General features: G+C 39.5%; 3 long non-coding RNA genes across 3 annotated transcripts; 1 reads left to right on the forward strand and 2 right to left on the reverse strand.

Moving 5' to 3' along the window:
• The first annotated feature begins 27,050 nt into the window (after positions 1-27,050).
• Positions 27,051-29,829, forward strand: LOC121967653. Its single transcript, XR_006107822.1, has 4 exons — positions 27,051-27,293; positions 27,395-27,556; positions 28,063-28,136; positions 29,595-29,829. It is a non-coding gene; the product is annotated as an uncharacterized LOC121967653 (long non-coding RNA).
• Positions 29,830-35,558: 5,729 nt separating this feature from the next.
• Positions 35,559-36,214, reverse strand: LOC121968596. Its single transcript, XR_006108228.1, has 2 exons — positions 36,153-36,214; positions 35,559-35,979 (listed from the first exon to the last, which is right to left on the reverse strand). It is a non-coding gene; the product is annotated as an uncharacterized LOC121968596 (long non-coding RNA).
• A 17,818-nt stretch (positions 36,215-54,032) lies between these two features.
• LOC121968597 lies at positions 54,033-54,587 on the reverse strand. The gene is made up of 2 exons (XR_006108229.1): positions 54,512-54,587; positions 54,033-54,337 (listed from the first exon to the last, which is right to left on the reverse strand). It is a non-coding gene; the product is annotated as an uncharacterized LOC121968597 (long non-coding RNA).
• Positions 54,588-72,089: the final 17,502 nt, after the last annotated feature.

The following is a 72,089-nucleotide window of genomic DNA, read 5'->3' on the forward strand; positions in this document are numbered from 1 at the left end:
CAAAATGACCGTTTGAGCACCGGATAGAATTCTATCCACTCACCGAGTTGGAGGCATCTTGGACCCTCGGGATAGACTTTCCAGGCGCTATATAAAGGCCCATGGAGCTAGGAATTAGACATCAACTCAGTATTTAACTCTGTAATCAATTTCTAGCAACTAGTGAGCATTCTAAGTGTGTAAAAAGGCTTCTCCGCCTACAGTGAAGGAGACTTTGCTAGTGCGATCTTCGACTGCCTTGGATTAATAACCGTTTTGGTTGTAACCAAGTTAAACTTCGGTCTCCTCTTTTATTTTTGTTTTAATTTTATTATTGTTGCTGTATTTTTGAGTTAAAATCTTTGAGGAGGGTATAGTTTAATTTTGCAGGCAATTCACCCCCCTCTTGCCGGCCTCCGCTGCACCAACACTATATACAGTGTACAGTGAGTTGGTAAGACAGTTGAGGATGTAGTTTAGGCAAAGGAACTCAGAATGAGTCCATGTCTCGACTGTTGGTGCAACCTTAGGTCAAGGTTGACCTGGTTGACCCGACTCGAGTTGACTTGACTCGAGTTGTATTTTGATGTTTGACTTGGGAAGATTGTCGGTGCAATCTTAGGTCAAGGTTGACCTAGTTGTGTTGCATGTTGATGTTTGACACTCGTGAGAGAGTTCTATTCTTGATATGGGACAAGAATAGATGTTTGGGAGATTATTGGTGCAACCGTAGGTCAAGGTTGACCTGGTTGACCTGATTCGGGAAAAAGTCCAAGTATGGAGACTTGGCAACGGAAAAGTCCAAGCAGGGAGCTTGGCACTGGAAAAGTCCAAGTATGGAGACTTGGCACTGGAAAAGTCCAAGCAGGGAGCTTGGCACGCGAAAAGTCCAAGTATGGAGACTTGGCACTGGAAAAGTCCAAGCAGGGAGCTTGGCACGGGAAAAGTCCAAGTATGGAGACTTGGCACTGGAAAAGTCCAAGCAGGGAGCTTGGCACGGGAAAAGTCCAAGTATGGAGACTTGGCACGGGAAAAGTCCAAGTATGAAGACTTGGCACGGAGAAGTCCTGGTGAGTGAAGCCAGGCAGTGGAAAGTCCTAACTGGGATGTTAGGCAGTTGGAAAGTCCTGGTGAGTGAAGCCAGGCAGTGGAAAGTCCTAACTGGGATGTTAGGCAGTTGGGAAGTCCTGGTGAGTGAAGCCAGGCAAGGGAAAGTCCTGGTGAGTGAAGCCAGGCAGTCGGGAAATCCTGGTGAGTGAATCCAGGTGAAAATCCTAGTGAGTGAAGCTAGGTGAATGAGAAAGTCCTAACTGGGATGTTAGGCAGTGTGGAAATCCTGGTGAGTGAAGCCAGGTGAAAACCCTAGTGAGTGAAGCTAGGTGAAAGTCCTGGTGAGTGAAGTCGGGCAAGGGAAAATCCAGATGGATCAAGGGTGATCGGACATCTGGTGTTGAGAAGTCCAAGTGAGTGAAGCTTGGCATATGGAGTCGGAGAGGGCTTGGTAGCTCGTTCTCCGAACTAGGTTAGAGAGGGCACTCTAAACCGAGGAGTTGGATCGGTCTGGTGACCGATCCGGGATATCGTTGTTGTTCGACGGTCCGGTGACCGATCGAATTAGATCGATGGCTCATCGACAATCTGATCGGCGAGACCGATCAGAGGCAACGCAACCTTGCGAGAAGAAACCCGTGGATCGGTCGACCGATCCACCCTGATCGGTCGCGCACCGATCGGAAGAGATCGATGGCGAGAGCGAAGCCCGATCGGCCTATGGACCGATCGGGTTCCTCGATCGGTCCACGCATCGATCGGGCTTGATCGCGACACCGATCGGTGCGGGACCGATCGGTGACAAATGAAGCTTCACGCGCGCCTCGCGACCGATCGGTGTTCTAAGCGATGCAGCGCAACGCCTAGTTTCTTCATTGCTTCTTCTTGGCGGTATAAAGGCCGAGGGCTTCTGTGGCTTCTTCTTGTTCTTTCCGAAGTACTCTTCAAGCTTTTGCTTCTTCTTCCTCCTGAGCTTTGTTGAGCTCGTTGGGTGCTAAAGCTTTGCGTGAGCTTCTTCCGTTCTTTGGTTTTCTAGCTAGGCTTGGATCCGAGAAGCTGCTGCTTCACCAGGGTTCCTGTGACTTCAAGAAGGCAAGCAAGTGTTGTTTACATTTCTTTCTTGTTTTCTTGTTCCTATTTGTACTTCTATTGTTGTTGCAAAGATTGTGGTGAGGTTTCTCCACCCACAAGGAGTATCTATTAGCCGGGTTTCCGGGGACTCATCCACCGACGGATTGATAGGCTTCGTCCACCTTACGGACACGCCGAGGAGTAGGAGTTCATCTCCGAACCTCGTTATATGGTTTGTCTTTCTTCTCCTGTATTCTTTCTGCATCTATTTTTCCGCTGCGCTAACCCTAGTTTATAGAAAGAAACGAGCGATTTGGGGCGGCTATTCACACCCCCCCTCTCTAGCCGTACGAAAGATCCTAACAAGTGGTATCAGAGCGAAGGTTCGCTCTTCATCGGATCAACACCCGTGGGAGCAAAGCTAGAGAATGGATCTCTATGGAGAAGATGTCACGATTCAACCCTTCTACGAGTCTCACGACAACTTCACATATTGGAAGGTAAGGATGATGTACTTTCTTAGGACTAATATGTTAAATTGGTTTTGTGTACAAGAAGGTTTTTCCCCTCCGATGGACGAGGAAGGAAAACCTATCAAGAAGAAGGAGTGGACGAAGGAGCAAATCCACAAATCAACCATCAATGATGAGGTAACGAAAATCATTGAATTTTCTTTACCTAATGATGTTTTGTGTAGGGTAGAAGGATACAATAGTGCCAAGGAGTTGTGGAACAACTTGGCCAAACTTCATGAGAAGAACTCCACTTCAAGTCATGAAGAGGAGACAAGTGAGTCATCAAGTAGCTCACTTCATGGAGATAGAGAATTGGGAGTTGAGGGCTACTCAACATCCAAGGAAGAAGAGGAGGAGAGCTCTTCTTCAAGATCGGAGCAAGAAGAAGCATCTACCTCCGGAAGGGATGAGGAAAAGAGCCTTCATCCATCCTCAACCCTAGGTAACTCAAGCATCGTAATTTCAAATAAGTTACATATAATATGCTTTGAGTGTAGGGAGTTTGGGCACTACAAGAGTAAGTGTCCAAGGAGGGTTAGGAAGACTCCACCGGCACCAAAAGTCAAGGGAGCCGGAGTCCCAACACGCAAAGGCAAGGAGCACGTGGTATGCTTCCAATGCAAGCGAAGGGGACATTATCGGAGTCATTGTCCAAGGAGGAGGCAACCTCACAAGGGCAAGAGATGCACATCGATAGGGGGAGCTAAGGCAAACCCTAAGGTAACCTCTAAGGTTCATTTTGCAATTCTAATAAAATGCATGCTAGGAGTTTTATTGCAATTGCAAATAATGATAAGCATGATAATCTTAGGAATCAATATATGTGCTTAGGTGCCAAACATGTGAGCCTAGATAAGGATAACACTAGGAAGGCTAACCCTAGGATCAACCCATCTAAGGCTAAGGATAACCTAGGTAGGAATCCTAAATCAATTAGACACATGCCTAGGAATACCTCAAGGAAGAGTGATAAATCAAAAATTGAGGTATTAGAGAAGGAGAATCAAGTCTTGAAGTCAAGACTTGATACTTTGGAAAAGACTCTTAAGAATTTGGAGAAGTCATCTCTAGGCTCTAAGAGTCAAAAACCAATGTCCAAGGACAAGAAAGGTTTGGGTCACAAACCTAAGTCCCAAGTGGTCAAGCCCACTTACCACAATGTTCCATTTGATTATGGAACAAAACCTAGGGCTAGGAAGACCATTACCAAGGTCACAAGGGGAGTCACCCCTATAGTTGACCTTGATGAGACCCAAATGACCAAGGCTTTAAAGCCTAAGAGGGTCATTAGGAGGGTTGCTAGGGAAGTTATCCCTAGTGAATATTTAGTGAACCCAATGAGCTCAAATAGGTATTGGGTTCCTAGGAGCATCTTCTCTACCCCATAAATGGGTTAGAGAGTGTCAACTCCAATAAGAAGGGTAGTTAACCCAACTTTGAGGAAATTGACACTCAAGGAGCATTTTCAAGGTTTTGAGAACTTTTGAAAATGAAATGGAATTATCATTTACTCCCTTGAAGAGCTAAATGTGCCAAATGGTGGAAATATCATTTTTAATCTTAAGTGGCACAATTTGAGGAAAACCTAGAGAAATACCATAATTGGGATTTTGGTTTTCTCTTAGGGATATATGGGCAATCTAGGGTTAGATTTTAAGTTAGCTAAGGCTAAGGATACTTAGATAGGGAATTTAGGTATTTTATTTGTGCTAACTTGCCATGATTGGTTACCATATGCCATGCCATGACATCATATTTATTTTATTATCATTTGAAATGTCATGATAATGCTTAGGCTAGTTGTTATGTCATGTTTATTTAAGTTTCAAACTTTATACCATGACATCATGACATTGGCACATGTTTTCATTTATGATACCATTTTATGCCATGTCATCATCTCTTGCATTAATAATCAATTGAATTGATTTAAGGATGAAAAATACATTTTGATATTGAGATCAAATTTATGTTTAGAAAATGCATGAGAACTTAGCCTAAGTTGGCCTTAACCCATATCTCACATCAAATTGACTTGAATGTGGTTTGATACACCTTAGATGTGTGTGAGATATTAGGATCATGAATTAGGATCAAGGTGCATAGTTCTTGTACCTAGATGAGCCTAATTCAAGAAATTGAGGATCATAGGGAAAGCTTGTGTACAAGTCATGTACATCTAGCCCTAAGATTATGGTCCTAAATTCAAATGGTTTTAAAAGCATTTTAAAATTGATTTGAAAAACCTTGATGAAGCTTTCCTAGTGATAGCATTCATCATTGAACATTGTGATACAAAGTTGAGTTAAAACTTGAACTATTTCAAAGTTTTTGAACTTTGTATCAAGATTTGAAAATGGAAACTATTTTCATAGAAAATTATTTTTCCATGGTAGTGTATGATATGAGGAATGTATCCTCAAAATTTCACAATTTTTCGAATTTTCTGGAATTTATTAGGGGTTTCTGGAGAGGAAAATCAGAAATCCCTGTGATCAGAGTCTGGATCGGTCACTGGACCGATCCAGGGAGGGCTGGATCGGTCACCGGACCGATCCAGAGTGCTGTGGATCCAGTGAGGTCTGATAGCGTGCCAATGTGCTGAAATTGACTGCATGTCCGAAATTTCGGTGAAAGTTGGTTTTAGATTTCTAAAGGTTTGAAACTCTCCAAGACATTGTTGGTGCAATGGTCAAGGGGAGTTGGCCTTTAGGGGGAGTTTTAACTATTAGTCAAGGGAGTTGACTTTTAGGGGAGTTTTACTCCTTGAGGATTAGTGATATGGGATTATCACTAAGTGGATCGTTGAGCTTAGTATCAAGGGAAAATAAGAGTTTCAATGAAAGGTATGGGACTTTCATTAGGAAGAAACTCTCGACCTTGATACCCTCCTTATTCTTTTTGATGTGTGTCAAAAAGGGGAGAGTGTTCATTGGAGAATTATTGGAGAACCCAAGTTAGGTTATCGGTTTAACCTAAGCTAGGGGAAGATTGTCAAGGAATGTTCGAGGAAGAACATTGGAATACTTTTTGATGTGTGTCAAAAAGGGGGAGAATTATTAGAGAACCCAAGTTAGGTTATCAGGTTAACCTAAGGGGAGAATGTCTAGAGAATGTTCAAGGAAAGAACATTGGACATTGGAAGATGGTTGGAAAACCTAAGTTAGGTTATCGGGTTAACCTAACTTGATTATGGTTTTGTCAAACATCAAAAAGGGGGAGATTGTTGGTGCAACCTTAGGTCAAGGTTGACCTGGTTGACCCGACTCGAGTTGACTTGACTCGAGTTGACTTGACTCGAGTTGTATTTTGATGTTTGACTTGGGAAGATTGTCGGTGCAATCTTAGGTCAAGGTTGACCTAGTTGTGTTGCATGTTGATGTTTGACACTCGTGAGAGAGTTCTATTCTTGATATGGGACAAGAATAGATGTTTGGGAGATTATTGGTGCAACCGTAGGTCAAGGTTGACCTGGTTGACCTGATTCGGGAAAAAGTCCAAGTATGGAGACTTGGCAACGGAAAAGTCCAAGCAGGGAGCTTGGCACTGGAAAAGTCCAAGTATGGAGACTTGGCACTGGAAAAGTCCAAGCAGGGAGCTTGGCCTGGTCAAGATTGACCTGGTTGAAGACTTGAGTTGACCTGATTCGGAAAAGTCCAAGTATGGAGACTTGGCACGGAAAAGTCCAAGCAGGAGCTTGGCACGGAAAAGTCCAAGTATGGAGACTTGGCACGGAAAAGTCCAAGTATGAAGACTTGGCACGAGAAAAGCTGGTGAGTGAAGCCAGGGAAAGTCCTAACTGGATGTTAGGCGGTTGGAAAGTCCCGTGAGTGAAGCCAAGAGGAAAGTCCTAACTGGATGTTAGGCGGTTGGGAAGTCACTGGTGAGTGAAGCCGGGCAAGATCTCCTGTGAGTGAAGCCAGATTTAAATGAAGTCTGAAGCAGCAGATTGGAAATCTGGTGAGTGAAGCGGTGAAAATCCTAGTGAGTGAAGCTAGGTGAATGAGAAAGTCCTAACTGGATGTTAGGCGATGTGATCCTGGTGAGTGAAGCCGGTGAAAACCCTAGTGAGTGAAGCTAGGTGAAAGTCCCGTGAGTGAAGTCGGGCAAGGAAAATCCAGATGGATCAAGGGTGATCGGACATCCGGTGTTGAGAAGTCCAAGTGAGTGAAGCTTGGCATATGGAGTCGGAGAGGGCTTGGTAGCTCGTTCTCCGAACTAGGTTAGAGAGGGCACTCTAAACCGAGGAGTTGGATCGATCTAGTGAGACTAAATTCTCTGATCGGTCTGGTGACCGATCAGGAAGCACTCAGTAGCACACTGAGTGCAACTGATCGGTCTGTAGACCGATCAGGAAGCACTCAGTAGCACACTGAGTGCAATCTGATCGGTCTGTGGACCGATCAGGTGATAATATCGCGGAAGGGAAAAGGGAGTTGGATCGGTCTATGGACAGATCCACATCCAATCTGATCGGTCGTCACGACCGATCAGACCAGCCCCAGACCGATCAGGCTATTGTCTGATCGGTCCAGGGGTCTGTGATCGGTCTGCTGACCGATCCACAGTTAAGTTTATTGTGCATGCGCTTTCTCTCATGTTTTCTTTCGCATTATTTTAGCGCATCTCTGTTTCTTCTTGTTCTTTTGGAGTACTTGCAGCTACCTTACGTGCTTCTTCTTCTGAGCTTTGTTGAGCTCGTTGGGTGCTAAAGCTTTGCGTGAGCTTCTTCCTGTTGCTGGTTTTTCTAGCTAGGCTTGGATCCGAGAAGCTGCTGCTTCACCAGGGTTCCTGCTGACTTCAAGAAGGCAAGCAAGTGTTGTTTACATTTCTGTTCTTGTTTTCTTGTTCCTATTTGTACTTCTATTGCTGTTGCAAAGATTGTGGTGAGGTTTCTCCACCCACAAGGAGTATCTATTAGCCGGGTTTCCGGGGACTCATCCACCGACGGATTGATAGGCTTCGTCCACCTTACGGACACGCCGAGGAGTAGGAGTTCATCTCCGAACCTCGTTATATGGTTTGTCTTTCTTCTCCTGTATTCTTTCTGCATCTATTTTTCCGCTGCGCTAACCCTAGTTTATAGAAAGAAACGAGCGATTTGGGGCGGCTATTCACACCCCCCCTCTCTAGCCGTACGAAAGATCCTAACATCGACTACACTGATGGTCTGCATATCAGCATCCTCAGTACACTTGGGAGGGTCCTCGGTCAAGAACCGAGCCAGATTGAGGGTGGTAAAGTAGAAGAGCATCTTCTGCTACCACCTCTTAAAGTTCAGTCCACTGAACTTCTCTAATTTTTCCCCGTGATTGATTGACACAATTCCAATCGGGGGTGGAGGGGGCCTTCATTTGTTGAGCCTGTTGCAGCTCAACACTTTGTTATATGGCAATCTCAACAGAATCAAGTCTGTTTCAAGATTGTTGGACAATCTGTTGCCGAAAATATTGGGGAATTAGCCAAATTAAAATTATACAAAAATAATTCTAACTTATCCGTCGAGATGACTTAAGCTGATAATCTCAAGCTGCCAGCAGAGCATGTTTTGTTAAGCTTCCGGTGGTCCGAGTCACGGAGTCGATGCAGTGAATAGCAAAATCAAGAGTCGATCGTCGAGTCGGAAAGAGAATTCACCGAGTAAGGTGTTTAGACCTACGCTCAATGCAATTATCTTGAAACAAATTCGCCCCACCTCCGGCTATATATGCTTCGAGATTTTCTCGGGTCGTCTGTTTCCCAGGATACAATAGTAAAACTACGAACCAAGCATTAGTTGTTCCTAGCGAACTGAGAATGCACCTGAGTGCTATCACGAGTAGTTCAGCCAAGCGGATGCACAATTGATAGAATTTTTGTGGGAAAATATGGGTGGACAGAGGTTCGCTCCCTGCTCTTCCTCTCTCTTTCTCTTTCGCTCTACTCTTTACTCAAGATCCAACCTCCTTATATAGAAGCTCTCACTTTGCTTGTAATAAATGATCAAATTATGGTCATTTAATGTTCGGTTTAATATTGTCATTTGTTAGGATGTATACTAAAAGTCTAGCTTTTGGTATAAACATTTATCTAGAAATAAGAATCACATTGGTCAAATGTCTACATTTATGATAAATGAAATTGTTCAATTAATTTATATTATAGATAACATGGTGTGTGGTGTCACACACAGAAGATCATGTTATCGGTTCCTTATAAATTATAAACAGTAGCTCACGATCAAGATGGAAAGGAGCAAACCATTGGAAGGTCGTAGTGTAATTAGGTATTAGTTTATCTTAACTATATAATTACACTAATACACTTAGAGTGTATTGAGTAGGACCATTTGAGGTCGTTTCTTTTATACTGACTTTATAAAGGAACAAAGACCTCAGTTATTATGGAAGTGTGTGCTCTTAATCCTAATATAATAACAAACACATATATTTGATATTTATTTCTTTAATTTATCAATGGGTGAGATTTAGTTCGATAAATCAATAAGCCCGATAAGTTGGGAAATGATATCACTTATAGTGTGTGTTGTTGATTATAGAAGGAAACTGTGTTCTAGTGATCTAGGTTGAGAATGTCCCCAAGAGGAGCTCATAAGGATTGTCATGTTAAACCCTGCAGGTGGACTTAGTCCGACATGATGATGAAGTTGAGTGGTACTACTCTTGGAGTTAGATATTAATTAAGTGAGTTGTCAGTAACTTATTTAATTAGTGGACATTTGTTATCTTAAACACAGGGAGACTAACACACTCATAATAAGAAGGAGCCCAAAATGTAATTTGGGATTGGTGCGGTAGTTCAATAATAGTTCTCTAGTGGAATGAATTATTATTGATAAAATTAAGTTGTGTGTTCGGGGTGAACACGGGATGCTTAATTTTATCGGGAGACCAAAACCAATTCCTCCTCTCGGTCCCTATCGTAGCTTCTTAATTATAGAGTACTATACCCACCTTTTTACCCATCCCATAGGGGCCGGCCAAGCTAGGTTGGAGACCAAGCTAGGGCCGGCCAAAGTTTGGTTCATGGGTGCTTCAAGGTGGCCGGCCCTAGCTTGGGTTCAAGCTTGGTGTTGCCGGTCCAAATTAAAATAAAAGGATTTTTATTTTTAAAATTTTTCTTATGTGGATAACATGATTTAAAAGAGAGTTTAAAAATTTAAATATTTCCTTTTATAAGATTCTACAAAAGATTAAGAGAAGAGCTAAGTCTCTTTCCTTATTTGTAGATTAAAAGGTTGATTTTAATTTTGGTAAAGATTTTCCTTTTAACCATGTTCATGATTTAAAAGAAAGTTTAAAATTAATAATTCTCTTTTATTAGTTCCTACCAAAAGATTTGATATCTTTCCTTATTTGTAGATTGAAAGGAGATTTTAATTTTTGAGATAACTTTCCAGAAATTATCCACATGTTTAAAGAAAGATTTAATTTATAAAATTTCCTTTTAACCAATCATGAAGGGATGAAAATTATTGGAGAAATTTTTTATAAAATTTCCGGAAGCAAATAAGGAAGTTTTAATTTGTGTTTAAAATTTTTATTTGCTTGGAGATTTGGTGTGGCCGACCATTATAATAATGAGAAGAAAAATTATTTTTAATTAAATAAATTTTTCTTTATCATGGTAAAGGAATTAAGGAAGCTTTTATTAAAATTTCCTTATTTGCCAAGACCAAGGATTATAAAAGAGGAGGTAGAGGAGCCTTCATGGTGAACAACCTCTATTCTTTTCCTCCCTCTCTTCCTTGGTTTTGGTGGCCGGCCCTATTTCTCTCCTCTCCTCTTGTTGGCCGAAACCTATCTTCTTGGTGGAGCTCTTGTTTGTGGCCGGATCAAGGAAGGAGAAGAAGAAGAGAAAGCAAGCCTCGTCTTTAGCATCCCTTGGAGCATTGGTGGTGGCCGAAATTCTTCATCCTTGAAGAAATTTATTGTGGCCGAAATCTAGAAGAAAGAAGGAAGGTGGAAAGGTGGTTCTCATCTCGGAAGATCGTTGCCCACACAATGTCCGAGGTTAGAAGAGGAATACGGTAGAAGATCAAGAGGTCTTTCTAAAAGGTATAACTAGTATTTTTCCTTTCCGCATCATACTATTTATTTTTGGAAATAATACCAAATACAAGAGTCATGTGATTCTAGTATTTCGAATTTATTTTCGATGTTGTGTTCTTTTGTTTTTCTTTTTCCTTGTGATTTGATTGTTCTTTTCGGTTGACCTAAAGTTATTTAAGGAAATTAAATATTAGTTTTCCTTAAAAGGCTTTGTCTAGTCGGTGGTGGTTGCTCCCATATCCAAGAAGGCCATGTGCCTCGCCACGTCAGTACTGTAAGCCAATTTTGGAAATTAATATTTAATAGAATTAATAACCTAGGTGATTTGGATCGAAAGTGTTAAGTTCCGCAGGAGATCCAAGTCTAAAGCTAAAAGAACAAATAAATTAAACTTTGGATCAAACATGTTAAGTTCCGCAGGCGATCCAAGTTTAATTTAAAAGAACACATGGTAGCTAGGAAAAAGGTTCAGACCTTTGTACAAAATTTTTGTACAGTAGAACCATTAGGTTTTTCGAGTAGCAACCAACAATTGGTATCAGAGCTAGGGTTTTGCCTCTGTGTATTTGGTATTAGTTTAATTATGCACATGTCATACATAATTTAGGCAGGCTAATAGTAGGATGTGCTAACTTTGTGGATGCAGGATCCAACTATTATGACTTATAGTTATTATGTGTGTGATTGGACCCTTGGACATGTCAAGGGCATTTTATTGTGTGTGCATGATTGTATTATAAAATACAGCAAGAGCTGTAGTTAGTTTTATTAGGATTTTATTTTTTGATCTAGTTACATGTACATTCCTTTTATGGAATATAGGACCGATGGATGTAAATTTTATTTTATGTTCGATCTAGTTTACATGTACATTCCTTCGAGGAATATAGGATCGAAAAATGTAAAATTCTATTTATGTCGCGGATTGAATCTTGCAAGGCGTGGAACCTTTTGAGGATCAGAGGCGCAGCGGAACAAGGAGCAAGATGGATGCGACAATTAGACCCGGTGGCGGTGGCTAAAGATGGCAGCAGCTAGGATTGGCGACACACGGAGGACAACAATAGATAAAAGCCATAATAGTTGAAAATTAGTTTTTCTATTTATTGCTTTTTATGCTGTGTTGTGTGTGCTTGTTAGTATGCATGCTAAGTAGGCTAGCATAGTCAAAATTCCTCACTTTAAATAACTAAGTGGGAGAGGGATTTATTTTTAAATAAATTCCACGGTCTCCATTACTGGTTTATAAGTGATGCAACAAGCTTGCGCGTTGGCTCTGAGTGCCTTCCTCCATATCAGATGAGCTTGTTTGCAGATCACTAGCTTAAACTTCCATTTTGGATGACTATAGGAAGTTAATTAAGAGCGTGTGATCTTCCCCATCGAAAGGGACACAATCTTATTAATGGACTTAGTGTCAAGTAATGGTATACACTTAGACACGTCTAATAGTATCCTCCCCATCGGAGTCACTGCTATTATTTGTGTAACCGAAGAAAATCAACTATTAATTTGTCAAATAAATAAGTTGACAAGATAATAAAATTAAAAACCCCTCTTACAAATGTTTGATTTTGTATACGTCCACACTATCGTGGCATACAAAATTCACGGTGTTTGAGGTAATTTTATTTGTCATAAAGATTTATTGACAAGATAATTAATGGGTAAACCCCTCCTCTTACAAATGTTTAATTTTGTATACGTCCACACTATCGTGGCATGCAAAATTCACGGTGTTTGAGGTGTTGGTGAATTTAAATAATATTGTTTGAGGAATCAATGTTATTTTAAATTCAAAAGTTTTGACCAAATATTTGATTAAAGAAAAATCAACTATTAATTTTATCATAAAGTAAAGTTGACGAGATAATAAAATTAATGGATAAAATCTCTTCTTTGATTTTGTATACGTCCACACTATCGTGGCATACAAAATTCATGGGGATTTTAAGGAATTGATCTTGACCAAATATTTTTGTGATTCTTAGGATTTAAAATGTTTGTCAATTCCCTAGTTGTTATACTATAGAAAAGACTTAGTAGTCCCGATTGTAATAATTGGAAATAGGACTTGGACATTAAGGTAAGTCTGTCTTTTTAAAACTAAAGAACAATATAGGTGTATTTAATTCATTAGTTGAAATATGTTTAGTGGTATTATCTACCAGAACCTGGAGTGTAGATACAGATGTCATTAATCATGTCTGCAATTCATTGCAGGGTTCCAGGAAACCCGACAACTAAATGAAAATAAAAACACCGTCCACATGGGCACTGCTATAAAAATGGCAGCTGTTGTAGTGGGAGATGTTTATCGTTTGATAAAATATGGATTTTAAGTAATTGTCTTTACGTACCAAGTTTAGAAAGAACTAGTTTTCAGTTTCTAAACTATTCAAAGAACTTGATATTCTGCCTCTTTTAATAACAAAGTTGTTATTAAGAAAAAGAGGGAAGTTATCTGTTCTGGTACGTTGGTTGGCAATTTATAAATCTAATAACTCCCACGATGCAACAAATGGAAATTAGTAACACATCTTCTAACTTTAAGAGAAAGCAACCTTCGGAAATGAACCAATTATATCTTTGACATCTAGGGCTAGGTTATATTAACTTGAGTAGGATTCATTGGTAGCTGATGAACTTTTGGGTTCATTGGTAGTGGAAATCTTTCCAACCTGCGAGTCTTACTTGGAAGGAAAAATAACCAAGAAGCTTTTAAGTATAAGGGGTATGGAGCCAAAGATACATTGGAATAGGTTCATTCTGATTTGTGTGATCCTATGACAAGAGTTAGTATTGAATATTTCGTCTATTTTATAGACAACTATTCAAGATACAAATACATTTACTTAATGTGCCGCAAGACTAAGTGCTTTGATTAGTTCAAAGAGTACAAGGCTGATGCGGAGAAACGTCAAAGTAAAAGTATCAAGACACTACGGTGAGATCGTAGTGGCAAGTACCTCTTGGGAGAATTTAGGAGTCACTTATCAAAAGTAGAGATTCAATTCCAACTAACTGCACCTGGTACACACCTACAGAATGGTGTAGAAAAAGGAAGGTATAGGACTCTTATGGAAATAAGTAGATTGATGATGAGTTATTTGGAAAATTACCAAATTCATTTTAAGGATATACTCTGGAAACAGAAGTGAACATAGTACCTTCCAAAGTCAGAACTCTCTACTCATATAGAATTGCTAAATAGGCATAAGCCTATTTTGAAGCATATTCGGATTCGGGTAGTCCAGCACATATGCTGAAGAGAGACAGTGATAAGTTGGACAGGAATTCACTTGTTTGTAAGTTATCCTAGAGAAATGAAAGTAGGTTTATAGTCTTAAAAATCAGAAGGTCATTGTTAGCATCAATGATCGATTTTTAGAAAAGGACTATGTAATAAACCACAAGCCCATAAGTAAATTTGTTCTTAAAGAAATTATAAAGGACATGTCTAATCTAGTACCAACTGTACAAGATGAAATATCACAAGAAACTGCAACACGTATCACAATTGATACACAATTATAGACAGTACATCATCGTAGTGGGAGGGTTGTCAAACAACCAAAAGGATTCATGTTTTGGGAGAGTTTTTGGACTTGATCCCAAATGAACATGAGTCTGATCTCGGAAATATGATGAAACACTCCAAAATAAAGATGCAACATCTTGGCAAAGAGCAATAAATACAAAATTAGAATATATGTATTCTAATCAAATCTAGAAGCTTGTAGAACCACCAGATGGTGTAAAAGCCATTGGGTGAAAATATGTCTACAATAGGAAAAGATGGATAGACAGGAAGGTGGAAACTTTCAAAGCAAGGCTTGATGAAAAAGGAAACTTTTTCACTGGTAGTCATGCTTAAGTCTATCCGGATTCTTTTATCTATTTAGCAAGTGGATGTCAAGACAGCATTCCTTAATGGAAGTCTTGAAAAAAGCATCCATACAAAGCAACCAGAAGGGTTCATTGCAAAGGGCAAAGAGCATTTTGTGTGCAAGCTCAATCAGTCTATGGACTGAGGCAAAGCTTCAAAGTCTTGGAACATCCGGTTTATCAAAGGAATCCAGACCTATGGATTTATTTAGTAACCGGATAAGTCTTGTGTATACAAAAGGTGTGATGGAAACGTGGTGATATTTCTTGTACTATACGTAGATAACATTTTTGGTAGTTGGAAATAATATGAAAATGTTGTCAGAAGTAAGGGTATAGTTGTCCAAACAATTCGATATGAAGGACTTGGGAGAATGAATATATTCTTGGGATCAAAGTAATAAGGGATTGCAAGAAAAGAATATTTTAATTATCCCAAGCTTCATATATCGAAAAAAAAATCCTTGCTTGTTTTAAGCATGCAAAACTCTAAGAAAGGTTTCTTACCTTTTTAGCATGGAGTAACTTTATCTAAAGAAATGTCTCCGTAGACATCAAAGAAGATAAATGACATGAAGGCAGTTCCTTATGCTTCGGCTATGGGAAGCCTAATGTATGCAATGCTGTGTACGAGACTAGATATCTATTTTGCCATGGGCATAGTTAGTAGATATCAAAGCAACTCTGGACAAGGACATTGATCTGCGGTAAAACATATATTAAAGTACCTTAGAGGCACTAGAGATTATATGCTAGCTTATAAGGCAGATAATTTGTTCCCTGTGGGTTGCATGGATTTTAACATCCAATCGGAAAGGGACAATAGTAAGTCAACCTCGGGGTTTTGTGTTTACTTTAGGAGGTAAAGTCATAACTATGGAAGAGTGATAAGCATAGGTGTTTTTCTGGACTCTACCATAGAAGTTTAGTATATGGCAAGCCTCTGAGGTAGCCATAAAAGCTGAATGACTCAATAACCTCAAGATAGACTTAGATATGATTTCTGGTTTGTCCAAAGATTATTACAATTTATTGTAATGATATTGGTGCAGTAACAAACTCGAAGAAACCATAAGTCTATAAGGCAGGTAAACACAATAGAGCGCAAGTACCACCCAATACGAGAAATCGTATAAACGAGTAGAAGTTGTTGCTGCCTAGATTACATTAGATGATGACCTATAGATCTTTTCACTAAGGCCTTTAAGGCAAGAGCTTTTGATGAGCATGTTGAAGAGTTGGGAATCAGATGTATGACAGCAGATATAGCAGTTTAGTCTTTTAGTATAAGTGGAAAATTGTTAGGATGTATACTAAAAGCCTAGCTTTTGGTATAAACATTTATCTAGAAATAAGAATCACATTGGTCAAATGTCTACATTTATGATAAATGAAATTGTTCAATTAATTTATATTGTAGATAACATGGTGTGTGGTGTCACACACAGAAGATCATGTTATCGGTTCCTTATAAATTATAAACAGTAGCTCACGACCAAAATGGAAAGGAACAAACCATTGGAAGGTCGTAGTGTAATTAGGTATTAGTTTATCTTAACTATATAATTACACTAATACACTTAGAGTGTATTGAGTAGGACCATTTGAGGTCGTTTCTTTTATACTGACTTTATAAAGGAACAAAGACCTCAGTTATTATGGAAGTGTGTGCTCTTAATCCTAATATAATAACAAGCACATATATTTGATATTTATTTCTTTAATTTATCAATGGGTGAGATTTAGTTCGATAAATCAATAAGCCCGATAAGTTGGGAAATGATATCAATTATAGTGTGTGTTGTTGATTATAGAAGGAAACTGTGTCCTAGTGATCTAGGTTGAGAATGTCCCCAAGAGGAGCTCATAAGGATTGTCATGTTAAACCCTGCAGGTGGACTTAGTCCGACATGACCATGAAGTTGAGTGGTACTACTCTTGGAGCTAGATATTAATTAAGTGAGTTATCAGTAACTTACTTAATTAGTGGACATTTGTTATCTTAAACACAGGGAGACTAACACACTCATAATAAGAAGGAGCCCAAAATGTAATTTGGGATTGGTACGGTAGTTCAATAATAGTTCTCTAGTGGAATGAATTATTATTGATAAAATTAAGTTATGTGTTCGGGGTGAACATGGGATGCTTAATTTTATCGGGAGACCAAAACCAATTACTCATCTCGGTCCCTATCGTAGCTTCTTAATTATAGAGTACTATACCCACCTTCTTACCCATCCCATAGGGGTCGGCCAAGCTAGGTTGGAGACCAAGCTAGGGCCGGCCAAAGTTTGGTTCATGGGTGCTTCAAGGTGGCCGGCCCTAGCTTGGGTTCAAGCTTGGTGTGGCCGGCCCAAATTAAAATAAAAGGATTTTTATTTTTAAAATTTTTCTTATGTGGATAACATGATTTAAAAGAGAGTTTAAAAATTTAAATATTTCCTTTTATAAGATTCTACAAAAGATTAAGAGAAGAGCTAAGTCTCTTTCCTTATTTGTAGATTAAAAGGTTGATTTTAATTTTGGTAAAGATTTTCCTTTTAACCATGTTCATGATTTAAAAGAAAGTTTAAAATTAATAATTCTCTTTTATTAGTTTCTACAAAAGATTAAGAAAAGATTTGATATCTTTCCTTATTTGTAAATTGAAAGGAGATTTTAATTTTTGAGATAACTTTCCGAAAATTATCCACATGTTTAAAGAAAGATTTAATTTATAAAATTTCCTTTTAACCAATCATGAAGGGATGAAAATTATTGGAGAAATTTTTTATAAAATTTCTGGAAGCAAATAAGGAAGTTTTAATTTGTGTTTAAAATTTTTATTTGCTTGGAGATTTGGTGTGGCCGGCCATTATAATAATGAGAAGAAAAATTATTTTTAATTAAATAAATTTTTCTTTATCATGGTAAAGGAATTAAGGAAGTTTTTATTAAAATTTCCTTATTTGCCAAGACCAAGGATTATAAAAGAGGAGGTAGAGGAGCCTTCATGGTGAACAACCTCTATTCTTTTCCTCCCTCTCTTCCTTGGTTTTGGTGGCCGGCCCTATTTCTCTCCTCTCCTCTTGTTGGCCGAAACCTATCTTCTTGGTGGAGCTCTTGTTTGTGGCCGGATCAAGGAAGGAGAAGAAGAAGAGAAAGCAAGCCTCGTCTCTAGCATCCCTTGGAGCATTGGTGGTGGCCGAAATTCTTCATCCTTGAAGAAATTTATTGTGGCCGAAATCTAGAAGAAAGAAGGAAGGTGGAAAGGTGGTTCTCATCTCGGAAGATCATTGCCCACACAACGTCCGAGGTTAGAAAAGGAATACGGTAGAAGATCAAGAGGTTTTTCTAAAAGGTATAACTATTATTTTTCCTTTCCGCATCATACTAGTTATTTTTGGAAATAATACCAAATACAAGAGGCATGTGATTCTAGTATTTCGAATTTATTTTCGATGTTGTGTTCTTTTGTTTTTCTTTTTCCTTGTGATTTGATTGTTCTTTTCAGTTGACCTAAAGTTATTTAAGGAAATTAAATATTAGTTTTCCTTAAAAGGCTTTGTCTAGTCGGTGGTGGTTGCTCCCATATCCAAGAAGGCCATGTGCCTCGCCACGTCAGTACTGGAAGCCAATTTTGGAAATTAATATTTAATAGAATTAATAACCTAGGTTATTTGGATCGAAAGTGTTAAGTTCCGCAGGAGATCCAAGTCTAAAGCTAAAAGAACAAATAAATTAAACTTTGGATCAAACGTGTTAAGTTCCGCAGGCGATCCAAGTTTAATTTAAAAGAACACATGGTAGCTAGGAAAAAGGTTCAGACCTTTGTACAAAATTTTTGTACAGTGGAACCATTAGGTTTTCCGAGTAGCAACCAACATCATTAATGTCGAGACGTTATGAAATCATCATTAATTCCACATTAATGCTTCCATTATACTCTTAAGCATATAGCAAAAAGAGATACAAGTGACAATATGTTAGTTCATTCTTTTGGGCAAATTTTGCCTCGACCAGTCCGACATTCGACATGCGTAAGTAAGGCTCGCACACAAGTCAACATTGGTTCAATACAATCTGGGCCCTGGATTTGCACTCACCCCTGCTCACTCATGCGTGAGAGAGTCTCTCCCCATAACATATGTTTACAATATCAATGCATGTGTCATAATTTAAATCAACAATAAAGCCAAGATACTTCTAATGTGGGACTAAACCCATGCACAATAGAGTCTCTTCATTTCCATCTCTTTATTCCATTCACATTTCCAATAATAACTTATTAGGGTAGCACAACTAATAACAGTAAGAGGGGATATATGGTATCCTAACGTAAATTTTTTCTTCTTCGTTACTGCTTTATTATTTTTACTCGATCCCATGATGACTTAAGCATCAGAGGGTTAATTTCAAAAAAGCTGCAAAATTTATGCTGTATAAGGGATCATAATTTAAGGGTTATATAAACCTTGAGAATATGTTTAATTAATAGTGAAAAAAAATCTTAAAATCATATGGATATCTCAATACTTCTACCCTTCTCTTAATTAAACAACATCAGTTTCCATGATCATGCAATATGCAATATGCAATAGCCTTGTGCTCTTGCAGGTCACAATGGAAAAAGGGGAATAAAAAAATGCTCTCACTCACCTCATCTTGGAAGCACAAGAGAAAAATAGAATTAAGTGTGTTGTTCCCAAAAGATGTTCATATATCTCTATAATAATATGATATTGTCAACTTTAGGCCTAGGATCTCATGACTTTACTCTTGAGTTATACCCAAAAGGCTTTATGCCAATGGAAATATCGTACATCCTTTTAAACCCATGATCTTTATCAAATCTTTTCAATGTGTAACTTTGATTGAATCCCAGCAATCCTCCCCTTAAACGAAGGATCACAATTACTTTTATGGTCCATGCCTCCCCATGAGCATCTGGTCACCTTAACCTACTCTAGGCCTCCCCGCAAGCATTCGGTCAACCTGACCTACCCCGGGCCCACCGTCAACTTTGTTTAACGCCACCCACATGGCATCTGGTTTGAACTATGACTCTGATACCATTTGTTGTGCCTAAAGTGTAAGGAAATAGGTTGCTAAACACGCAAATGCGCAACGGAAAAACCTATTTCCTCCAGAAGATCCATGCGAAGAGAAACAAAACTTATACTAAGTTAAATCTAAAGAGCATGAGATTATACCTTTGTAGCGTGCACTCGATCTCCCAACTGCTCGGATCTCAGCACAATCAAAGCGGTCGTGCCTCTTTCGGTATCCACACGAACAAGTATTCCTTCGTTTATCTTACAAACGCTCAAATATGGAGAAGAAAAATTACATATGGTTGTGCTAGCAACCAAGAGTGATTTCGGCCAAGGGAGGAAGAAGAAGAGAAAAGAGAATGAAGAAGTTAGGAAAAATGAGAGAAAAATGATTTAAGCATTTTCATCTAATGAAAAACACTTAATGCTCATTAATCCCATTAATGAGTCTTAATTAGTATTCACTCTTCATTAAGGACCATTTTGAAAACTCCTCCTTTCATATTCAATTTCAAAAATTGAATATTGTGATTCATTGAATTTTGAAAATTAAATGAATACTCTCTCATTTCATATTCACTTGAGTCTAATTCAAGTTTAGCTCACTTGAGTCTAACTCAAGTCTAATCCACTCGAGTCTTACTCAATTAATTCTCATGCAATTCAAATTCAATGAATCACTATTTCATTAATTTGAATTGACTTCCTCGAGTCCAATTTGAATTGGACTTGATCCAATAATTAGATCCAATTGAGTCTAACTCAATAAGTCCAATTCAGATTAGACTTAATCCAATTATTCATCATATGAATACATCTCCAAATCTACTTGTTCTTTGTGTGTGACCCAATAGGTTCTCTAACATTGGCAATGTACCCAAATCAACATTTAGATACATAAGCAATGAGTGGCATCTAGCAAGGCATCATTGCTATCCAAGTGACGAGAAAGTCGAGATCCGACCTAACCTTTCCGTGGCTATTATCTTGTATGACTTGGTCCCTCTATCCTTGATATTTAGATTGATCAATGAGGCATAGGCCATGTCATCCTCTTATCAATCTTTGTGTTTCTTGATATCTAAGTAGACACACTCAATCAAATGAGCTCAATATCTCATATTGACTCATTTGAGCATGAGCATGCTTTCTTTGTGTCCTACTAATCAAGGGGCCCACAGATATCGCTTCCGTCATATGGAAGAGATAGATCCCATCTACATCACTCACATCCCTCCGCATAATTCATTGCATACCCAGTGATCGACTTTATTGTCCACCTTGTTACAGGTGACATTTGTCGATTCCAAAGTACACAACTCCTTATGTAGGGAATCGTAGTGACTTCAGGTCTAAGGACTATTCATACCAATAGTCACATGAGAATGTTTATGACACTCATATAACGATCCATGAAACATTCTCATGGCGGGTCATTCAGTATATATTCTCTAATATATACCCATGTGCCAACCTGATATCTCATATCTATGACTTGTGAGATCAAGTCATCCGTTGACCTACATGCTAGTCTCAACGCATTAATATTGTCCTTGTATATTAATGCTCGACTAGGAATAGTTAAGAGTAGTGTTCTCTACAATATCTCACTATCAATCAACCAATTGATATACTGTAGATAAGAACCTACTACCCAAGGACATTATTATATTTATTCAATCGGCATTGAACTAAAATAAATATAATAACCAACTTTGTCTTTTTATTTTTAATGAAATATGATACAATAATGTGCCATTTATAATCATCTCATAATTGATACTAGGGCTAATATTAACACAAAGGATGTTCACATATCTCCATAATGACATGATATTATCGACTTTGGGCATAAACCCTCATGACTTTGCTCTTGGGTTCTACCCAAAGGTTTCATGCCAATGGAGATATCTTACATCCTTTTAAACCCATGATCTTTACCAAATCTTTTCAATGTGGGACTTTGACTGAATCCAAACAAACTACCCAATAATTAATGTAGTGCTGCAGATTCAAATTTATTTTGTTGTCTCTAACCTAAATTAGTCCATTATGATCCCCTCTTCCTCTACCATTATCTGATCCACATTCGTCATACGTTTTATCTTGACTTGATCCATTCTAGTCAAGGCGCCTGGACCAGTCTCCAGGTGCCTGGACCAGTCCCCAGGCACCTGAATTGTCCAAGCGCTTGGAGCAGTCCTAGGTACCTGGACTGTCTAAGAGCCTGGACCAATCAGTGCAAGCCATGTTGCCTTCCGTTTGCATCTGTTTGCTCTCCCAGTCTTGTTTCCAGCTTTAGGTTCCTGCAAGACAAACATACATACACAAACAAGCAACCTTAACCTTAATCCTATAAGTCTACTTGACCTACTAGGTTTACCTTTTACTTAGAGGTCTCTCCTCCAAGTCTATCACCTAATGGTCAATCCCTTATAATCAAATCGCACTCCTGTAAGTCTACGTGACCTACTAGACTTCATGCTTGGACTGTATCCAAGACTTTACCATTACCTAGGGTTACCTCTCTATAGGATTTTCACTGCATACTTTCACTCACCAGGACTTCCACCACCTAGGGTTACCTCTCCCTAGGATTTCTATTGTCTAGCTTCACTCACCAGGACATCCATCACATAAGGTTACCTTCGCCTAGGATTTCCACTACCTAGCATCACTGATAAGGACTTCCACCACCTAGGGTTACCTCCCCCCTAGGATTTTTAGGGCATAACTTCACTCACTAGGACTTCCACCACCTAAAATTACCTCCCCTTAAGATTTTCATTGCCTAGTTTTACTCACCAGGACTTCCACCTACCTAAGACTTCTCTTGATAGTCATCTGATGTTGACTAGTCTTCTCTCACATCCAAACATCAAGTCCTATTTGGATCAACGCTTGGTCAATCTAACTAGACTTAAGTATATCGTCAAACATCAAAAACCCTGGAAGCTAATTGCACCAACACAGTAATCATAATACCAATGTCATTAATGACATAGATCAAGATATGGATGTATAGAGTGAAAATTATATAAAATGTGATCAATACAAGTCAATTTTCAACTAATCTTAAGATGACCTCAAAAGAGGTCAGATCATATCTGTAAATACTTTATGCTAAACCATAAGAGCAAATCATGATCCTATCACATTTACAAATACTAAATGCTAAATAACACCAATAAATCATGATATTATAATTCAAAATGCCCTACAAACAAATAAAATCTCATTAATATTTTGAACGTTAAGTACGTACAATAATCAAAATAAAAAATATTTGTCTTTATTATTAAATATAGAGCAATAAAATAAATATAGACTCTCACTTGATGAGTTCTTCTTCAATAAAAAGGACTCCCATATCCACAACATGTGCATGAAACACCTTAGGCACAAACCTTTGGTGAGTGGATTAACCAACATAGAGTCTGTGCTAATGTGCTCTATTATGATCTGATGACTTTAAACTTTTTATTTAACCACTAGAAACTTGATGTCGATGTACTTAGACTGTGATGAATTACGGTTGTTCTTTACATAAAGTTATGTAGATTTATTATCATAGTAGATCCTCAATGGCTTGTCAATACCATCAACGATCTGTAATGTTGTGATGACGTTCCACAACCAAATCCCATGATTGGATACTATGTAGTATGCTACCAACTCTACTTCCATCGTAGAAGTGGCTACTATTATCTGTTTGACACTCTTCCAAGATATAGCCCCTCCAGAAAATATGAAAATATAGCCCGAAGTGGACTTCCTGCTATCCAAGCATCCAACAAAAATCGGAGTTTGAATATCCAATTACCTCCAGGTGATCCAACCTCCGATATGTGAGCATAAGTCCTTTAGTTCTTTGCAAATACCGCATCACTCTCTTAACCACTACTTGTGGCATAATGGTGTGACCACGAGTAGTTGTTCTCGGTGGCAACGATCACGACAGTCAGAGGAGACCACGACCTGTGTGTCCCGATGTGATGAAGGAATAATGGAGAAGGCAGCAGCGGCAGTAGATCGACGTCGACAGAGGTGCGTGGCAGCCTTTGTTGGGCTACAACACGACGTTGGTAACTTGCACAGAGGTTCGTGGCAGTGGATTCAGCGATGATTTCATAGTTTTTCGTCCAGCAACAACTTACGGTGATTCAATAGTCAGTAGTGGCATGAGTGCCGGAGACGTTGGCGACGACATTGGTGGGAAGAAAGGGCCGGAACAATCAACAAGGTGAGTTTCTAGGACATCGCATGGTAGCCGAGAGAAGACACGACCTTTAGCACGTGTGAGCCTGGTGAAATCGGAGCTTCACCGGTGCAAGGTGGCGACACTGGGAGTCAGTGGCCAACGCTAGGGATGGCGGCGGTTGTAGGTCAGCAATTGCGGCATGCGTGAGGTGAGGGAGGCAGCGCCGTGAAGATGAATAGTAGGGAGAAAGGATTGATAATAAACATAGGTTTAGACAATTAAAGTCTAGGTTTATATTTCAATCAACTCCCACTTTAATTGGCTATTCAAAACATTCCTTATATATTACCCATTTATCCCCATAAACATAATAATGACTCAATAAAAATTTAGAAAATCCTAGCAAATCTCTAAAATTCATATATACTCATTTTTTTTTTTGATAAATTATCACTAAAATATATTTATTTTCCTTAATAAATTTAATTATATCACATTTTAATCATTTTACATCTTCATCTTTTTTTTATATATTACAATTAAACTATCATTAAATATCATTCACAACTATTTCATGCAGTAAATTTTAATCAATTAAAACCATTCTGATCGATTAATAATTGATGTCATTGCGAGTTTAAGATTGTTAATCGATTAAAAAAAAATTCAATTGATCAAGATAACTTTAATCGTTTGACTGATTGATTCAAATTGTTTCTATCATGATTACAGCTTAGGAAAAATTCTTAATTGATTAATAGTAAGATTTTATCGTGACTCAAAGCTTTCAATCAATTGGCAAAATTATCAATCGATTGATCTAATTGATCAGAATTGATCTCGTGTTTGATTTCAGTCATGCTAATCAATTGGCGAAATTCACCAATTGATTGATATCAATTGAGTAATCGATTCAGCTTGGCTCTGTTCATAATTTTAAACTTGGTAATTGATTGACATATCAGACTAATTGATTGAGCCTGTTGGGGTTGCAAGGTTACAAATGTAGTTCCACATTGAAAACAAATGGGAAAGATCATGAGTTTATAAGAAAAAGATATCTATATTAGTATGAGGCCTTTTGGGTAGAGCCCAAGATCAAAGCCATGAGAGCTTAGGCCCAAAGTGGACAATATCATACCATTATGAAGATATCTGAATTTCTTTTGGTTTTAACAATTAATATTAGAGTGAGGTCGCTTTTCACTGGACTAATCGCCGGAAGAAGCACGAGCCAGAGCCATGATCCAAGATCAAACCATGTGGGTGAAACCTTGAATGAAGTAGAGGAGATCTTGAGCAGGTTAGTGACTTGATGCTTGAGAGGAGACCCTGAGCAGGTCAAGAGTGACCCAATACTTAAGGGGACCGGACTAACCGCCGGAAGGAGTACGAGCCAGAGCCATGATCCAAGATTGAACCATGTATGTGAAACCTTGAACGAAGTAGGGGAGACCCCGAGCAGGTTAGTGACTTGATGCTTAAGGGGAGACTCTGAGCAGGTCAAGAGTGACCCGATACTTGAGGGGAGACCCTGTAGTCCTTTGTTTGAGGGGGGATTATTGGAGTTGTAAAGTTGTAAATATAGTCTTACATTGAAAACACATGGGAAATATCATGGGTTTATAAGAAAAAGATGAAGGTCTTTTGGGTAGAGTCCGAGAGCAAAGCCATGAGAGCTTAGTCCTAAAGTGAACAATATCATGTCATTGTGAAGATATCTAAATTCTTTTGGTCTAACAAAGCCATCATGATTTGACCTAAAAATTAGGTTAAACATAACAGTTCTTCCGCCGTTCTTTGTGTTCTTCGAAGAACTATGAAAATCATGGGAAAGCAAGTCTTTCCTAGATTTTCATACCAAGAGTTTTCAACGATCAAATATGGTATATACTAGTAAATCCTAATCTAGCATCAACACAATAAATCTAAGAAAAAACTCTAACTTTATTGCCATGAAAACGATGAAACATAGCCTTGCTTTGATACCACATGTTAGTTCTTGTAAAACTTAAGCCGCATGAATTCTAAAACACGAAGAACTCACATGTAGGAAATACGAGAACAAGAAGATCTAGTTTAATTAATTAAACATGACATAAGAAAGTAATACATAAACATAAAAATAAAGAACCTGATTGAAGAGTCATCCTTATCTTTAGCGTCATCCAGAAATAATCCCTGAGCAAGAAAAAAAAGCAGAAGCAAAATGAAGAGATCTTCCAAGGGGCTTAGGGGATGATAGCACCAAAAAACTCTAGGTTAATGGCTGTCAAGATTATCTCTAAACCCTTGGAGATCAATTCTTATATAGACAATCAATCCATTATCAACCCATAAATAATAACAGATCGAGCTAAAAAGGTTCTATACATTCAACCCACATCCGATAATCCGAAATTTAATAAACCTAAGTTAGATCACTTTAATGGATTTAATTTGTACTCATGTGCACAACTTATAATTAATCTCACCAATTAGAGGTAATAACCAACCAGACATTTACTTATTTATTTAATTTATAGATATTAGATATTTTAGTGCACACGCCAAGAGGCCAAGTTATACATGTATCCATTTCATAGTAGTCTGACATAAGATTTGCTCTACACACACTCGAGCAAATTCATCCGCATACATATTCTTACACTGTAATAGTAGAATATAACTAGCAATGAAGCATAGCTTTGAAGGTGGCATTACATCGATGTTGGTCATGGTTAGAGTTCATTGGTGCAGTCAATTCTTTGTCAAGTGATTGATCACCAACTTCTTTGTTGGTTTCTACTAGCTTTCTCTCCTCATTTCATTTTTCACTAACAACATTGGAATTACTACCAGAAAAAAACTCTATCATGACATTTATTTTAAAATGGAGTTATAAACATTCTATAGGATTCTAATTAAAAATGATTATTTTTTTTTAAAAAAATATCATATTACCCCTTATAATGACATAGTTTATAAATATCATTGTTACACATGTATAAACATATTAATCCGTGAAAAAAAACCCTCTCCTCACTAGTCAACTATAGCTTTCTGATTTATCTTCTTATAAATGATCATGAGGCCGACCATACAACTTCTCGATTTATCTACTCACAAATGATCATGGCCCGATCATACAACTTTTCGATTTATCTCTTTACATATAGTCATGGTATCAACCGTGTGAAACCGTTGGACCCAACGACGGATTTCATCTTTTTATTATAATATATAAACATATTAATCAACTTGTTTAATTTTTATAACCTAGAATTTCCCTTCTCGATGCCGATCCTTTCCTTCTGCTTTCAGTCTACGTAACAACACGATTTCTTCGCTCTCCGCAACACCGCTTTCTTTCTTTCCTATCCACGACAGAAGGGTTCTTCCCTCTCCGCAGCACTACCTTCTTTCTTTCCTCTCTGCAGTAGCAAGCTTTCTTCCCTCTCCGCAGCAAGGAAGAGTGAAGCTCGAGATATCGAGTTCCTCCTTCCGATTCTGTACTTCTAAGGTTTGGATGCAGCTTTTCTTGTAGTGGATTGATGTCTCATTTGATCCTGATTTCTCCCTGTTCTCTAACGCCTTTTTTTGGGTTGTAATCTTGTTTGTTAGGGTTTTTGGAATCACTCACTATGATGGATTCATCATCTCCGAACCATCTAGAGTTCGATTATTTGTTTAAGTTGTTGCTTATTGGTGATTCTAGCATTATTAAAAGTCGTTATCTTCTCAGATTCACTTTGGACTCCTTTGAAGATATTTTCCCTACAATTGGTGTGCTTTCGGTTCTTGACTCTAATCCTTTTTCCCTCTTTGATAATTAATGGGAATTCGAGTCTGTTTTAGCATTTGATGTTGGAATGGGATGAAATTTATTGTTGTTACATTGACATTTTGCTATTACATTCATTGTTTGTCGATATATATAGAGACTATGTGACATCACTTTACAACCATGTCTCTCTTTCTTGAGGATTTATTCATTATCAATTCTGGGACTGCTATTGTTGTTTGCTTGTTGGAGTAGGCAAAAGTTTCACGTGAATAGAGTTGGAAAGAAGAGACATATTTTCAACAAAATATCTTAGTTTTCTAGATAATTTGTCTTCAATCTTTATGGTATGTATTCACTTTGATAAATTTTAAGGAATTGTATTTCAAATTTTATACTTGCTCTTTGTTTGAATCAGGAATTTGCTCAGCTATCTTTTGCATGATTTGGTTGATTTATTTTCTTAGTTAATTTTGCACTTAAGAATCCTTGTGTCTATATTATGTAGGTGTTGATTTTATAGTAAAGATTGTCAACATTGGGGGTAAAAGGTTGAAGTTTGCAGTCTAGTCTAGGATATAGGTAAAACTATTCACTGTTGGTGCCATTACAATCATTTCTAATTTTCCTCTGGTATGTTCAAATTCTATCAGTTTGGCATTTGGCAGTAACACTTCCTTGAGAAAATAATGATTCCTTTGACTTTGAGGAACTCCTTAATTGACTTACTTTACCAAGAAAATCCACATTGAAATACCAAATGGTATTAAATGATTCCTTTATCATAACAAATTTGATTCAAATCATTTGCAACATGAAGTGATGAAAGTGAGTGAGACTTACTATGGCCCAAGTAACACATGGTGTTGAGATGTAGGCATCTTGAAAAATCATGATTTATACTTGAAGAAGCCACTAAGAACTTTTGTGTTATGCAGAAAGCTGGATTCATGCTTTCCTACAACAATTGATTGCATTTGATCATTAATACTGTAGTATAATACCATGATTGCAAGTTAAATATGATGTAGATTGCACAAAGTCAGTTGTTGTTCGGGACTTAACTATTTAATGTGGATAAAAACCTCACTAATTCAACCACCACTAAAAGACATGTGTATATGACAGATAGCTAAGTATCCAGATGAGTGAAGAATTGATTCATTAGTTCTTGTTTGAAATATGTATTCATTTCATAGATCCTGAATAACATTGTGTTTTGATAGGATCTGGTTTGCACAAATTTGTGTTGTATTTGGGTGCCATATTACTTTTTCCACTATCAAAGTCACGGCTTCCACCTTATTTCATCTCAAGAGTAGATAAATTTTTTTATTCTTTACCATAAATCACAATCCAAGTTCCTGTGACAATTTGACCTAACTCTTCCTTGGTCTTCGGTCTCTATTGAAACATTTTTTCTATATCTTGTCTACTTTTTCTTACACGCATATTTTTCTTTATACTTTCCTTGAAGGTCTTTCATCTAACTATTAGGCTATTTTTCTAATTATGCATGATTCTAATAGTATTATTGAAGGAATCTTCATTAGTTTAATCATGAATGTTTTATTCTAAATAATTTTCCTTTTTCATCAACAATATTTCCCTATAATTGATGTTATTCTGCCTCTTGAAACACATTGGCCTTGTTTTCATTTTTATTACTGTTGTGATATGCTGTATGCTTCTATGAATATAATTTCCAGTACATTAGTTTTGTCATTTTTTTAGAAAAAAGGATGGAGTGTGGATGTTGTCACTTCTTAGCATAGTTATCAAAATCATACGATTTATAATTCAAATCACACAATTCAATTTATACTCAAAATGGATCAAACTGTATGAGTCAATCATTTGTTTGTCTCATTTGACATGATTCAAACCGATTCAATACCAATAAATTAATTCCCAAATATGAAGTTAGCCATTATTTAGTTCTAATCAAACACAAAAAATTATGCACAATCTTCAATTTGATTGAACATTTTATTGTTAGATTAATTCGTTTAATTTTCTTTGACAAAACATGCAACACAGCAAGCTTGTCGGGAAACAAAATGGAGTTGGAGGAATTGGATGTAGTGTCAACAAAAGAAGATGACTTGATATATGCTTTTCTAAACAAAATGGAGTTGGAGGAACTTAATGTTTTAAGTGCATTTGTAAATACTTTTAGCTAGTTTGGGCTACTTTTGGAATCAATACTTTTACATTAGTATTGTATTTGTAAATTTGACTTAAATGATATTAGATGAATAAAAATTTAGTGATATGTGATGAATGAATTGTGATGATGTGATAAATTGTAATGAATTGTGATGATGTGGTGGATGAATTGGATATAAATTTTTTTGTATGATGGGGGGCGGCCCAACTAGCGATCCCTTATGTCGTCGACCGACGACCCTCGGCCGTGCCGTTACTCACTAGGTCTTCCCACTCTTGACCAATGGATTTTTGCCTTCCCCAGATTCAAACTCTAGACCTCCAGGCTAAGTACTAGAGTTTATGAATCCTGGTAGCCAAGTGAGCACTCACTTGGCTACCAGGATTCATAAACTCTAGTACTTAGCCTGGAGGTCTAGAGTTCGAATCCTGGAGAAGGCAAAAATCCATTGGGCAGGTGTGGGAAGACCTAGTGAGTAACGGCACGGCCGAGGGTTGTCGATCGACGACATAAGGGGTCGTCAAATGAGCCACCAGTTGGACCGCCCAAGGGGTCGGGTCGTTATAGGGTTAATTGTGATGATGTATAAATTTTGAATTAAAATTATATATTTTAAATAACTGACATTTAATAATATCATTATAGATAAGTTACGTTGACATTTTAAAATAACTTTATAAATTATCTTTCCTGATATTTTCAATTGTCAGTATATCTCTAGAATTAAGACATTTTGAAGTTAACATAAATATTTTATAATGACATTATACAAATGTCAGGAATATCGGAAGACCTAAGGTGACATCTCATTTTAATATTTTTTTTTGATAATATCATCATAACTTTAGTGTCAGTAAAAATATATTATAAGGGCGTTTATGTGTGCCCTTAAAAGAGCATTATTTAAATAGTAAACTAGAGACAAACTCATCGATGTTAATGTATTCCTTTCGTTTGTTGGTCGCTTGAAGAGAGAAGGGTAGTGGTTTGCCCTCAAGTTGCTTACTTACCACTATGGTTTTGGAGATCATAAGCACGCAGAGTGCGAAGAAAGTTAGGACAAGTGAGTTCTTCATTGATTAGTATAGCTGCACATATGAAAAAAACATCAAAAGTATATGTTTTCTTAGTTGATTATATGCTAGTCTAGTTAGTGAACATATATCTTATGTAAGTTTAAAGGAAATTAAAGAAGATATAAGCCAATAGATGAAAAAATTAAGAATTTTGAAAGTTTATTACCTTGTATGCCTTTCCTCTTAATAGGGTTGAGATGTACTACATGTATATATTAACGACTAGATTATTAAAATAGATAAATAAATAAATAAATTGAACATCACAAATCTAATGATGTCTTTTCATCGTGCTCATAATGTAACAAATTGTGTATAACACAATAAATACGGTATGATATTGTGCTGGGGCATCAACCATACTAACGAAGTGGAGAATATACATTTATCCCTTGTTTCTGTTGAAGGTCATTATGTTCTCTTTCATAATGTACATTAATATCTTTAGTAGTATTTGAAATGTACATTAATATAATGTAATTAATGTAATATTGATTCAACTCTATTAGAATTGAGAAATAACAAATTTCCTTATGGATGACTTATACTAATTAGGACAAATTTATTCAAATCAAGGCAATGGTGCATTTCTTTATTGTTGTAGATGAAGTTGATTATGCCCTTGTAATCATGGATGCAATTTTTAAGGTAGCTTTTCATAGTTTTAGCTAGTTTCATAAGCCAAATTAAAGAGCATTAATATACTAATTAGGATAGTACCTTTTTCTTGTATTTCTTTCAAGGTTTTGCTTTATTAAATTAAGGCGAAGCATGATTGCCGCCTTGTTCTTTTGGAATTATAGAGCCTTCATTCAAGGTGAAAAGGTGACAAAATCAAAGTGAAAAGAATCACCAATCACTTCAATAAAAAAAAATCAATTATATAACCTCATGTATCCAGTTTTCTCCCAAGTAAAATTATACTATTCATAAGTTCATACAATTAAATGGTATTTATTATTCCTAATAGCTTCTATCATTCTACACTTGTCTATAGAATGCAAAGGAATTCACAATACATGCTATGTATATGATCTAGATTGTATAGGTTCAACTCTTTCAAGGATATTGTGAACTACTTGAACTACATCACAATAGTTTTAGGAACGGTTACTACAGAAAATATTTATTCAATAAAAGATAACCATTTTATGTTAAAATTATTATTATTCTTTTTACCTTTTTATAATGATTTTAATAAAACTGTTGTTATTTTTTTTTACCGAAGAAAACGGTTTGTGAAAAACTATTGACAGAAGTGGCTGACTATTGTTCTATCTCATTGCTGCTACATGAGGGAACTTGGAATCCTTGATCAGCTATTAGTAATTATGAATGGCCAAGTGGTGTTTTCCATTGGAGAGCTGACACATCCAATGCTCCCTCGGAAGTTACTGAGTACTGACCTGTCAAGTACCGATCCTATCATATCAGAGTTGGTTAAAAAAAGGGGTAAATCATCTCTTACGTCTATATACTAGCATCCAACTATTTTCTTTCCTGTGATCTGCAATAAGTATCCTTCTTCAACTGATTCTAAGTTTAGTTGTAAAAGCAAAATTATATCACTTATCTGTGTCTTCGTAATCCATAAACTTTATTCCTCTCCATTTCAGCTTGATTTGTGTGCAAATTAAAAAGAGGCAGTGGATGAAACTATACTTTCTGTACTTCGTTTAATGAGAATTGATATATCCATTATGTTCAGCATATGGTATTATTTTCATATCTTGTTTTTCTCATTGCAAATTCCTGTATCCATATGATTTTCATACTATGCATAACTTTTGTTAATTCAGTACTTATGATGGTCAGAAATTTATTCATTGAATAACTCCGATTCCAACATCTATAATGTCACCTACTGAGATAAGTGCTAGACCACCAACATGACCATGTCACCACACATGCTTGTAGAGCTTGCAAGCCATGCAAGTGAATCTTTGAAGAGACCTGATTATTCTGATTCACAATATTGGCACTATGACACTTAAAAAAAGAGGCACAGAAAGGGAGGGAGCAATGGTGAACTTTTTGGTAAATCTTAGTTGATTTATGGTGAAAATAGTTGATATATGATTTACAGTTAATTTTGTAAATCTTAATTGACATATTTTTTTGTTTCTTTTATATATCTATAGTATCTTCCAATTCAGATGTGTATAGTTAATTTTAAAATCCTAAACATAACAGCCAAGGATTTGTTAGTGTAATTATTCTTGGGCCAAGGTTGATCAAGTTGGTTAAGCTCGGTCAGAGACGAGAGGAGATCCTCTGGATCACTTTTTGTGGTCCGATCCAGAGGATGCTCCCTTACCATGTATTGGTGGGGATGCATGGTCCCCATCTATTTTACATGTGGGGATCATGTATCCCCACCAATGCATGGTAAGGGAGCATCCTCTGGACCACAAAAGTGGTCCAGAGGATCTGGCCTGGTCAGAGACCATATCAATCGACTGATGGATAAGATCAGTTGATTGATAGGTGAAAATCAGTCCCGACCTAATGGCTTTAAAGGAGGAGTTTCGAGGAGTTTTTCGTAGCCAGTTTTTGGACGATTCAAAGTGAAGTGCTGCTGCATTTCCGAGTCTACAAGAGGCTATTCCAAATAAGAAAAGAGCAAGCAAAGCAAGACTTCTTCGCCTCTGGATTATTTCTGAGAAGAAGTGTGTTCATAGTGGAACGGTGTACACTATGTGGATTCTTGGATTAGTCACCTCAAGGATGTAAAGACCAAATAAATAGGAGGTGTTAGCATTGTGGAGTATTCGCTTCGAGTATTCGTTACAAATCATCATCGAAAAAGTGAACGAAGCTATTCACCCCCTCTAGCTCGCACGGGTCCTAACAGGATTGAATGTAATAAATATTTTATTTTTGATTCGTTGTTTTTTATATTTAATTATTATCTTATATATTGTAAATAGACAATAATTTTGCTTACAAAGATAAGGATTTTTAACTATTAAAAAAAGTGATTAAAGATAACGATTTTGAAATATTATAGAAAAAAATTCAAAGATAATAATTTTTAACTGTTGTCAAAGCATTTTCTAATAAGATAGGTAATAGTTTTTAAAGTATTGTGAATAGTAATTAAAGACAATGGTTTTAACTTATTATTGATCCATCATCTAACATTGAAGTTCTCAAGAAAAATAACAGTGTTTAATTGTTATCAAAGCATATAAAGATGACAATTTTTAAATGTTGTGAAATTGTTATTTTTTGTATTAAAAGATAACAGCTTAAAATTATTATTATTTAGCTCACTTTTAACAACAATATCAATTACAATAAATTTTAAATGACAAAATTAATGGATAAAATCGGTTAGCATTTTTATTGTAATGTGGAGTTAATGTAGACTACTGAAAGACTATGTAAATTAAGCATAATTAGCTGCCTAGTTCAAGAATATATTTTATTTGTAGAAGTTTAGTACATGACCAAGAGGCTGATATATCCATTATGACCTAGAATATTACCTTAAGTCTTAGCATTTCTCATATAGATGTATAGTAATTGAGAAAATTTTAACATGCACAGTTTCTACTAATAGGGACCATAATTTAATGGTTATATAGACCTTGGCAACATATTTGATTAATAGTGAAGAACAAAATCTTAAAATGATAATGGATATTTCAATACTGCTACCTTTTATACTTCTCTTAATTAAACAACATCTGGCAAGCACAAGAGAAAAAAAAAGAATAAAGTGCCAAAAAAACTACAGCTCTATCCTTTTTTCTTCCCAGCTTCTATTCATTAAATTATTAGGTTAATGATATATGGTTTGACTAATTCCTAGTTCATGAGGTAAAATATATAAATTTTCGTCACTTAATATTATTGTTACATTTGTTAGTATAATTTCATTTGTGTTAAAGAATTACACAAAATTGCATGTGTTAGTATGGATCACTATCCATAATTGAATCTCTCCCTATTGAAGAAAGACAACTTTCATTAATTCTCCCATTATATAATGTATATGCACAAGAAAACTTTAATACTATAGAAAGGACGCCTGTGTTGGTCTCATGGCATGTCCTCATAAATTAAAAGGTAAAAGGTAAAAGGTAGCAATTCTCATCATTATTCTCAATGGTATTAGACGTACAAATTACAAACAAGCTACGAGAAGCTTTGAGATAATCAAATAATTATTTAACTTTTCTTCTTCTCCATAACCCGATTTTTGAAATCTTATCATAAATCACTCAATGTTAACTCATTAAATTAAATAAACAAGTTTGAATACTATGCGTTTAATGTTCATAAGCATATCATAAGATAGCAAACTATCATTTTTTAATTAGGAATTCAACTTGTGAATAAGAAATGATTTTATATTATTCAATAGATATTTTTAGCCTATTGATATCATTAGATATTGATTAGCAACTCGTCCTTAAGATGATACTTTTGGATGGAACTTAATGCAAATTCAAAGTTGTTTTGTTGTCTTTAACCTAAATTAGTCCATTAGGATCCCCTCTTCCCCTATCCTTAAGATAGTGGGTCATAGATGATGGTTAAAAATGAAAAAAATTAAAGCCAAGCTAGCTAGACACGAACTTATTTATTTCATTTATAAATATTAGATATTTTAGCATGCACAAGTTAGGAGCCCACGAACTTATTTATTTCATTTATAAATATTAGATATTTTAGCATGCACACCAAAGGCCAAGTTATACACGCATCCATTTCATAGTAGTCTAGACATAAGATTTGCTCTGCACACACTCGAGCAAATTCATCCACACACATATTCTTACACTATAATAGTAGTTAATACAACTAGCAAGCATAGCTTTGAGGGTGGCATTACATCCATTTAATGCCATTTTTTGCGTAGGTCAATGTGAGTGTTCATTTGTGTGGCCAAATTGTCTGCATCATTGGAACTGTTTTTGTCAATTGATAGATCACCAATTGCTTTGGTTTCTCCTAGCTTTCTCTCCTCGTTTCCTGTTTTTCCAACAACATTGGAACTAGAGGCAATTCCGTCAATGTTAATGTATTCATTCCCTTTGTCAGTCGCTTGGAGAGAGAATGGCAGTGGTTTATCCTCAAGTTGCCTACTTACCACTACTGTTTTGGAGATCATGAGCAAACAAAGTGCAAAGAAAGCTAGGACAAGTGAGTTCTTCATTGACAAGTGTAGCTGCACATATAAACAAGCATCAATAAAGTGTATGCCTTATTCGTCTACTATATATGTGTGCTAGTTAAATTAGTAAATAATGAACAACATAGATAGGTCCTATGTAGTACTATGGGCAAATTAAGAAAATATAAACAAATAAATGAAGAACAAGAATTTTGAAAGTTAATTACCTTGTATTCCTTTCCTCTAGGTAGAGTTGATGTGTTTTCTTAAGGCATGATCTACATGTATATATAAGCAACGACTAGATTCATAAAATAGATAAATAAATAAATAAATAAATAAAATAAACATCACAAATCTAGTGATACCTTTTCATCGTGCTCATAATGTAACAAATTGTGTATCAGTGCGCTATGACATTGCGCTATGGCATCAACCGCACTAACGAAGTGGAGAATATACGATATTTATCTCTTGTATTTGTTGAAGTTTTTGTCTTTCATAATGGAAGTATGAAATCCTAAGACCCTGACAATTTTTTTTCACAAGGAACACTTGTCATCATCATCATATTTTTTTTGTAGTATACTCATTATATCAACAACTTTTTTATGCAATATGCCCTTAACTATTGGTGTGGAAAAGAAAATAATGAGTGCATGCCCTTGTTTACGTGCCCTTAACCTTTACTCACAAAATGTGCATTTTGAGCAACTTAAATTATTAGAAAGTATGATTAACACCTTAATTTGCTAATAATTCCATCATGCCAATAATGTTCTTCGATGGATATTTCAATATTGAAAGAAGGTGCAATTCAATATGTCACTTAGTCATTATCAAAAACTGAGATCTGATCCAACACTTTAAATGGACAACCTCATCTCCACCCATGTGAGCCTATTGACATTGTTCGATAAAAAAAACTACCCGTATTCTTTGATGCATACATTAGTTTAATGTGATATAAAAAATTATTTAGTTATTTCACAAATTGGAATGAAATAGTAATCTCTGTCGTCGAGCGACTCTCCTAGCTCAAATTGTTTGAAATGATTAAGGCACTTATGCATTACTTATGGATGGCTTCATTGCAACTATTGGTCTAAATCACAGGGAGGTTTTGTAATTTTCCCTAGAGTCATTTCATGAGTCAAAAAGCCAAGTATAGAGCCGAATTATGAGTACAGTGCTTGTCCTAGCTTTTGCTTTAAGGTTATGATTACTCCATCAAAAGAACAAGCATGGGCATGATGTCAATTCTTACTCTTTTGGAATTATATATGATGCCTTCCTTAAGGAGTTCAAAGGTGAACAAATTAACTTGTCAAAGAATCTCTAATCATAATTGAATTACATCGTATTGCTTTTAGTAAATATTGTTAGAGGCCAATCTATTCTCTTACGAGTTGAAGTTAATGTGTGGGAAACTTAACCATGCAAGGATGAGCTAATATCTCATTCAAGAAGATAAATTTTTATGAGATCATGGATGGAATACTTATTTCATCATATTGTCTTTTTTTATGGTGGACTACTTATTACATGAAAAACTCTTTGTAGCATTATGCCCTTAATTATTGATGTGGAAAAGCAAATAATAATTAGTATGTTGACATTTGATTATAAATACCATACAAATTGATTGCCCTTATCTTATGTGTCTTAGGTCTTAAGTCTGATCACAACATGCTTTCTAATAATGTTTAAGTTGTCAAAAATGCACACTTTCTTTTACTAAGTATCAATAGAGACTTTCATTTCACATGTGATCGATCCTAAGGGCATATTCTTACTAGTGCAGTTGATGCCATTGCAATGGTGGAGCTAGCCTGAGTAATCTACTCGAGCTGATCTCGGGTGGTGGGCTACAAGCATCGATGTCGACGTGTCACACCCCCCCCTTTTTTTTTTACTTTTTGATGTTCTTTCATATGTGTAGCTACACTTATCAATGAAGAACTCACTTGTCCTAGCTCTCTTCACACTCTTTTTTTGCTCATGATCTCCAAAACCATAATGGTAAGTAGACAACTTGTAGATAAATCAATATTATTCTCTTTTTTATCTCTTCCCACCTCTAACAACTTGGGAGTCGGCTATAAGCTGATTCTGTGATTTATTTTTCTTCACATAACCTTGGGACGAACTATGAAAGATGTCTAGGGTGAGCATAATCATCTTTGATATAATATTATTCTCTCTTCAAGCAATCAACAACGAAAATGGAAACATTAATACCAATTGGTTTGTCTATATCTCAAATGATTTTGGTGAAAAGGGCAATGGGACAAAAGGAGGCTAATAGAAGCCAACAACCTTGGACGAGTAGTTGTTGATCTATCATGCTTGACAGATGATCCGGCAGTACGGACGCGGGACCCCCTTTGAGGGGAGTCAACGCCACGTGGAGGCAAAGGTCAAACGACCGACCGGAGAGGGGGGACCGACCGGCCGAACGGGGTCTATGCGGAATCAAAGAACCCAACGTAGTCTCGGGTTTCCGACGCTCAGGGTGAACAAGGTCGTCTAGCCGAGCGGCTGGGCACTCGGCGTGGGGAAAAGAAGATAAGGGCAAGGGGACACGGGAATCCTCCCGGTCGGAATACCGTCGACTTGTGCCCGGTCGTACGATTGGAGACTGCCGAGCGGCCTGACTCTCGGCGCAGTGACAGAAGAGACAAAAGGACAAGGGAAACATCGGGGAACATATTCTGATAGCAGGCATGTTTGGCGACCACGCCATATGCAGAATATTACGGCAGGAGGTTCTGATGTCCCATCAGAAAGGTGCTCGGACTGTAGCAGTATGGTGTCAGACATGCTTCTCTGGCAAGCCCATACTACGGTATGAGAAAAGACACGTATACACCTCGGTAAGTGTGCACAAGCCTTTCCACAGCTCTATATAAGAGCCCCCAGACTTCGCCAAAGGTACGCAATCACACATTCTCTGATATTCGAAGCTACTATCATTTTCCTCTTGCCTGACTTGAGCGTCGGAGGGTCGTCGCCGGGAACCCCTTCCCGGCCCGACTTCCTTGCAGGTTTGCCGGAGACCCTTACGGCCGGCCGGAGATCCACGTCATTAGTTCGGAGAGCGCCACATGCCCAGCGTTCGTTGATTCAACGTTCGGATAGGATCAAATTGGCACCGTCTGTGGGAACGCACCTGCATCCGAGCGGAAGCAATGGACGAAGCTGGACGACCGCACTCGATGATGCTCTCCACGGAGGAGCTCGATGCTCTGATCGAGGCAAGAGCAGCTAAGCTCGTGGAGCAACAGAAACAGAAGTCGCAAACCGAGCGGCTGGAGCAACAAGTGACGTCAGCATCAGGAGGCCGAGCGGAAGCACCGCCTGCCACGGTTCCATTTCATCGGGCCCTATTCCGTACGCCTCCTGAAGTCGCAACAGTTAACCGTGATCGAGGATCTTCATCCGACGAAGTGCCAAGGCGAGACAACAGAAAAGGCAAGGCACCCCGAACGGACGCCTCCCCCGAGCGGATCAACCGGCAGTTTTCAGAGGCCATCCTGCGGGACCCTCTTCCAAAACATTATGTGCCCCTGGCGATCGGGGAATACAACGGGACCACCGATCCAGACGATCATCTTGGTAAGTTCAACAACACAGCTACATTACATCAATACACAGATGGAGTGAAATGCTGGGTGTTCCTTACCACCCTCTCGGGATCGGCGCAACGATAGTTCCGGAGGCTGTCGGACGGATCCATCATCAGCTTTAAAGAGTTCCGCGTCGCTTTCCTCCATCACTTTGCAAGCAGTCGGCGCTACCAGAAGACTAGCGTTAGCCTATTCGCCATTAAGCAAGAGCCCAGGGAGTCGCTCAGAGCTTACATCCAACGATTCAACCGATTGGCCATGGATATTCCAACGGCCACCTCAGAAACGATGATGAATGCGTTCACGCAAGGCCTCGTGGACGGTGACTTCTTCCGGTCACTCATTCGGAAGCCACCTCGAGACTACGATCATATGTTACACCGGGCCAGCGAGTACATTAATGTGGAGGAAGCTTAAGCGGCCCGAAGAAAAGAAGTTCCAACTGAGCGGCTAGCACCTGCCGAGCGGAAGCCTGTCACTCGCCAGGAGCCGCCCAGAGGACCGAGGGCCGAAGCAGTCCGCCCTCACCACGCGAGGTTCCAAGCAGTCCAAGAGGTAGCTGCCGAGCGTCCCAAACCAAAGAAGAAGGTATGGACCCCCATGTTTTGCTCGTTCCACCGGACCGACACGCATAACACACGAGATTGTAGAAGCCTTCCCCTAATCGCCCACCCCGCTCCTCGGAGTAGCCGTCGTCGATCACCATCATCCGACAGGCGACAACGACACCATGAGGCCGATCGGCGGATACCCAATAGGCGACAACAACAGTCTCCCGAGCGGCATTATCCTCAGAGGCACGAGGACAATCCCCGGGTGTCTAGGGAGCGGCCTAGGCAGTCCGCACGAGAGGAAGAAAATAGAAGCAACACTTCCCGAGGCGAAATCAACATCATCGCTGGCGGACCGACCGGAGGTGACTCCAATAGAGCAAGGAAGGCGAGCGTCAGGCAGCTCTAGATCCATGCAGTCGGCTGCAGTCAAGAACGGACGAGCGGACCCGAAATCAGTTTCGGGCCCAGGGACCTTGAGGGAGTCGAAGTGCCACATGACGATGCACTCCTCATTAAAGCGGTAATATCTAACTATACTATTCACCGCATTTTCATCGATACAGGCAGTTCGGTCAACATTATATTCAAGAAGGCCTTTGACCAACTGCAAATTGATCGAGCTGAGCTGCTGCCCATGACAAACCCCCTCTACGGGTTTACGGGCGATAAAGTTCTGCCGGTCGGACAGGTCCGACTAGGTATTTCACTGGGAGAAGAGCCGCTCAGAAGGACGTGGACTGCAAACTTCGTCGTGGTCGATTCTCCCTCTGTATACAATGTCATCTTGGGGCGACCGACGCTCAGTGAGTTCCGAGCGGCCGTCTCCACCTTCTACCAAAAAATTAAGTTCCTAGTTGAAGATAAAGTTGGAGAAGTGCGAGGAGACCAGCTGGCGGCTCGGCGATGCTACGTCGAGATGGTCCGAGCCGAAGCTAATTCCGCTCGGAAGACGCCACGGATCGAGGTGAACACCATAACCGAAAAATCACCCTCTTTGGTTTATGAAGAAAAAGAGGAGGTACAGATCCACCCCACCCGATCGGAGGCCACCACATTCATTGCGGCCGATCTGGAGGCGAGCCAGAAAAAGGAGGTGATCAAATGTCTCCAGAGAAACTGCGACGTCTTCGTTTGGTCGACGTATGAGCTGCCGGGAATTTTGCCAAGAATCGCACAGCATGAGCTTCACGTCCGACTGACTCTCGGCCGGTGAAGCAAAGGAAGAGGGATTTCAGCGCCGAACAAAACGCCATCATCCGAGCGGAGGTCGAGAAGCTCCTGGAGGCCGGCCATATAAGGGAGGTCCAGTTCCTGAGCTGGCTCGCAAATGTCGTGCTAGTCTCCAAGCCGAGCAACAAGTGGAGGGTTTACAACGATTTTAGGGATCTCAACAAAGCATGCCCAAAGAATTTTTACCCTCTGCCCCGGATTGATCAACTGGTGGACTCCACAGCCGGCTGCGAGCTGATATGCATGCTAGACACCTATCAGGGATACCATCAAGTGCCGCTCGCCCGAGAAGATCAAGAGAAGGTCAGCTTCGTCACAGCTGACGGCACTTACTGTTACAATGTAATGCCGTTCGGACTGAAGAACGCGGGAGCAACTTATCAGCGCTTGATGAACAAAGTATTCAAAGAGCAGATCGGACGCAATTTAGAGGTGTATGTGGATGATATTCTCATTAAGTCCGTCTGAGCGTTTGATCTTTTTCAAGACATGGAGGAGACCTTCCGAACGCTGAGGAAGTATGGAGTCAAGCTGAACCCTCAGAAATGTTTATTCGGAGCAAAAAGCGGGCGTTTCTTGGGCTATATAGTAACCGAGTGGGGTATCGAGGCAAATCCCAGCAAGGTAAAAGTGTTGCAAGATATGTCGCCACCAAGAAATCTAAGGGACGTACAGTGCCTGACCGGTCGGATAACAACATTGTCAAGATTCATCTCGAAGACTGCCGATCGGAGTCTCCCTTTTTTCAAGATCCTACGCAAAGCCACCAAGTTCCATTGGGACGAAGAATGCGATCGGGCGTTTGAAGAGCTGAAGACATACTTGAACTCTTTGCCCGTGCTAGCCAAGCCAGCTGTAGGTGAGCCGCTCTGTATTTATTTATCTTCGACCGAGCAGGCAGTAGGCTCGGCATTAGTAAGGACGAGCGGAGAAGAACAACCCGTGTACTTCTTGAGTCATATTTTAAAAGACGCTGAATCTCGCTACACTGGGCTCGAGAAGCTGGCTTTTGCTTTGGTCCTCGCCGCTCGGAGACTTCACCCTTATTTCCTAGCACATACAATCATCGTCCGGGCTAATAGCCCATTGGGAAGAGTGCTGTTGAACCCAGAAGTGTCCGGACGGCTCATCAAATGGACAATGAAGTTGAGTGAATTTGACATTCAGTATCAACCCCGTTCGGCGATAAAGGTGCAATCCTTGACAGATTTTGTCACCGAAGTGCAAAAGCCAGAGCCCGAAGCTATGTGGAGAATATTTGTGGATGGATCGTCCACTCGGCTCAGGAGCGGGATTGGCGTGCTATATTACTCTCTCCTCAAGAAGAAAGGATGCACTTATCCGTCCGGCTGGATTACAGAGCCACAAATAACGAAGCGGAGTATGAGGCCTTTATAGCCGGCTTGCAAGCCGCCCGGCATGTTGGAGCCGGTCGGGTGACACTCCATTCAGATTCTCAGCTGGCCGCCCAGCAACTCTCGGGCACTTTTGAGATTAACAATGCTCGGCTCAAGCTTTATGCTGAGGCCTTTGAGAAGCTCAAGACCCATTTCAGAGAAGTCATTATCCAGAAGATACCCCGAGCGGAAAACCAGGCAGCAGACGAGTTAGCCAAGCTTGCAAGTTCAATATCACCGGTCGTTATTCAGCAGCCAATTGAGCAAGTATCTTTGGTGGCGCACGTCGACCGGATGGAGGGCCTCGCGTTTCCGAGCGATTGGAGGACAACCATCATGGAGTTTATGAGATCGGGAGCAACACCGTCCGATCGGGAAGAAGCCCAGCTATTGAGGAGGAGAGCCGGCCGATTTACACTCGTGGGAGACCAACTCTATAAGAAGGCTTTCTCCCGCCCACTGTTGAAATGTGTGAGCTCGGAAGACGCGACATACATCCTCCAGGAAGTGCACCAAGGATCGTGCGGAGGACATCCGGGCGGACGATCGCTAGCTAGGAAGATCCTGCTGGCCGGATACTTCTGGCCAACAGACGCCGCTCGAACCGTTGCGACGTGCCTCTCCTGCCAGAAGTACCACAACGTCTCCCACCGACCGGCGGAAGAGATGAAAGCATCTACAGTATCATGTCCGTTCGATCAGTGGGGAATGGATATCGTAGGTCCGTTCCCTATGGCGACCGGTTAGCAGAAGTTTCTACTAGTGGTGGTCGACTACTTTTCCAAATGGGTGGAGACCGAGCCACTGGCCAAGATCACCGAGCAGATGGTCAAAAAGTTTATTTGGTAGCATATAATCTGTCGGTTCGGCATTCCTCGCCGGCTTGTATCTGATAACGGACGACAGTTCGCCAGTAAGCAGCTCGAAGAATGGTGCAAAAGTTATGGCATCGAACAACACTTTACTTCCGTGGCGTATCCCCAGAGCAACGGCCAAGCGGAAGTAACCAACAGAGAAATCCTCAGAATTCTTCGGGCTTAACTTGACCACATAGGGGGAAGCTGGGTAGACGAGTTGTCGGGCATTCTATGGGCTATCTGCACGACCCCAAAGGAGGGAACGGGCGTCACGCCATTCCATTTAGTGTACGGCGGCGAAGCGGTTATCCCAGTTGAAGTCGGCGTAGAGTCCGCCCGGATCCAGAGCTATGATGATGAAAATGCCGAGCGGAGAAACATGGAGTTGGACTTGATCGACGAAGAGCGAGCCAAGGCGTCCGTCCGGCTGATGGCGTACCGGCAAAGAATGAAGCAGAACTACAACCGGCGCGTGATCCCTAGAGCGTTCCAGGTCGACAACCTAGTATGAAAGAAAGTAAAGCCGGTCGGGGACGTTGGCAAGCTGGAGGCTCCTTGGGCAGGCCCCTTCAAAGTCATTGAAAAGCTCCGCTCGGGTGCCTATTATTTGGAGGATGAAGGCGGACGGCAGCTGGATCGACCATGGAGCGCAAATCATCTCCAGCCATATCGAGCTGGGTGAGAGGTGCGCTGATGTAATTCATTTCATGTATGTTTTGGTCGCCTATGTCCTTGTAATGCAGGAAGCAGAATGATAAAGATGCATTAGGCATTATTCGCCGAACGACCGTGTTGAAATTAGCCTTAAAGACCGTCAAGCTCCGACGTTAAAAATCGAGAGTCGCGCCGGCGACTATAAACCCTCCGGCCGGAAGATCGTCGAGCTCCGACGTTAAAAATCGAGAGTCGCACCGGCGACTATAAACCCTCCGGCCGAAATAAGACAATAAAGAAGTCAGAATTGTGAGTCGTTTGGCCGATCGGCCAAGTAACCAAAAGTACTTCATGAACATCTAGCGAAAGTCCATTGGCGATACAGGATATATTCAGCCGAGCGGACTAGCTATGCAAAATGCTTCGTAAAAAATCCCTTTTGAACACAAGAAAAGTGGGATGAGAGGCGAATAACGGAGAGGAGTACGGGAACATGAGCAACGGTAGTTGATGAGCCTAGCGGACAGCGCGCGTATTGATTAGCAAAAGAAAAAGCAAGTGAAAGGATAGCATATCATTAGAGAAATTAAGGCCGAGCGGCCGAATTACAAAACAAGGATAGTTTTTGGCCGAGCGGCCGAATTACATTAAAAACTTCTACTCAAGAAAATCATAAATGTCCTGGGGGATGGTGCCGAGGAGCACCGCTTGGTCTTGGGCCGGGATGAGGACGGAGTCGGCAAGATGACCCTTGGACTTCAAATAAGTTGTGGTGGCAGTCATAGCAAGCTCGAAGGCAGTGTACATCCGTTCGTAGACTTTCTCCGAGAATTCTTCCGAACGGATGTAATTCAGCCTCAGGGCTGCGACTCGGCCAGGCTCAACCTCTTGATATTCCTTGAAGGCCGCTTGGGAGGCTGCGAGGGACTCCTGCAGAGTTTTCAGTTCATCCTTATGCTTAATTGCCTCGGCCGAGCGGCTCGCCTTCTCGCCGTCCAGCTGGTCCATCAGCTCCTTAACTTTTTGCTCCAGGCCCCGAGCCTCCACATTCTTCTTCTCCAGGTCGGCAATGGCTGTCTTCTTCCGCTCGGTCGCTAGACTTATTTTTCGGTTAAGTGATTTGACCTGCCGATCGAGCTCGGACAGAGTATGCGCCTGGTCGGCTGTCTTCTTCCGTTCGGCCTCCAACAGATTTTGGGTCTTCTTGAGCTCCTTCTGCAGCTCGGCATATGATGGACCCTAGGAAGGCGCGCCGCCCGAACTCCTTAATCTTTTTTGCTCCTCATCCACCATGGCGAGCCGATTGGAGACAACGATCTCCTCCACCCATCTCTGGCATAAACAAGGTTGTTAATAGCCGATCGGAAAGAAGGCAGAAAGGACTTTAGAAAACACGCTTACCCCAGTGGCCTGCTGCATGTGACTGTTGGCCAGATTGCTGAGCGGAATCATCGCCACGCGCGCCCGAGCGTCGGCCCACATCTCGGCTAGGGGCCCCTTCATCGTGATCATGTGCTCGGGCGCGGTGGGCCGAGCGGATTCGGGCATCAGCTCTTCGGTGGGGAGATGCAAGGAGACCCGGATGGTACGGTGCCGACCGGGAGTCGTCTGGGCGGAAGCCGGGGAAGGATCGGAGGCCGGCGCAGCAAATTGGGACAAAATGACCTTACGTTCGACTCGGCGTGGAGCGGGCGGAAGGGCACTGACTGGAACGGCCTCGAGAGGGTCCGCAGACGCATCCAGCTGGGATGGGGTCCGATCGGACGAAATCGCCTCGATCGCTGGAGCTTTACCGTGAGAATCGGCGGTGGTCCTTTCGGTCGGCTGGACCGCTGAAGTGGCCGAGCGGAGTGGCGTCTCCGTCCGGCGTCTCTTTTGTCGAAGAGGGTGCTCTTCCCCCTGAGCGGAGCCCTCCTCTTGGATTGTTGGTCCCCCGCTGGGGGTGGCTCCTCTCGTCACATCCTGGGGAGAGGCCTGAGCGGCCGACTCCTCGTGAGTGCCGCTCTCCCCCTCATGTGAGCCGACCGGCTCAATACCAAGCGCCTCCATCTCTTTGGCAGCCGCGGCCTCGAGCGCCGCCGCTTTCCTCTTCAAAATGACGGCCATCACGGACTCCATGACGATATCCGCTGCAAAGGAAAAAGGAGAAAATCAGTTAACAATCAAAGCAAATGCACAAGTAAAATTCTTACCGAAGCCGCTTGGAATGGGGGTCCTGATCGGACTCAGGCCAAAAATGTACATCACCCCTTCAGGCAGGAACTTATTGATATCAAACTTCAGACCGGCTAGCATGTTGGCAGCATGAAGATACTCCGGTCGGGTCTTGAACCTCTTCAACTCGGGGGAGATTGGCGGTCCGACCTGCCACTGAGTTCGGAAAGAGGCCCGCTCGGGCATACGAAGATAGAAGTAGAACTCTTTCCAATGCTTATTGGAAGAGGGCAGTTTATTGAAGAAAACTAAACCGGGTCGAGCCTGGAACATGTATGTGTCCGGCTAGGACTGTTTAGGGTAATAGAAATAATAGAAAACCTCCTGTCGGAGGGGGATATTATGGATTTTGAACAAGACGACGACGCCGCATAGAAGGCGGAAAGTGTTGGGGACTAGGCTTCCGACAGGAATGCCGAAAAAGTTACAAACTTCAACAATGAAGGGATGGATTGGAAAGCGCAGACCGGCTACGAACTGGTCGCGGAAAACGCAGAAAGCTCCGCGCGGCGGCTTGTGTGGCCGAGCGGAGGGGGAGGGTAGGATAATTTCAAAATCAGAGGGAATTTCGAAAGAGTCCATCAGAATATCGGCGTCTTGCCGATCGAAGCGGGACTCCATGGTAGTATACCATGGGCCGAGGGCTTGGTCCTGAGGCTGAGAAGAACTGGCCATTGTCCGAACGGCAGAGCAAGCGAAAGGCGAAAAAAAAGGCCAACAGTAGAGGGAAGAAGAGGAGGAACAAGACAGCGACCAGAGTACGAAAACACGACAAGAAACATAAGGCTAACAGAGAAAGAAAGAAGAAGAACCTTACAGAGAAGAATGAGGATCGGAGAAGAACACTGAATCGCCGGAAAAAGGAGAATCGAAGCCGTCGGAGCACTGGAACGCCGAAGGAAGCTTCTGGGCACGTGGAAGCAGAAATGCGGCGAAGGAAGAAAGCGAAGGCTTTATAGGGTTGAGCCCGAGCGGCCTCCACCGTCGGATGCAGGTCGCGAGAACCGGAGCACGCATCTCGCCGTCCATTTCAAACCGCCTCGATCCCGTCGGACACCACGCCGCCGTCGTACGATGACGACAGCATCGCCACGTGGCATTTAGCTACTGGAGCGCATTTAATGAGCGCGTGCTCGGCCTTAATCATGAAGATTGGCGCAAACTTCGAAGAGATCCGAGGAATGTTAGCGTTGCCTGACGTTATAGTTACCCTCGTGGGGGCCGAGCGGAGGGTAGTTGCATATAAACGCCGCTCGGCGTGACTGATGGTCCAGTCAGTCAGACTAATCGCCTCCTTCGACTAGATTTGCAGGGGAGGCAAGTGATCCGGTAGTACGGACGCGGGACCCCCTTTGAGGGGAGTCAACGCCACGTGGAGGCAAAGGTCAAACGGCCGACCGGAGAGGGGGGACCGACCGACCGAACGGGGTCTATGCGGAATCAAAGAACCCGACGCGGTCTCGGGTTTCCGACGCTCAGGGTGAACAAGGTCGTTTAGCCGAGCAGCTGGGCACTCGGCGTGGGTAAAAGAAGATAAGGGCAAGGGGACACGGGAATCCTCCCGGTCGGAATACCGTCGACTTGTGCCCGGTCATACGATTGGAGACTGTCGAGCGGCCTGACGCTCGGTGCAGTGACAGAAGAGACAAAAGGACAAGGGAAACATCGGGGAACATATTTTGATAGTAGGCATGTTTGGCGACCACGTCATACGCAGAATATTACGGCAGGAGGTTCTGATGTCCCATCAGAAAGGTGCTCAAACTGTAGCAGTATGGTGTCAGGCATGCTTCTCTGACAAGCCCATACTACGGTATGGGAAAAGACACGTGTACACCTCGATAAGTGTGCACAAGCCTTTCCACAGCTCTATATAAGAGCCCCAAGACTTCGCCAAAGGTACGCAATCACGCATTCTCTGATATTCGAAGCCACTATCATTTTCCTCTTGCCTGACTTGAGTGTCGGAGGGTCGTCGCCGGGAACCCCTTCCCGGCCCGACTTCCTTGCAGGTTCACCGGAGACCCTTACGGCCGGCCGGAGATCCACGTCATTAGTTCGGAGAGCGTCACGTGCTCAGCGTTCGTTAATTCAGCGTTCGGACAGGATCAACAGAAATGACATAAATGGTGATAGTAGCGATGAATACAACTTGACCACATATAAGGACACTCACCATGAACCATTAAAGGATCAATACAATGCAAACTGCACCGTATATATCAATCCACCCATAAAGCCATGCTTGTTAGTTATTCTACTAATGTAACATAAGAATGTGTGTGCGGGAATAAACTTGCTCGAGTGTATGTATATTTGAAATTTATAAATGAAATAAATACATATATCCATTACTATAAATATAAATATCTTGGCTTTACTTTTTGTTTCTAACCATATGAGACCAGCCTAAATAACTATTTGTGTTTCTAACCCTAATGATGATTATGAGCAAATCAATTGAAATAACAACTAAGCATCATCCAAGTGAGCGAAGTTTGAAAATAGTCAACTCAGAAGTAGTCTTCAAGACTTGAGGTGCTTTAATTGGCTTGAGACGCCTCAGATGCTCAATAGAGATGCTACTAATCGCGGGACTTGAGGCACCTCCAATGGACTGGAGGTACTTTGGATGAACAGTAGTCGAGGCGCCTCCAACTGATCCGAGACACCTCCAATGAATAGTAGTCGTTAAGGAGCCGTTGTAATGCAGATAAACCTCAGCTCATTGGAGGCACCTTAGATATCATTGGAGGCACCTCCAATGCCACGTCAGCAAATGATTATTTCAATCAAAATGCTATAAATAGCACCCTAGAGGTAGGAGTTCAATAATACACTTAGAATAAACTTATGTACTTCATTTATGAGCTTCTAACTACTGTAAGAGGATTCTCCATCTCTAACTATTTTCGTAGCAGGAGTTTTCTTTTAGTATTTTCAATTGATTTGGATTAACTACCACCTAAGCTGTAATCAAGTAAATCATCGAGTCCCTTCCTTATTTTTATGTTATTTATTTGTTTTTAATTAATTATGTGTTCTTGCTAAGCAAGAAAGCAAGAGAATGTTCTAACTTGTTTTGCAAGTCGTCTATTCACCCTCATCTAACTAGTCCATCTGATCCAATAGCATATGAGTTCGCAACTAGAAGTGGAGTCTATCAACCGATTAATACGGGAAGGGGTAGTAATCTTTTGGATAGATTTTGTCAACTGATTGGTCGTCTATCCAAAAGATTTTGTTGGATAGAGACTTTCCTTTTACCTTTTGGTTTAAATATCAACACCATATTAGTAAGCTAAGTAAGAAATTGAACCTTCCATATAATGCCCAACTTCTATTAATTTGATAATCTTCGTTTGAATTGTGACCGAACGAGATGAAAGTTACGTTGGACGTACACCCTAGATCCAAAAGCACAACACACTAATATTGCTACGTATATAGATACATTCTTGTATGTTGACATCAATAGCTACCGTCAAATACTTTTTCTTCTCTGAGCTGCAACAATATAACTGAATCATAGAGAAGTTGTCGGATCTGGTTAGTCAGGCTCAGGATTAGCAGCCGTATGCCTCGCTACCAGAGCACTTTAAAGTGTAAAAAAAACCTCCATCAATCATTACTGCCCGGAGCATTAAAATAGAAGATTGAAAACAATTCATCACACGAACAGCACGTAAGCATTAGTTTTCCCTGGGCTTGTTAATTTCTTTGTTACTCTCATTAGTTTTGTCTGCTTTTGTTTTGCTTTTTCAGAAGGTTTTGGCAATCATGGCTGGAGTAACAACAAACAAGAGAGAGAGAGAGAGAGAGAGAGAGGGAGAGGGGCATAGCCCTTCTGGGGACAGTACTGGTCCTGTGACATTATTAATTTCTAGATCTCTATCAGAAATACGACCAACCATGCATGGCCGCAGACCAAAAGAAAGGCCAAGAGTGCATGGCCACCATGCACGATGTCAACTCCTAGCTACATCTCTCTTGTAGGAATTAGCCATGCATAAATCTTGTTAGCCATATGCAATCGATCAGTAAGCGTGCGCAGGTGATCTAATTATTATCTCTATTCGTAAAGCCAGATAATATTCCACAACATCTAAAGTTAGCTAGATAGTTTGATTAATTAATGTGAATTTAGATAATGCATGCATATGGGATACTGTACATCATTTTCTGACGATATATATACGATTCAGTAATATTCTTGCGATGTGTGTCACGCTACGCTGGCGTGATGATATATATATATATATATATATATATATATATATATATATATATATATATATATATATATATATATATATATAGTCATTTATTTGTTCTCTCAGCTGGAAGCATATGAATAATATATATATATATATACTTCTCTAATTCTCTTCCACATGATTGAGTCGAGATGTTTTATCGCTAGATGTTGAGAATAGTTAAAAGACAAGATATATAGAGATTAAAACATGCACATACAAAACAATCATCGTGTTTGTGGCATGCATTAAGCAGTGGAGACTATATACTTGTGTCTCGTGTTGTTCAAAGATAATATGTTGTCTTTCATAATGGAATTATGAGATTATGGATAAAAATAACAAATGTCTTGTCAAAGAAATCTTATTGTAACCATAATTTTAATTTATAATTTTGTGGCAGAACACATTGATTTGTGCCATGAAAAGTAATATATATGAGCACATTAATTAAGTCTAGAGTACATGAATTGTTAGCCATTACTTATTTGTTCTGACGCCCAATCATAAGTGCAAATGGGTGTTTTTATTAAGCATATAACTAGCAATTAAGAATAGCTTTGAGAGTATGTGGGTCATAGTGAGAGTTCATTTGTGCAGTCAATTCTTTGTCAAGTGATTGATTGCCAACTGCTTTGTTGGTTTCTAGCTACTAGCTTTCTCTCCTCGTTTCGTTTTTCACTGACAACATTGGAACTCGCAACAAACTCTTCGATGTTAATGTATTCGTTTCGTTTGTTGGTCGCTTGAAGAGAGAATGGTAGTAGTTTGTCCTCAAGTTACCTATTTACCACTATGGTTTTGGAGATCATGAGCACACATAGTGCCAAGAAAGCTAGGACAAGTGAGTTCTTCATTGATTAGTGTAGCTGCGCATATGAGAAAATATCAAAAGTATAAGTTTGATTAGTTGACTATATGCTAGTCTAGTTAATGAACATGTATCTTATCTAATTTTAAGGGAAATTAAAGAAGATATAAGCCAATAGATGAAAAAATTAAGAAGAATTTTGAAAGGTGATTACCTTGTATTCCTTTCCTCTTATTAGGGTTTTGATGTTTTTCTCAAGGCATGTACTACATGTATATATAACCAATGACTAAATTATTAAAATAGATAAATAAATAAATAAATAAATAAATAAAATGAACATCATAAATCTAGTGATGCTTTTTCATCGTGCTCATAATGTAACAAATTGTGTATGACATAATCAGTGTGGCATATGACATTGCGCTATGGCATCAACCACATTAACGAAGTGGAGAATATATTATCCCCTGTAGTAGTTGATGTTGTCTTTGTAATGTACATTAATATCTTTAGTCATATTTGAAATGTACATTAATATAATGTAATTAATGTAAAATTGATTCAACTCTATTAGAATAGAGAAATAACAAATTTCCTTATGGATGAGGCAATGATGCATTTCTTTATTGTTGTAGATGAAGTTGATTATGCCCTTGCCATCATGGATGAAATTTTTAAGGAAGGTTTTCATAGTTTTAGCTAGTTTCATAAGCCAAATTAAAGAACATTAATATACTAATTAGGATAGTACCTTTTTGTTATAATTTCTTTCTAGGTTTTGCTTTATTAAATTAAGGCATAAGCATGATGCCCCCCTTGCTCTTTTGGAATTATGGAGCATTCATGCAAGGTGAAAATCAAAGTGAAAAGAATCACCAATCACTTCAATAAAACTATTCAATTATATAACCTCATTTAAGCAATGCAGTGTCTGAGTTTTCTCCCAAGTAAAATTATACTATTTATAAGTTCATACAATTAAATGGTATTTATTATTCCTAATAGCTTCTATCTATACTTGTCTATAGAATGCAAAGGAATTCACAATACATACACATGTATATGATCTAGATTGTATATATATAGGTTCAACTCTTTCAAGGATATTGTGAACTACATCATAATAGTTTTAGGAACTGGAGTTAAAGTGTAGACTACTGAAAGAGCATGTAAATTAAGCATAATTAGCTGCCTGGTTCAAGAATATATTTTATTTGTAGAAGTTTAGTACATGGCCAAGAGGCTGAGAAAAATTTAACATGCACAGTTTTCTACTAATAGGGGCCATAATTTAATGGTTATATAGACCTTGGGAACGTATTTGATTAATAGTGAAGAACAAAATCTTAAAATGACAATGGATATTTCAATACTGCTACCTTTTAGACTTCTCTTAATTAAACACCATCTGACAAGCACAAGAGAAAAAAAAAGAATTAAGTGCCAAAAAACTATAGCTCTATCCTTTTTTTCTCCCCAGATTAAATTATTAGATTAATGATATATGGTTTGACTAATTCCTAGTTCATGAGGTAAAAGTTGGTAATATATATAAATCTTCAACACTTAACATTATTGTAACATTTGTTAGTATTATTTCATTTGTGTTAAAGAATTACACAAAATTGTGTTAGTATGGATCACTATCCATAATTGAATTTCTCCCCCTATTGAAGAAAGACAACTTTCATTAATCTTTGCATCATATAATATAATGTATGCACAAGAAAACAAGGTACGAGGTAATCAAATAAATAGAAATTTAATTTTCATGAAGTAAAAGGTAAAAGTTAGAAATTTAATTTTCAATTGTATTAGACATACAAATTACAAACAAGGTACGAGCTAATCAAATAATTATTTAACTTTTCTTTCTCTCCATAACCCCACGATTCTTGAAATCCTATCATACATCACTCAATGTTAACTCATTAAATTAAATGAACAAGTCTGAACACTATATATGTGTTTAATTCAATTCATAAACAGATCATAAGATAGTAAACTGTCATTTTTTGATTAGGAATTCAACTTGTGAATCAAAAATAATTTTATATTATTTAATAGATATTTTTAGCCTATCAATATCATTAGATATTGATTAACAACTCTTCCTTAAGATGATATTTTTGGATGGAACTTAATGCAATTTTAAAGTTATTTTGTTGTCTTTAACCTAAATTAATCCATTAGGATCCCCTCTTCCCCTAGCCTTAACATAGTGGGTCATAGATGATGGTTAAAAATGAAAAATTAAAGCCAAGCTAGCTAGCCACGAACATATTTATTTCATTTATAAATATTAGATATTTTAGCATGCACACCAAAGGCCAAGTTATACACGCATTTCATAGTAGTCTAGACATAAGATTTGCTCTACATACACTCGAGCAAATTCATCCACACACATATTCTTACACTATAACAGTAGTTAATACAACTAGCAAGCATAGCTTTGAGGGTGGCATTACATCCATTTAATGCCATTTTTTGCGTAGGTCAATGTGAGTGTTCATTTGTGTGGCCAAATTGTCTGCATCATTGGAACTGTTTTTGTCAATTGATAGATCACCAATTGCTTTGGTTTCTCCTAGCTTTCTCTCCTCGTTTCCTGTTTTACCAACAACATTGGAACTAGAGGCAATTCCGTCAATGTTAATGTATTCATTCCCTTTGTCAGTCGCTTGGAGAGAGAATGGCAGTGGTTTATCCTCAAGTTGCCTACTTACCACTACTGTTTCGGAGATCATGAGCAAACAAAGTGCGAAGAAAGCTAGGACAAGTGAGTTCTTCATTGATAAGTGTAGCTGCACATATAAACAAACATCAATAAAGTATATGCCTTATTCATCTACTATATATGTGTGCTAGTTAAATAAGTAAATATTGAACAACATAGATAGGTCCTATGTAGTACTATGGGCAAATTAAGAAAATATAAACAAATAAATGAAGAAACAAAAACTTTGAAAGTTAATTACCTTGTATGCCTTTCCTCTAGGTAGAGTTGATGTGTTTTCTCAAGGCATGATCTACATGTATATATAAGCAACGACTAGATTAATAAAATAGATAAATAAATAAATAAAATGAACATCACAAATCTAGTGATGTCTTTTCATCGTGCTCATAATGTAACAAATTGTGCATCAGTGCGCTATGGCATTGCGTTATGGCATTAACCGCACTAACGAAGTGGAGAATATACGATATTTATCTCATGTATTTGTTGAAGTTCTATATTTTGTCTTTCATAATGGAAATATGAAATCCTAGTAAGACCTCGATAATTGTTTTCACAAGGAACCCTTTTCATCATCATTTTTTTTGGAGTATACTCATTATATCAACAACTTTTTGTATGCAATATGCCCTTAACTATTGGTGTGGAAAAGAAAATAATGAGTGCATGCCCTTGTTTATGTGCCCTTAACCTTTACTAACAAAATGCGCATTTTGAGCAACTTAAATTATTAGAAAGTATGATTAGCACCTCATTAATTTGCTAATAATTCCATCATGCCAATAATGTTCTTCAACACATATTTCAATATTGAAAGAAGAAGGTGTAATTCGATATGTCACTTGGTCATTATCAAAAACTGAGATATGATCCACACTTTAAAGGGACAACCACATCTCCACCCATGTGAACTTATTGGCATTGTTCGATAAAAAAAAATCTACCCGTATTCTTTGATGCATACATTAGATTAATGTGATATAAAAAATTATTCAGTTATTTTACAAATTGGAATGAAATAGTAATCTCCGTCCCGGAGTAACTCTCCTAGCTCAATTTTTTTGAAATGATTAGGGCACTTATGCATTACTTATGGATGGCTTCATTGCAACTATTGGTGTAAATCACAGGGAGGGTTTTTAATTTTCTCTAGAGTCATTTCATGAGTCAAAAAGCCAAGTATAGAGCCTTATGAGTACAGTGCTTGTCCTAGCTTTTGCTTTAAGGTTATGATTACTCCATCAAAAGAACAAGCATGGGCATGATGTCAATTCTTACTCTTTTGGAATTATGATGCCTTCCTTGAGGAGTGCAAAGGTGAACAAATTAACTTGCCAAAGAATCTCTAATCATAATTGAACTACAACATAATGCTTTTAGTAAATATTGTTATAGGCCAATCTATTCTCTTAGGAGTTGAAGTAAATGTGTGGGCAACTTAACCATGCAAGGATGAGCTAATGTCTCATTCAAGAAGATATATTTATTAAAGTTTACTGCATTGGTCAAGAAGCTTAGTGATATATGCTTGACATGAACTTGGATAAAACATATAGAGGATGAACTCTTTAGTTGTAATAATATCAATCATTAAATCATAATTGTAGAATAATACACAACAAAACAACAACCAATGCATTACTTAACAAAAAATATAAACTCCTCCAGCCAACAGATTTTGTAAGAATATAAGAGAAAACATATATTACACACTTCACACTTGAAATATAATATTATCGATTAAATTATGAAAAAAAACTATGAAGACCATAATCATATTAGGTCACATGCATGTTGCAAAATAAAAGCATTTATGCTTGAGATCAATAGAGGACTTAACCTAACCTAACCTAACCTAACCTTAGCATTAATCCTACAAGTTGCATATAATTACGAAAAGCAAGCATGATAACTCTTAAAATAAAATTTATGCATATTCATAATGTAAAATGAAAAAAAAAAAACTTAAACTAAAATAAGATCGGTGAACATCACCCTAACAAACATAAATAAAGGCATTAGACATGGAGGTACTTGGTATTGGATGTTTAGAAATAAAAAGTTGAAGCCAAGCTAGCTAGTCATGGATTCATTTATTTCATTTATAAATATCAAAAATTTTAGTACATAAAACAAATGGCCAAGTTACACATCCATGACATAATAGTCTAAGCATAGGATTTGCTCTACATAGAAGAAATTCATTCACACATTCTTACACCACGTTAGTAGAATAACTAGCAAGCATGTGGCTTTAAGGGTGGATTGACATATGGCTTGACAATCATCAATATTGATCCTTTGATGGTTCATGTATGGTGAGTGTCTATGATCAAGTTGTATGCATCACTAGCTACTATCGCCATTGATGCCATTTCTGTCAAGCAATAGATCACCAACTATTGTTATTTTATTATCTGCAAGGCCGTTGGCTTTTATTAGCTAGCTTTCTTTTCTCATTGCCTTTTTCATTGTTGGTTGCTTGAAGAGAAAATGGTAGTGGTTTGTGTGCAAGTTGTCTACTTATCACTATGGTTTCAGAAATCACGAGAAAACAAAGTGTCAAGAAAGCTAGGACAAATGAGTTCTTCATTGATAAGTTTACTCATGCTCATAAGTATTAAATGTCCTCCCACCTAGAAGGCAACTTGATCGGTACTTGATTTTCCTCTCTTCATCTCACTGTGAGACCGGTAATGAGCGGTGTTTAGGGTGAGTAAAATCACCTTTTACTTTATTTATTAATAAGTGTAATGCACATATGAAAAGGAAATCAAAATTATATATGCCTTATTAGTTGACTATATGTTAGTCTAGTTAATGAACATCAAAAGAAGATATAGCAAATAATTGAGGTGTTTTCCGACGGCATGACTACACATATTTGTAAACAATGGCTAGGATATACTAGAATAGTTAAATTAAATATGATAATCATCTCAAATATCATGATGCTTTTTTATCGTCCTCATAATATATATAATGAAATACACATAACACAATAATCATTGTGCAATGACATCAACCGCACTAGTGAAGCGGAGAATATACGTTTGTCGCTCATATCGTTTAAAGATTATTATGTCATCTTTATGAGATCTTGGATGGTATACTTATTTCATCATATTGTCTTTTTTTATGGTAGACTACTTATTACATGAAAAACTCTTTGTAGCATTATGGCCTTAATTATTGATGTGGAAAAGCAAATAATAATTAGTATGTTGACATTTGATTATAAATACCACACAAATTGATTGCCCTTATCTTATGTGTCTTAGTCTTAAGTCTGATGACAACATGCTTTCTAATAATGATTAAGTTGTCAAAAATGCACACTTTCTTTTACTAAGTATCAATAGAGACTTTCATTTCGCATGTGATCAGCCTAAGGGCATATTCTTACTAGTGCAGTTGATGCCATTGCAATGGCGAACCTAGCCTGAGTAATCTACTCGAGCTGATCTCGGGTGGTGGGCTACGAGAGTCGATGTCAACATGTCACCCTGGGCTACTTTCCTCTACCCAGTTGGGCCCCCGGGCTATAGCCTGAATATCTGCTAATGTGGCTCTGCTCATGGGTCATTGTGCAATGATTGTGTTATGCACATTTCATTATGAACATGATGAAAATTAAAGGCATCGCAATATTTGTGATGTTTATCTTATTTATGTATATAGTGAGAAAACATCTCAACCCTACTAATTAATTAAGTGGAAAGTAATTAATACAAGGTAATCAACTTTCAAAATTCTTCTTCTTTATCTATTTCCTTATATTTTCTTTTCCTTATATATATACACAACTAAATAATTAGCATGCAGTCAACTAACAAGGCATGTACTTTTGATGTTCTTTCATATGTGTAGCTACCCTTATCAATGAAGAACTCACTTGTCCTAGCTCTCTTTACACATTTTTTGCTCATGATCTCCAAAACCATAGTGGTAAGTAGGCAACTTGCAGACAAATCAATATTATTCTCTCTTCAAGCAATCAACAACAAAAATGAATACATTAATACCAATGGGTTTGTCTATACCTCCAACAATTTTGGTGAAAAAGGGCAATGGGAGAAAAGGAGGCTAATAGAAGCCAACAACCTTGGAGATAATGAAGGGATGAGTAGTTGTTGATCTATCATGCTTGACAGAAATGACATCAATGGTGATAGTAGCGATGAATACAACTTGACCACATACAAGGACACTCACCATGAGCCATTAAAGGATCGATACAATGCAAACTGTACCGTATATATCAATCCACCCATAAAGCCATGCTTAAGTTATTCTACTAATGTAACATAAGAATGTGTGTGGGGAATAAACTTGCGCGAGTGTATGTATATTTGAAATTTATAAATGAAATAACTACATCCATTACTATAAATATAAATAGCTTGGCTTTACTTTTTTGATTCTAACCATCTGAGACCAGCCTAAATGCATGACTATTTGTGTTTCTAACCCTAATGATGATTATGAGCAAATCAATTGAAATAACAACTGAAAACAAAATCTTTATGGATGATATGCTACTCATATCAAAGGAAAATATGAACATTTTTTTCGATATATTAGAAAATTTTAATTATAATTAAAAATACAATATAGGAAAAAAATTATAAGTGATGACATGTGTGGAATTTTATTTTCGTCACGTTAGTTGAGTTATTTGGCAACAGAGGCAAGAGTAATCGAGAATAAAGGTTTTTTTGTGTGCGCGGCCTCGCTTTAGCACACAAAAAAAGTGTGATAAAATAAGTATTGCACCATCTTCAAACTCCCAATGTCACCCATGTTCAGAAGTTTTTAAGTTTGTGATAATTCGAAGAGTAAACAAAAGTTAAGAGTTTTGACCTCCAAGCGACTAAAAGTGAGATATGGCTTATTGATAATTAGAAAACTAAGTATTTTTTTTTAAAAAAAATTGATACGATTATTCCATATTTGCTTTCTCAGTCAGTAGGTCCAGAGCTCTTCATTTAACTATATATTAGTAGAGAGAGATCCACCTACAAAAGCTTAAATGAGGTACGTTAATTATAAAGTCTCATGAAGTACTTCAAGTAATTAATCATTGGCGAACCGTCATGTATCACACCTGTTCCAAATTGCATATATCTATTTTGAACTTTAACTTGTTTAATTTCCTTTCTGAGAGGTTTTGGCATGCAATCATGGCTGGAGAGCCCTTGGAAGATCCAAAAGAAAGCAAAGCATTCTTGAGGACAGTAATATAATGGTCCTAGCTAGGTTTGCTTTACTCATTGCGGCTATGATCATGTACATGATTTCTCTATCACAAGACGACCAAGCATGCATGGCCCCAGACCAAAAGATAATTTTAATTAAAGGCCAAGCATGCATGCATCCATGCACGATGTCAACTCCTACAATATCTCTCGTAGGAATTTACCATATATAGAGCTGGACAATTAATATTCCAGGCCTGATTCTTATCTCTATCTGAAAACCCAGATTATATTCCAGAACAATCAAACTTGGCTAGTTTATATATGGACGCATAACTCAATGTTAGTTAATTATATATAGCTCTACGTCATTTATGCAGATATACGCTTCAATATCATTATGCGGCGATTTTCTTGGCCCCCCACTTATTCAAGGCGTCAAAAATTATGCTGAATCGTCAGCCAAATTCAAGATGAGTACAATATGATCTAAAAATAACCAAATATACCTTAGATGCATAAGACCTAGGTTTGATCATACCGGTTTGAACATCGACACCATCCCTAGCTCAGCTCCGCTCTAGGTCTCAACATCATTTCTTTAACTCACAGGTCTCAGCGACATCTCTCTCTGTTTCAGCCTAAGATCTCAGCGGCATCTCTTAGTCTCGGATCTCAACATCATCCTTGGCATAACTCTGGGTCTTGGCATTATCTCTCTGTCTTAGCCCTAGGTCACGGCGACATCTCTTAGTCTCAGATCTCGATATCATTCCTGGCTTAGCCCTAGATATTGACGACATCTCTCTCAGTCTCAGCCCCAAGTCTCGACAATATCTCTCAATTTTGGATCCCAATACTATCTTTGGCTCAGCTCCCAATCTCTGCATAATCTCTTTGTCTCAACCTCATGTCTTGGCGTCATTTCTCTGTCTCTGTCCTAGACATTGATGCCTTCTCCCAACACTGGATCTCAACATTATCTCAGTCTCAGTGTCAGACTCGAGCTTCATCTGTTTCCAAGGTCACTCTACACCAACGCCATCTCTTTTCATCCTCAAGACTGGTCTACGCTCTATATGAGTTCACTGACAATGACTACGAATATTCCCGAACGTGTGACATCTTAAGAATGGAGGAGCGGTTACGAGGTTGACAAGTCCAGTCTCTTAAATGTCTCCCTACTAGCACGTGGGATAGGATAAATGGGGGACAACTAATGGCTGTTGGATCTGGTCCCCTCATTGACCTCTATAATGATAATATTTCGACTAATGTGAAGATGTTCTCCTGACAATCATACAATCACTCACAAATTAAGGTAATGAAAAGGGATGGAATTTCTCTCCAACTCCATTAGGTTTTATCCTTCGGCTCCATCTTTTTCTTCTTCTTCTTCTTCTTCTTCTCACGTATCACCTCCAACAAACCCTAATTTGAGCGTCAGAGTAGTCTCGGGATCCTCCCACGGCTAGTCTATCTCTCTTTTGGAGTGCATTTCAAGCTTGCTCATCCCAGTCATCAGCGATCTTCGGAGAATGCATGCGTCAGTTAGTTCATTGACTAGTGGCTTAACCATCCATGGTATTTGGCCATAACAAATTGGCATCGTCCATGAGAAATCTGAGCCAAAATATTGTGATAGTTGACACCAGAAGGACTACTGACAATCGTAACTTCACGGGAGAGAGAAGCTATAGTGGAGCAGTAACCATCATACAAGATAACATCAATGATATGGTCTCTAAGGCTTTGTAGGGATTCCTGTAACAACACTCATTCCTACATCCACCAATACCGGTGGCCTCCATCCTTTAGCCGGCACTCCCTCTCCTATGGGGAGGATGCCCTCATCTTTTGTAGGTGTTTCATCGACTGTAGTCTCACTTAACCAGGGTGTTGAAGTCAACTCCCTAATGAAGCTTCATTTGAATCATAAGCAGGAGAAACCTTGTGTCACACCCCGGAGGAGTCCCTGTCTGAAGAATTTCGACAGCATCTTCCCTGTACGGCGGATAATCTGAAACTTTACTACATCACCATATACCTCAGCCACATGCGGCTAGAATAATAACAATAATAATAAGCAAACAAGCACACAGACATCCACGCAGTTATATCAATTTCAGCCTCTAGCTGACACAACCACGCAGTTAAATAGTAATGATAAGAAGACTCAAAATCCACTCTACTCAACTACACCCATAAAGCTCAAAACCGATGTCCTACTCCACTACACTCATAAAACACAAATCACAATGAACTTACCTCTTCTGCCCTCTAGGCAGGCATGTAGTAAAAATAAATCCAAATAAAAGTCATCCACAAGTAAAACAATCCATACAAGATCCAAAGTATCCAAAATGGAACAAGTCCAAACATAGTCTAGAAAAGAACACCAAAAGACAAATAGCCATCCTCGCGGATTCCATGGGGACTAGCGACTGGAACTCTCTCCGGACAACATCAACCTGAAAATAATAACGGAATAGGGTGTGAGTCCAACACTCAGCGGGTAACAACTGATATGCATAATAAAGAATATAACAACTAGCACTAATCATGCGTACAGTCTCCTGATACAAGAAAGATAAATGCAACTGAGGAATACAGGAGAAAACTGTACTAACCAGGACCAAGGTATAAGTACAACAGGTCATCAGACCGAGAGTGTCATAAATCCTGTATGCATGTCAATCATATGCATCCATATAAATGCAGCAAGTAAATGCAGCAAACACAAGCAATAAATGCATCATGCATATGATGCAAATGTCATGGTCACCCTTGACGCCAGTCAGCTATCTCACACACAATGGTGAGACCGAGTGGGTAGGGCTGTGACAACCGTGCACTCTGACATCACTACCCCTGATGAGTGACCGAGTGGACGGGATGCTGTCGGAGTACGCCTATCCTCTTACCCCAAATTATAAGTGGGGGAGCACAATGCTCTCATCTCCCGGTACACGATGACGGGGAGGAATCTCTACCGGCTACCACGCTGCGTCACACTACCCATGAGCGGACCAACGGAGCCAAACAGAGTCCAACCGCTTGTCGGCTACCACGCTGCTACACTAAACCAGCGGAGCCAAACAGAGCAGAACTGTCTGCCGGCTATCACGCTGAGTCACCAGACCAACGGAGCCAAACAGCAGAACTGTCACACACCTGTCTGATCTACCACTAACCCATGAGTGGTGGTGTGTACGGATATATGTAACTGGCGATGTGCTCGACAATAATGGAGCAGACTATCACACAGCATGCAATCATGCGAATGGTGCATGATACTAAGCATGGCAAAATACTGAGCAGCATAGCAATAATCCATATACATGTAAAATGTGTACCATCGGGAAGTGAATCAAATCAAAGTACACAGACCAGATAAGGTATCAAAAACCCTAGGTCCTGAACATGATAAATAACATGGTTGTGTCACTACCTCTATAAATAGGCATAATCATATATATACTAGCATGATGTGCATAAAAACAAACAAACAAGCATGCAATAGATCGGGTAGTGATCAACCGAAGCAAATGAGAAACATAATCATTGCTATATGTTAAAAATATTATTATGCATATCAGAAGACATAAGTCAAAGTACCAGCCTCCAATAAGAAATGTCCAATATGGTCCAATCCGACGTCGAGATACTTGTCTCGCGTCAAAGTCCTGTGTCACAATATTTAGTTTAGCTAATTCTATCATGCATCTATTAACAAAACTAAATCCTAATCCATTAATCAATTAGGGTTAACTTCATTAACCCTAATCGTTCCACCTTCTAATTAGGATTTACTATAACATAATCCATCACAGATTCAATACAAAAACTCACCTAAATCTGTATTTACCCACTGCTAGAGGAGGTCGCTGCTGGATCCAGTGGCTGCAGCAAGGTGAAATTGCTGATCAACAACACAATTATCCGTAAAACGCAAACAACAAATTAATCTTTTAATCCACCACTTCTACCATACAACTTAACCTTTTACCTCTAATTTCCCCCGCCGGAACAGTGCTGCTTGACCGAAATTCAGGCCGGAACCCTAACTATTGCTGTCGGAACACTTCACAGCAGAGCCCTTCCTCTCCACTGATGATGACAGCAAGTAAATCAGTGGCAGTGAGGGCACTAGGTCAAAGTGGGAGGCTCGACACTGTGCAGAGGTGCGTTGGCGAGCGAGGTGACTGTGAATCCAAATCAGAGTGGCACAGGGAAAGGTGGAGGCTCAAGTGCTCATTCCCAGCGGCTCCTGGTGTCCGCGACCAGGGCTAGGGCAGAGGAAGAAAGGGGCGCTGCGTGGTGATCAGCGCTAGGGCACAGGGGAAACTTGGCCAAGGAGTCTCGGTAGCGACACAGAGGAAGTCGGAGAGGGCTTGGCGGCGTCGACTGCGCTGGCGGCTCAGAGAAGGAGATGGGTCGGCGGCGGTGCTAGGGCTCGGATGCCAAAAGAAGGAGAAGGTGGCCGGCGTCGCTGACTGCCTAGCTTCGGGCTGCGGCTCACAATGGTAGTAGCGTCGGGCGTGCGTGAGGAAGAGATCGACTTTTCCTTGGCTCTCGTCGGCCGGCGAGGATGGATTGACCGAGAGAAAGAGCCGGCGGTGCTCTCGTGGCGGTTGGCTGGCGGCGCGCTGCAGATCTAGGGCACAACAACGCGAAGAAAGGGGAAAAGAAGAGGGAAATCAGGTTCGGTGAGGAGGTGAAAACCGCTGTGTAGCGGTTAGGGCAGAAGATTGGGGAAGAAGGATAAGGCGCGAGGGGGAGGGGGCACGGCGTCAAAGAGAAACTGGAGGAGAGAAATTAAAGAAAAGAAATAAAATAAAATAACAAAAAATAAAAGAAAATAAAACAAACTTTTCCTTGCTTAAATGGGTAGCCTAAACAGGCTTTCCCTGGTCCCGTTTTTATCCCCGTTAACTCATTCATACGAGCTCCGAAAAATTTCCGAAAAATTTCCAAAAATTCAAGAAAATTCCCCTTGTTATTTTTTCTATTTTTCGGTATTTTACACCTTGCCTTATGATTGCAAAGGAAAGGCTCCCGCATTCAATGAAGGGAGTGTTCAAGGAACACATTTCTCCAGAGAAGTTCTTAATCAAGAATTCCCTTGCCACTTTCGGCAACCACAACTGGGTGAATACATTGGGTTATCATACCTTAAAGATCACCTTTGTTGTTTTGAGAATGCCTCCTTATTGCACCAATACATTGATGGGGTTAAATGCCTAGACTTCTTGGCCACCTTATCGGGCTTAGTCCAACGATAATTCAGTCGCCTCCCTACCTCCTCCATCAACTCTTTCGACATATTCAAAGCCGCTTTCCTACGCCAATTCACTAGCAGCAAGAGATATCAGAAAATACCTTTCAACCTATTCACCATGAAATAGAAGCCTTGAGAACCCTCCGAGAGTACCTTTAATGGTTCAACCGAGTCATGTGGGATGCCCTCTCAACTCCTTCGGATATCATGACTAGTGCCTTCTCTCAAGGCTTGGTGGATAAAAATTTCTTCAGATCTCTAGTAAATAATCTCTCGTTGAATTATGAGAAACTACGGGAGCAGATTGAGAAGTACATCAACTTGGCGAAAGCTCAGTTGGCTAGGAAGTGTCAAGTAGTTATGGCTCCTCAGACTAACAAGAAGTCCCCTCAACCCCCATTGAAGAATAAATCCTACATCAATCCCTTAACTATGTCCTGGTTCACGGAGAAGGGAGGTCGGTGTAAGCTATAGATGTTGTTGGATCGTGAAAAGTCGATAGAGCGGGGGGAGGGGGGTGTGAATATCAATCTAAAACGATCGTAGAGAGTACGCAGCGAAAAAGAAAAAAAAGTAATGCTAACAAGAACCAATTCACTTGGTTCGGAGCCTTGTCGACTTCTACTCTAAGGCCCGCACTCGTCAAGTGCTTTTGTTGGGTAATCACTAATAGTTCATAAAATATTTACAAATTTGAGTACAAGAACTACAAAAAAATGAACAATATCGACAATAATAAAACAGAACTCGAGCCGCAGGTTGTCAGAGAAGTAGCGTCGCAGGAGCACATTGCAATAGAGTAGATGTCGTTGTTATTCTTTGCTTCAGGTCTCACCCTCCTTATATAGGAGGCTCCGAGCGCCCGGATCCCTTCCGGGTGCCTGGACCGTGACATCATCGGACCAATTAGCGCGCTCCAAGCTGTCGAGGATAAGTTTTAGCTTCCAAGCGCCCAGACCAATTCTGGGCACCCAGACCACCTTTCTCCAGAATGTCCTTCTCTTGCAAGAAAGAGTTAGTTCGAGACAAAAATAATAGTTTAAACTACCCTGCAAAACAAAAGTTAGCACAATAGAAAAGGAATAATAACTAGAATCCGTCTCACTGAGATCAGAATTTAGTCAATATCTCAATTTAGAGTTCCGAAATGGATCTAAGTTGGATCGGAGCCTAAGTTCCCTAACCGGGAACACACCCTCACCAAGTCACTCCCCTCTAGTAACTTACCTTAACTTACTTGCCAGATCTTCGGTCAGCCCGTTGACCCGTTTGGACTTCGTGCCAGCTATCAGGTCAGTCCGTCGACCTAGCTGGACTTCCTGCCAGACATTCGGTCAGCTCGTCGACCAGTCTGGGCTTCGTACTAGCTATCAGGTTGACCCGTTGACCTAGCTGAACTTCGTGCCAGACATCCGGTCAGTCAGTCGACTAGTCTGGGCTTCTCCTGCACACTTAGTTAAAACGTTAAATCAAAATGAAACTAATTTAACCAACTTTATCATTTATTAAAATCTGGGTTAGACCGTTAGTGCTAACCGCACCAACAGATGTGCCCCCTACATTTACAGCAAGGCCACACCAGTCGACCTAGGAAGGAATGACTCATTTCTGCACATACCATCATCCATATTCTAATGGAACGGAAGAGTGCCAACAGTTTGTTCAAGAGGTAAGCCGTGTGATAATAACGTAGATCCAAAGTGGGAGAACATTGCTTGTTGCTACCCAATGTTCTCTGGTCAAGTATGCGCGACGTGATGACTCAGGGAATCTATTCAATCGGTGCAGAGACAATTCAGTCTCCAGGTGGGAGCCATACCCCCCAACACCACTCTCTTGAATGCCGAGATGATTGCAACAATGATCGTCGAGTTGATCACCACGACGATCACAGAGATAGCCCTCAGGACAATAGCCGAGATGATCGTTGAGATGATCACCAGGACCATTGTTGAGAGAGTCAAGAAGATGCTATCCTTGAGGTGACATCTACATGATCTCTAGTGGCCCCATTGACGGTGATTCTAATCGTACAAGAAAAGTGTACGGATGAAGGTTGGAAAATTATAATATTGGCACCAACAGAGGTCTAGAAAATGGCCCCATCATAAGCTTCGGGCCCCAAGATTTAGAAGGATCGTCACTCCTCATGATGATCACCTGGTTATCTGGGATCTTATATCCAACTACAATATGTTGAGATTATTTGTGAACATGGGGAGCTCGGTGAACATGTTATACAAAGAAGCTCTTGAACAAATGCAAATTGACCAAGAAGAACTACGACTTACATATGTCGACCCCTTTGTTTGGGTTCACCGACCATAAGTTACAACTGCTCAGGCATATCAGTTTTTTCCTCACTGGGTGAGGTGCCTTTGAAGTGAACATGAAGTATCATCTTCACAAGTGGTTGACTCCACATCCTCCTACAACACCATTCTTAGTCTCCATCTTCCATTATAAGCTAAAATTCCTGGTTGTCGATATGGTCAACTTAGTCAGCGGAGATTAGAATACACTATAAGAAAAATCCTTATTCAACAACACTCAAAACAACAATTTTATTCCAAAATCGTTGTTTTTAAATTTTTTACAATGATTTTTATTTTTGAGTATTTTTTTAATCAAAGACAATGGTTTGTAAAAAACTGTTATCTTTGTGTGATTTTTTGGAGATACGATAATGATGTTTTAAAATAGTTATTTATTTATGCCTTTTTGGGGGCTTGATAATGGTTTTTGAAGACCATTGTCTGTTTATGCTTTTTTTTGGGGGCTATGACAACAAATTTTAAAAATCATTATCTATTTCCACTTTTTTTTTTTTGGATATAACAACGATTTTTGAAAATCGTTATCTTTTTGTAAAAATCTAATCCCTTTATTCTCTTCTCACACCAAGTATCTTAAGCGAATTTCTGTTGGTGCAATATTCCCTAGGTCAAGGTTGACTTGGTTGACTAAGCTTGAGATGACTCAAGTTTGAGTGTTGATGTTTAGGTTTCGATATTTGACAATACATGGAGATTGCAGTTGCAGTCATTCATTTGGGGAGATTGTTGGTACAATTCTCCTCTGGTCAAGATTGACCAGTTATATGTGAAGAAGAGTCAAGTAGGTCAAGACTGACTGGATACTTGACTGGGAAGTCCTGGTGAGTGAAGTCAGACAGTTGAGAAATCCTGGTGAGTGAAGTCATGTGAAAGACCTAGTGAGTGAAGCTAGGCAGAAGGAAAATCCTAGTGAGTGAAGCTAGGTGAAAGACCTAGTGAGTGAAGCTAGGCAGAGGAGAAGTCCTGGTGAGTGAAGCCAGCAGTTGGGAAATCCTGGTGAGTGAAGCCAGGTGAAAGACCTAGTAAGTGAAGCTAGGCAGTATGAAAATCCTAGTGAGTGAAGCTAGGTGAAGGTCCTAGTGAGTGAAGCCAGACACGTGGAAATCCAGGTGGGTCAAGGTTGACTGGACACCTAGTATTGAGAAGTCCAAGTAGGTCAAAGGATTGACCGGATACTTGGCACGAGGAGAAAAGTCCAAGTGGGTCAAAGGGATTGACTGGACACTTGGTGAGGAAGTCCTAGCAGGTCGAGGGCGACCGGATGCTAGGCATGATGTCCCAACAAGTCATGGTTGACCGGATGTTGGGTTTTAAGGGCTTGGGACTTGATTAGAGCAAATTAGGTTTGGATCAATCGATCAACCGATCGATTGAATCATGTCTAATCGATCGGTTGATCGATTGGACTGTGGCCATGACAAAAACTCATCCCAATCAACCAGTGGATCAATTGGGGGAGTGACGTCGTTCCACAGAAGCCCTCCCAATCGATCACCTGATCGATTGAGAGCCTCCAATCGATCGGGTGATTGATTGGGAGGCTAAAAAATCGCGAGAAGCCTTGAATCGATTGGGCAATCAATTCAGGCAATTTACAGAGAGTACAGAGGTGCTCTGGATCGATCAACCGATCGATCCAAAGCCTCCCTAATCGATTGAGAGTCATTCAATCGATTGGGATCCGACCGTTGGCGCTGGATAAAGCCATTGCGAGCGTCTTCTTCAGTACTTCTTCACTCGATTCTTCTCTGATCTATACAGCGACTTCTCCGAGCTCTCACCACCAGTTTTGAAGGTTCTTGGAGGCAAGTGTTGGCGCACGTCCAAGTCAAGAGGCGATCTACAACAAGAAGAAGAAGTTAGGGTTAGAGTTTCCAGTGTAAATCTTATAAGATTTCAATTGTATTTACTTCCCTTTCTTTCTTCTTGCACTGAGAGTATTTTAAGTCTTCTCCGCCTTTGGTAGTTATCGTAAAGGAGTGATTTCATTAGTGGAGAGTGTGTCGCATGTGGATCCTTGGATTAGTCACCTTTTCTCGAGGTGGATACCAAGTAAATCCTTATATTAGCGTTGTATTTTTATTTCTTGTACATTCAGCTGCATATCATCATCAAGAAGCAAGCTACGACGAGTGCGACGAGCTATTCACCTCTCCCTCTAGCATATTTCGACCCTAACAAGTGGTATCAGAGCAAGGTCGCTTTTCACCGGAATCATCGTCGGAAGGGGCAACAAAGCTAGTGGGTATAGAAGTTGAAGTAAATTTCATCAAGCCAAAGATTTTATCAAGAGCTCAACTTCAAATGGAATTCGGAGATGGATTCGGATTCGACACAAGGGTGCCTCCACCATTCACTTCAACAAACTTCGATATTTGGAAATCAAGGATAAAAAATTTCTTGATAGTGGAGATAGAGCAATGATTTGCTCTAATGGAAGACTTTGAAGCTCCAACAAATTCTAAAGGCAAAACTCTCAAGAGGAGCAAGTGGAGCCAAGAGCAAATTCAAAGGAGTGAGGCAAATGACAAAGTGACCAAGCTATTGGTCAATTTATTGCCAAGCAATATTTTAGCTCAAGCTGGAGAATTCAAGGATGCCAAGGAGCTTTGGAGCAAATTGGCAAAGATTCATGAAGCCCCTTCCACTGTACCAAATCAAGAAGAATCCAAAGAGGGTGACTCATTGGATTAAGGCCAAGAGGAAGAGGACTTCGAAGTTGAGAGATGCTCAACTTCTGAAGAAGAGGTCCAAGAAGCTTCATCTTCAACGGAATACAACGAAAAGGGAAAAGAAGGAACATACTCTTTGTTCCATGTACAAGATGAAGATGAAGAAGTCTCCACCTCTAGGATTGAGGGGGAGAGACATTCATTGACATCAGACCAAGAAAAAGGAGAAGCTTCTACCTCCGGGTCAAGCGAAGAAGAAGAAGAAAGTGCCATCCCTACACATGAAGGTATACTAGTTCAATTAAAAATAAAAATCATATTATATATTTTGAGTGCAGGGAATATGGGCACTACAAGAGCAAGTGCCCCAAATTGGCCAAGAAGAAGAGCCAAGTGGCACCAAAGGACAAGGAGAAGCCCAAGGAGACCGTCCCCACAACAAGGAAGAGTGATAACCATGATTTTACTGTATTATTTTCATTTCATACATTCATGGTTTGATGTAGTTTTTATAGATGGAACCCATATTTACATTACATTTTATGCATTGTATTGATTTTGGACTTAATTATAAATTATTTTATTACGGCTTTATTTGATACTAATATTTGATTGTTATTTTGTAGGCATCAAAGGTTCTTGGACTGGGATGAATTTGAACCAAATTTGTGCTCGGATCGGAGTTTTAACGAGACGATCAAGCTCCAGAACAATAGTAGCCGTTCATTCAAGATTTGAGCAGATCTACACCATCCATTGAAGATCCGGACCATCCAACCTAATAAGGAGTGGATCTAGACCGTAGATGAAGATCAGTACCGTTGGATCAGATTTTAGGTGATCTTCCATCGTTAATTGAGCTCCGAGCATTCTCAGTCGTTGGATCAGATTGGGAGAGGTTTAAAAGCCGTGAGAAGCTACAGTGCTTCCGGGGCTCGGGCGTTCGCGACATTGCCACTGTTTCTTCTTCTTCTTCGCAGCGACGACCAAAGCTCCCATTCCACAAACCAGATCCGTGAGCTAGATTTCTTCATCATTGGTGATCACTGAGTTTCCGACGTCGATCGTCCGAGGTCAGAGAGTGGTAGAGGGCGTTCCCCAGTCCACGAGCTCAAGATCTCTTATTCCCATTCCGCGATCCAGATTTGAGAGGCGTTCCCCTTATCTGCGATCTTCATTAGCCACCGGAGCTTGAGAGGCGTTCCCAGAAGCTTCGAATTTCATTCCATCTTCATTTCATCTGCTGTACTTGAGTGGATCTGATCAATCGATCAAGTGACGCAAATTCCGGAACTCGGCATCAGATCTTCGTGCGATGGAAGTGCCAGCTGATCGGGAGCTCGAGAGGTGTTCCCAGAAGCTATGAACATAGGCTTGAACTAGCTGGAGTGCTTGATTCTTCGCCAGTGATTGCTTGATGGGCTTTCCCTAATTCAACTCTGTTTCACAACAGAGAGGAGATGTTTGGATCCGGATTAGGGTTATAGAATGCATTTATTTGTTTTCTTTTCTTTACAATACTTATATCTGCTTAGATCTTATGATCTGATTTCCTTTCTTTGCAATTTATTCTTTGTTTCAGTTTTCCACAAATCTCATTTATGAATTTCTTTTACAATTTCAATTCTGTTTGAGTTTTTACAATCCAAATTTTGTTCAACTACTGGATTAGTTTACAAACCAGTTTATGTTTGACATTAGATGTTCTTATTATCATAAGTTCATTAGTTTTGGTTAATTAGTTAGCAAAGTTTTTGTTCGGTTCATTGGATATGTTATGTCTGTGATCATGCTTAAATATTGAATGCTTATTTTGATGTATTGATTGCTACCTCTGTTCAATGCTATTGTGACTGAATTTTTGAGCTTGATTGTTAAAGTTGATTGTGATTGAGAATTGGATGTAGTTCGGGTTCTACAAGGGAGTTTGAGTTTTTGAATTTACTTGTTATTGAGAACAGGAATTGAATTATTTATTTTAATGATGTTTTGGAATCCAAACTTTACTGATGCTAATTTTATGAAATGAAATTGTTCATGTCTAGATAAGAACATCTTTTCTTCGATTCTAGTCTTGACCTTGGTGATGTAAGAATTAGATTTGAATCAATTCTATAGAGCACACACACATCTATTAGTTATCCTTAGAAAAATATGACTTGGGACTCTTTACTATAACACTTGTCTTGATTTTAATTGAGTATCCAATCTTTACTAATTTGGTGCGCCTAGTGACATGTGAAAAAGGCTCACGCCAAAGAGCAAGGAGCACATAGTGTGCTTCTTGTTCAATCAAAAAGGACATTACCGGAGTCAATGTCCTAAGGGG

Source organism: Zingiber officinale, chromosome 3B (assembly GCF_018446385.1).
Source record: "Zingiber officinale cultivar Zhangliang chromosome 3B, Zo_v1.1, whole genome shotgun sequence".
NCBI lineage: Eukaryota > Viridiplantae > Streptophyta > Magnoliopsida > Zingiberales > Zingiberaceae > Zingiber > Zingiber officinale.